Here is a 72,089-nt window from a genome sequence, read left to right as displayed (position 1 = left end):
TCTTGTATGTAGAGTACCATACCGCGAACATATTTCTGTGATGTGCGAGACTGAATCATAAGCAATACCTCACTCTGTATCGGCACAGTAAGGCAATACAGTAGTTCTTGTCCAAGATGGTAGCCCACTTAACCTGTATGCTGTCAGCTTCTATGTTAATAAATTCAATCATTTTTATCTGATTTATTTATTTGATAGGTGTTATGCGCCGTACTCAAGAATATTACACGACTGTGGCCAGCTAAAAACAATGGTTCAAGATAACACGGTATTTATTTATTTGTTTATTTATTTGATTTGTGTTTCATGCCGAAGTCAAGAATATTTAATTTATACGGCGACGGCCAGCATTATAGTGGGAGGAAACGGTAGAGTCACGATAACACTGAACTACTGAGTTTGAAATATTCAAACTCATTGTAAGAATGAAGTTTGCTTATTTATACAAACGCTGTTGGTCCCGTTATGGAGCAGGTCACAAGCGACCTCTTTCGTCAACATGGCTCTGCCGTGCCACCTTTCAAAGGCGCTCAGTCGAAAAATCATTCACAGCACATATATTAGCGAGTGGTCGAAAATCGGCCTGTTTCAGAAACCGCGACAAGATAAATATTTTCTGTCAACTCCCAATCGTAGTGGTTCTATAAAGGCGTCGAGGAGTAACAACAATAGGCATAAGTAGATCAGTGCTTAACGTTATTCCGTTAAAGGGCCCAATTCGTCTATACTAAGTTGAGCTTACAGAGAACATCGTATGAACTCTGATTCATCACATCAATAGAAAACAAGTAAGGGAAATCTAGGCCGCGCTGATTCTAAACTTAGCGTGTGTGCGTTATTCAACAGCCGCTCAGTTGGGTTTAGTACGATAATTACGGCTGCTAAAAGAAAGATCTTCTTAACTTTACCAACAGCTAAATGGTGCGTTCGAAATCACATTTTTCCTTTCGACAGAATCTCCATGCAACTGCTGGTATATTCAATGTTATTTCAACACTCACATATTCCGTTTCATCAATGGCAATATACATGTACATGGTTTTTATCAGTTCCTGCATCCAATAGATCAAGAAGTCAACCGATGTACGCTGCCCTCGCCAACACTCTTTCTTTTCCGTCATTCGTTCCCTTTCAAACCTTCATTTCTGTTATCACTCTACTTTTCTTAACTTTTATTTAGCCTTCGGTCTTGTCTGTAACCCGTATTTAACCAATTAATTGATTAACTGGAAATTCTTTATTTATTTGATTATTGCTTAAGGCCATTGCTCTTATTAGATGAAGGAAACCGGAGCGTCCTGTGTAAACCACCGACTTGTGGTAAACTACTGAGGAACTTTTCTACATGTTACGTACAGATATGCACTCCACTGTAATGGAAGAAAAGTTGTACGCCCTGTATGAGCCATTACCTCGTGTGTCCCAGGGATTAAAACCACATGCCTTAACCTCTCTGTCCAAAACATGTATCCGTGGCCCATTACAACTTGCAACTTTGCCAAACAGCTACTGTCTGAGACCTGCTTATAGCCCGATGTTACAGTCTATGTTACAACTTGTAGCACTGGGCAGTTCGAGTTACAAATTGTGATCCTGGACAGCCTGGGTTACAGTTTGTTGTCCTGGACAGCCTGGGTTACAGTTTGTGGTCCTGGGTAGCCTGGGTTACAGTTTGTGGTCCTGGACAGTCCGGGTTACAGTTTGTGGTCCTGGACAGCCTGGGTTACAGTTTGTGGTCCTGGAGAGCATGGGTTACAGATTGTGGTCCTGAACAGCCTGTGTTACAGTTTGTGGTCCTGGGCAGCCTGTGTTACAGTTTGTGGTCCTGGACACAATGGGTTACAGTTTGTGGTCCTAAACAGCCTGGGTTACAGTTTCTGGTCCTGAACAGCCCTGGTTACAGTTTGTGGTCTTGGACAGCCTGGGTTACAGTTTGTGGTCCTGGGCAGTCTGGCTTACAATTTATGGTCCTAGACAGCCTGGGATAGATGTTGTGGTCCTGGACAGCCTGGGATATATGTTGTGGTCCTGGACAGCCTGGGTTACAGTTTCTGGTCCTAAACAGCCTAGGTTATAGTTTGTGGTCCTGGACAGCCTAGGTTACAGTTTGTGGTACTGGACAGCTTGGGTTACAGTTTGTGGTCCTGGACAGCCTGGGATACATGTTGTGGTCCTGGATTGCCTGGGTTACATTTTGTGGTCCTAAACAGCCTAGGTTACAGTTTGTGGTCCTGGACAGCCTAGGTTACAGTTTGTGGTCCTGGACAGCTTGGGTTACAGTTTGTGGTCCTGGACAGCCTGGGATACATGTTGTGGTCCTGGATTGCCTGGATTACAGTTTGTGGTCCTGGACAGTCTGTGTTACAGTTTGTGGTCCTGGACAGCCCTGGTTACAGTTTGCGGTCTGGACAGCCTGGGTTACAGTTTGTGGTCATGGGCAGCCTGGGTTACAGTTTGCGGTCTGGACAGTTTGGGCTACATGTTGTGGCCATGGACAGCCTGGGTTACAGCGTGTGGTCCTGGACAGCCTGGGTTACAGTTTGTGGTCCTGGACAGTCTGTGTTACAGTCCGTGGTCCTGGACAGTCCGAGTTACAGTTTGTCTTCTGGACAGCCCTGGTTACAGTTTGCGGTTTGGACAGCCTGGGTTACAGTTTGTGGTCCTAGACAGCCTGGCTTACAGCTTGTGGTTCTGGGCAGCCTGTGATACATGTTGTGGTCCTGGACTGCCTGGGTTACAGTTTGTGGTCCTGGACAGCCCTGGTTACAGTTTGCGGTCTGGACAGTTTGGGCTACATGTTGTGGCCATGGACAGCCTGGGTTACAGTTTGTGGTCCTGGACAGCTTGGGTTACAGTTTGTGGTCTTGGACAGCCTCGGGTGCACCTTGTTTGTCCGAAATATACAGTTTGGCCCCGGGCTAACGAACTCTCAAAGTTGCCTAGATTGGTAGTTTTTTTGTTTTGTAACATGGAAATTGTCTCGGTGTGATTTGATTTGATTGGTATTTTATGTTGCACTTTACAATTTACTGTATAAGTAATATTTTACTTATACGACGGCGGCCATCATTATGGTGGGAGGAAACGGAGCACAGCCCAGTGGAAACACACGACCATCCGCACGTCGCTAACAGGTCTTCCCACGGACGACCGCAGAGGAAGCCAGCATGAGCTGGGCTTGAACTCACAGCGACCACATTAATGGTATGCTCTTGGGTCATTGCGCCGCGCTGGCCTGCTAACTTCGCTCGGCCACGGAGGCCCGAATGGGTCTCGAAGCAACGTCAAATACTAGCGCACAGAAGTATACTATAATTTTAATAACGATTTAAAGCGTTTCGTGAAATGGCACTACAGTTTGTGACCATAAGTCACATTTTGTGGCACTCAATTACAGTCGTTAAACCTTCGACTAAGATAGACGTGTATCTTAATCCCAGTATCCCTGCATTGCATTCTTTACTTCATTACATTCTTTAGCCATGGATAGCAGCTTCTTAACCCAATATATAAGAGTTGGTAGCCTTTCTGAAGATTAGAGCTTTATAAATCTATTACATCTCCATGGGTACTGCTTGCTTTCATTACCAAAGACTGTGAAAAGTGCCCACTTTCACAAACTTCGTAAATCAATGTTTCGACTTTTTTTTATAGGGCTGTGTAACCCAGACAGCACCATTTACGAAAACGGCGAAATTACGAGAAAGTATATTTATTAATTTTATTGAAAGTGACCTCTAATATATCATTGTCCACATTTACATTGGTTATATTTAGTGAAATCATTTTCCATTTTTTTAACCAGGTGTGTGTGGAAGATGTATAACCGCCATTATTGCATACAGGAGATAAATTTATTTATTTGATTGCTGTTTAGGGCCCCATATATGAGGTAAATGGTAACGTGACTTTTACCCTAAGTTAACAAGCTGCTTCTTTTTTCCACAATCGCTTCTTCGAGACATTACTTTTTTGCACTGATTCACTGGTTGTCATTGCCCCCAGTGATGTACTTAATGTACGAACCCTTTAACTCTTACACAGTCAACTGGGTGCGTAATCCTTAGAGAATGAGACTAAAAGAGTATGAGATAAAGATATGCAATGAAGAGAAAGGTTGACAGATCACATAATCCTAAAGGTGACAAGCCGGTCGCCCGTTGGTGATGTTGTCACATCTCATCAACTCTACGACCGCCAACACAACAGCCAACTGTACGAAGACGTGTTTTGCTGTCACACTCAGTTCTCTCATACATTGATCTAAGGCCAGAGTTAAAACAAAGCCCTAAGGGGGCGTGGCCTCTTCTCATCACTCTACAGTGACAAGAATAACACCTGTCTACTTTTGATGCATTGTTTTCAGCGTGATGATCCCGGTTTTAACCCAAACACCGTTCACATTTCTTACCTTTCTTTTCTCTTTTCTTTCTTTTTCTCGCTCAGTAAAGCTGCACTCGACATCATTTCCTAATTTTCACAATCAGGCCCTAAGGTATAAAAGTTTGCAGAGACTGTGCGAGTAGATGGATGAATGAGTGAATGAATGAATGAACGAACACATAGTTTGATTCGATTCGATTTGATTTGTGTTTTACGCCTTCTCAAGGATATAATGAATGTATGAATGTATGAATAAGTGATTGAATGAATCAACGAACGAACGAATGATTGGATGAATAAACGAATGAACGAACAAACGAACGAACGAACGAATGAATGAATGAAGGAATGAATGAATAGATGGATGAACCGTCACCTAAGTAATAAGTCAGTCATCCCTGAATAAACAAGTCCGGCCATCAATCACTCTGACAACAGATGCTGTTTCTCAGACACTACAACACCGACTGATTCATCTTACGTGTAAATCAAAGGTCGCGGATTCAACCCCCTGGTATGTCAGAACAAAGAGACAAAAAATGTTTCCGTTTTTGCGTTATTCAGCAATAAACTGACTGTCACCAATTAGAAGACAACTGCCTGTAGAGTTGTCAGAGTACTGTTTGCTGACGGAATGTCTGCTAACAAAGCAGTTTTCAAATATTGTCAGTGGGAATTTCTGTTCTTACGTAAACCACAAAGCGTTTGATGATAAGAGAACACTTGGGTAAAGTCCTAATGGAATATGAAGAAAAAACCTGTGCTTCTTTGGCTACAAGATTTAACCGAATAACACACACATATTGGAATCAGAGCAGAGTAAACTCATCAACAGCAGTACATTAACAATGAATATTAACACCTTGAAACCAGTTTTAGCCATGCATTAGCAAGCGATATCATTAGTCTCCATAATGCGTAAGAAAATATATATTATTAGTAAAATCATGGTCAAATAACCAAATTCACTTTTAATCAAATGCAGCATTTTCTGTAACACTCACTGTCGAAAAACACTGGAGAGTGTTTAGCAGTTATTAAAGACGCAAGTAAACACCCGTATGTTTGTTTCAAGGGCAACGTGGCTTTTAACACATATTCGTTCATATCACGGTTATGTTGTGGTGGAGGTGGTTAGCAGCCGAGGTGGTTAGCGTGCCAGTTCGGCGCCACGATCCAGGAGCCTTTCGCCGTTGCGGTCGTTTTGAGTCCAGCGCATGGTCGTGGGTTTCCCCCGGGTTCTGCCCGGTTTCCTCCCACCATAATGCTGGCCGCCGTTGCGTAAGTGAAATATTCTTGAGTACGGCGTAAAACACCAATCAAATGAATCAATAAATATTTATTTCATAGTCGCTAATCATATACTTAAGAAACCAAATTTATACTATGACTGCTGGATTTATAGGCGGAGGAAACCTGGGTGCCTGGGGTAAACCATCGACTTTTGGCGGGTAACTGACGTACTTTTCCACGATTGGCGCAGAAATATGCTTACCATGTTTGGCCATGGAAGACATGTGGTCTTGCATGACTGTTAGACTGCGTGAGTTTATAAGTTTGTACATCTACAATTGTCCCATGAACTCTTGAGAACTGGAGAATAATGAGACAAAGAAGTTGACACCACCCGCTCCCCTTATCACGGTAGAGTATTTTAGTGCTGACTCACAAAAACAGTACGAAGAATATACCAGATATGATTTATCTATCTATTTGATTAATGTTTTACGCTACGCTCAAGAATATTTCACTTATACGACAGCGGGTTCCGCGGACAGACCTTCCCTCTTACGGCCGGAGAGGAAGCCAGCATGAGCTGGACTTGAACTCACAGCGACCGCATTGGTGGGAGAAACCTGGGTCATTACGCTGTGCTAGCGCGCTAACCAACTGAGCCACGGAGGCCCCCAACCAGATATGAAGTTCCACCCATACTATTCTGCCAGCAGAAGCACTGCAACCAATACTTCAACGCGAAGTAGAATGAATTATCATACAGTATTGCAAAGTTTAAAATTGCAACGAACGCACTGGCCCCCTGACTCGTACGAACTTTACCACAAGAGGGATAGTTTAAATTTTGACGATGTAAATTATCTTCACTTGGACAGCAAGGGCCCTGCATATGGCGTGTACATATCTCTGCATGTAGCATTTGTTAGATCCTGAGTGTTGTGTGACGATTCCAGTCAACACCACAAGTTATTACTGCAAAAACTACTGTATCACGGTTATTCTATCAAACACCTTCGCCCCAATGAGTATAATTCTAAAGTAAGTAAATATGGTCAGAGCGTCCGAAATCTGTGCATAATTCCGCTTAACCCGGGTTTAGGGACTGCATGCTCAACGTGTTGGATTTAATCGCCAACTTGCAATAAAAGAGCGACTGAGATACATACTTTATTATCGCCAACTTATATACTAGAATGATATACGAATTCAATACTGATTTCACTCATTAGCCTAGCACATAACTTGAATCTTTCCAACATCATTGAAAATAACTGAATGCTTCTCTTTGCACGATTCCGTCCTAATTTCATACTAATACTTTCTTAGGTGTTGGATATTTGGTAGTTTGTGTTAAACGTTTTTTGGGCAATTGGCCTCACGATTATTGATCGGGAACGTACATCTTGTTTGACGGCTGTTGTAGGAATGTCTATTTCGAAGCAAATATTGATGCATGTCCACTCAAATAAACAGGATCACCTTCTACTATTAATGACAAATTATTGACTTTAGCGTGAAACACCAACGAAGTAAATAAATCAAATATCTTATAAATATATAACCTCACTCTGCATTGAACGTCGAATTACCTCTCCCACATACAATAAGAGAAGTGCTGTGAAGAGTGGGGGGTGGGGGGGGGGGGGGTGAGGGAGGATTCCTCAAAGCCATTTTGGATTTACGTCAAAAGCTGAAATATGAATGTTACGTTAAGGCAAAGTTTTTCAAATTTCAACTTCCGGTACCGGTACCAAAAATTAATCACTGTTTGCGAGGTTTTACATTTTGTCTTAAGTCAAAATTTTAAATCCCCGGTTGTCGTAAGAGACGGCTTATCCTTCCACTCGTTCATCTCAACGCTGTGGCAAGAGGCTCGCGTCGTGTTTTGCCGTATAGTGAAGTACACAAAGCCGTACTAGAACGGCTTCATTCACAAACTACAATAATATAAGGCGATCCTATTACATTAAAATTATTTCAAAGTGGAAAAACTATACACGTCAAGTACGGCTGTGGTGTCGAGACGTTGAAGCTGCCCTTTAAATCACTATCACATTTCACCGGATTAAAATCTCCAAGCCTATTTATCCGACTCCATGAGACGGGCTGACATATATATTATTCAGACTACGGTGGGACTGTGTAGAGATAGCTCAAACGCCTTGTTAGCCGTGTGTTTGTTACCCCCGTGGAGTTGAATACGGCAGCTGGGGCGTCAAATGTATTTCAAATTAGATTTAACAGGTTGTATAATCCAAGTGTGAAATCGGGAGGAAGGAAAACGCCCGCATTGGGTGGTTTGTGTAAAAGGAGGCTACAATCCCTCCTTAACCCGAGGGGTACAACCTCCCCTCTTATAAACTGATATATACTTCTGCACTGAGCCGTACCGCTACACAAAGAGGCAGGGCTTTTACGCCACATAATATGAGCTTACACACGGTTAGGTGTGCTAACTGGGTCTCTATTCGTCCTGCCCCTTCAAGTCTCTGTCTCTAAGCCCCGCCTGTGTTGTGTATATACCGAAGAGCAGGTGACTTTCACAAGCCTTCCCTTCACTGAGAAGGAAGGCTTCGTCTTTACACGGATGGTCGACACAAACACTTAATACAGTCCACAAATGTTAATACTTAATACCAACAAAGCATGGCGCGCTCTGTTCGGCGTGTTATGTGGGTTGAAAAGGATTTACACCTGTGACAGAGATTATAATAAAGGAGATAGTCAAACGTGTACATCTGCAGGCAGTGAATGGATAGCTTTGTAACGATTACGAAGAACGCCATTGATTAAGATGTAACGAATAACCACAACAATGTTGCCCTCAACGATGGATGATGTGGACGATGAAGACAATAATTTGGTACTGGTACCCTAATGGCGATGATTTCATGATGATACCAATGATGTAAGGATTAATCAAACCAATGTTATTCAAGCAAAGACTTGAATGATAACCCTGTTAATCATAAAGAAAATAATGGCACAGAAATTGGTATCGAATAAAGTTACTAGTGCTTTATAATGGCGAAATGGGCGATAACACTGTTGATCATAAAGACAAAAATTACACTGATAACTGTATCCAATGATGATATTGATGATGTAAGGAATGGCCAAAACAATGATATCCATAACGAAGAACTGGACAATATCTCCATAATAATATTCAGCACTCTCACCCCATCAATAAAACAAAGACATTGATATCACTGATATCAGGTAAAATGAAACGCACTTCCTATTTATATTATTTTCCACACTTATCAATTCAGTTGTGGATTCTGATGAGGATAAATATAATTATTTTTATGGTTGTAGTAAATCAGTTTGGAATAATGCTGATAATGCCATACCTGTGATTTTCGGTATGGTTTGCTTGTTTCTAACTATATGTTCTTCTAATCATCGTTTCAATATTGTATCACAACATGATGCAGCATTATCATCATCGTCGTCATCATCATCGTCGTCACCGTCATCATCATCGTCGTCGTCACCAACGTTATTATCATCACCATTACCATTATCAGCGCCGCCACTTAATTCATTATAATCGCCTACGTCCTCATAATCAGTAGTACCATCCTCATCATCGTCAAAATCTTCATCCTCATCATCGTCAACATCATCATTCTTCAGCGATCGTTGTTACCATCACCATCGTCACCATCATCACCATAGTCAATATCAATGTAATCATTGCAATACCTGTTCATATTCAATGCTCCACTGTTGATACAAATGATGGCACTGAGGGTAGTTAGAGGCGCTTGTCCTATAATCGCCAGTGTTCAAACCCGGCCTTGGAATTTGAGCGTCCTTGGTGACAACAGGCACTCAAGGACGATGGGGTGATACACAGTCTTACGTTCACTGAAGACCACTTGTCTTATACCAATCTGATGTACGTTACATGTGGGAAAGTTAAAAAATACCTTGCCACAGGTCAGTGGTTTAATCCCACACTGCAGTTTCCTCCAACTTTAAAACTAGCTGCCACCGTATAACTGAAATATTATAAGTATGGCGTAAAACAACTACAAAAAAAGAAATAAATAAATGATGATATTGACCATTAAAATGGGATTAATCAGATCAGTTGAGCAGTTACATCAGCACGGACAATGAGGAATCTAATAACAATTGTACTGTAGGCGATATTGATGATGATGACAATGATACTGATCATAAATGTAATAATAATTAATATGGAAAGTATGGATTTTAATGATATTAAAATTTTCTTTGGCAGAGATGACAATTCTTGTTATGAAGATGTTTACGACTATGCTCAGGTGATGATAAGGTTCATGGATGAAAAAAAAACGATTGGAAACATCAAAAGTTACGTAACGAATTTGAAGACACATCACACAGCAGCCTCCTCAGTATTCTATGTTCATCAAAGAAAACTACATGTATCTCAAGAACAAAAAAATCACTTGGCTGATTGAATGTGTTTTATTTGGCTACATTGTTATTTCTCTTGCTAATGTACTATTATATATGTGCAGTCACGCCCGATCATTAAGCCTGCCTAGTGCTGACGTGATCTCGGGTTTGTTTTCTCCGAGCCTTGGATGAATGTGGAATGGTAGAGTTGCCGAACTAGCGAACCTCGTCTTTCTGAAGGGATAGGGATGCGCGTGAGTTCAGCTTCCGATCTTTGTTTCCATAACATAGGTATTGTGGTACACGCAAACAGATCTTTATACAGATTACCCGGCGTAACAAAGACGACGAGATTACAAAGAGTTCTCAGGAGCCTTTATGGGCCAACATCGAAACAGCTGTGACGTCTCCTAATCACGTGAATCCGTAACCTGGCAATGACGTCATCTGGTTCCGACAACAGTTCAACCGGTGAAGTGCCATGATGTCTGGAATACAATAAAAGGCTTCGAGTGAGTGAGTGAGTGCTTGGGGTTTAACGTCGTACTAAAAGGCTTCGAGCATAGAGAGTGACAGCAGTGTGATACTTGGCAAATGGTTACACGCATTACCGGTGAAATTCGGTCACGGCGAATTTTGCAGCGATAATAGCTGCAAATTATTTAACGTCACCAGCTTAGAATTAGAAGACGCGTGTAATTGTATGAATGATTTATTTATTTATTTATTTATTTATTTGGTGTTTTACGCCGTACTCAAGAATATTTCACTTATACGACGGGGCCCAGCATTATGATGGGAGGAAACCGGGCATATCCCGGACGAAACCCACGACCATCCGCAGGTTGCTGTAAACCCTTCCAACGTGTATGAATGACCTATACAGAGTTCATGATCCTAGCTCCCCTTCAGATTTCCAGGACGTTCCTATGTGTCCCTCCGGCCGATTAATATACGGGTAGCCAGGGAGACAGCTATTAAGGGGAGTCATTCCCCCGCCCCTGCCCCAAACACAATTCGCTTTCTTTACTCAACCTCTCTTAATTTCCCTCCAAACACGTCGTTGTCAAAAAGACAGTGGACAATTGGAGAGTGGATGGCCGTTGATTCCGTAACTCGACCCTGTATCGACTAGACAAGCAGCGAAGCGCCTGTAAAGGGTATCTTTGGTTCTCCGACGTAATTTGTTCCTTTACCCCCCGGGGCAAGCCATAAAGTTCGTCCTTATCTCTGAGAGTGGCGAACCTGTGCTAATGGAGGGGGTAGTGCTGGCAGGGGGGTAGGGGTGGTTGAGAGATATACCTCAACATAAGACATTTGCACTCGACACAGTATTTGTACCTTTTCAAACCTACGTTTGTGTGTAAGTGAACGTAGAGTTCTTACGTGTATAATATACCAGGAAAAGTTCTGTCTTAGATGATCCAACGCAACGATGGAAGCACGCCGTCAGGGCAGCGCCGCTAAGAGAGGTTTCAAGGAGGGTACGGCAGGGGTTTTGTGTTAAAGTCCTGCCGGCACGGTGCGGCTGAGACTGCCTAGTCCTCGCACCGGCCACATGCTCTCGATCTGACATGCGTTTCGAGTGAATTATTGTGGAAGGAGGGGCTAACAAATATCGCCATGTCACCATTTGCATGATTTAGTGCCCTCCCTTGTAACCGGGCTAATTCGCGGGGCAGGAGCCACCAGGATTTCACCAGAAGCGCGCCGTCCGTCCAGCGCATAGGCAATGAGAGTAATCCCCAGCTAAGGGAGTCTGACGAGAGGAACGACGGTAGTGGATTAGCGTGTGTATCCAGCGCGTGTCCAGCCAGAGGCTAAGAGGCTAGGAGCCTAGGAGACCCCAGAAAAGTTGAGACAAGAGTCAAAAAGTCGTTGTAGAACAGGGTTTAACGGAGGGCCATGAGAAGAGCCCTTAAATACCTGGATACGGTAACGGCTGTCCAGCACAAGTGAATGTGTTTCGCGTTAGGTTGCTGGCCTAGGTGAATACATACCCCCGGCTGTTTGGATATATGTATACACCCGAAATATATATATATATATATATATATATACATATATACATATATACACCGAGCACAACTCAACAAGGTTGCAGAGGAGGCTACCAGGAAACTGTGCAGTCCGGAGTAGAAGTAATTTTCACAACCATCTGTGATCTTTTTTTGTATTTACAGGTGAGAGAGTCGTCTTAAGACAGAGAGAGAGAGAGAGAGAGAGAGAGCGATTTTAACCTGTTCGCTTACCTGAGTCGACACCTGTCCCAGGCCTATCACAACTCACCTGAACTACACCGCTCACCTTTAGGTGTACCGCACCGATGAGCTGTTGTTTGTAGTCTAACTGTCGTGACTGAACAGAAGGCTACCTGTCATCCTGACTGGCGAAATACGACTGATTAGGGCTTCGAAAATGTCAGATTATCTTCTCAGTAGCTCGTAGAGATGCGACACGAGTGAAGTGGAGAAACTATCTTAATTACTGAGAAAGTTGACGACACTTTCACACTGTGCTCTCAGAGCGTGCGTGTATATTTAGTTATATTTCCTCGCTCTGTCAGATCAGATCAGTTTAGTTCGGTTCAAACAGCCAGACTTGGAGGCTGTGGAATTGTTTGGAGTTGTAAGGAGATTGGAAATTTTACGAAAAAGGACTTTTAATGATGGAAACAGCTTGTGAACGTGTAGTTGCTTGTTAATCGAAGAGTCGTAGGCCTGAACTCGACTCCTTGGCGCTGAGAGAGGGGCCGTGATCTTCGGGACAGGCGAATCCGCCCCCAGTGAAACTATAAATTACGCTCCATGGAGAATTTTATGAGCGTGCGTCTGTGGTTAGGGGTAAAGCAATACCACCCTAGCCATTAATCTATGTCTGCTTCCATCTCTATTCTCTCTCCCTTTCTCCCTCTCTCCTTGCCGGAGTGTGGAACAGGACAGGTCGACTTAGACGGCCACAGGACAGCGACCTGGCGGAATATTTTCACGTGACAAGTCGTGAATTGTTACAACTACCGGCGTCCGTTGTTACCCGTACATCAGACGTTTTGGGGTCCGCCGTTCAGGGAAGAGAGTTCGGGGCCTGACCCCCTCGTTTTGATCATCTCTGGGGGCAGGAGAGGGTCCCTGACCCGCCCCGAGTCCCATACAGCGACATGAACCTCCCCACCCAGACCTTTCTCCGACTGCTAGTCATTCTGCTACTCTGGGCGGACCGACGATGTTCGGCATTGAAGTGGTTGTAAGTACCAAGTTTTGTATACACTTCTCTGTCTGCTTGCTCTCTCCCTTTCTCTATGATACACGTCTGTTTTCCTCCAGCTATTCTGCCTCTGTTCTCAAGCTGCACCGACCTCATAAGTCATTAGTTCTCCGTCTGCAGTCGTCAGGGTAGAAACCCCATTAATTTTGCTAATGGTTTGGGAGAAGGAGGGAAGACTCGCATGTGGGGAAAACGAAAGCCTGGGCCTGACTATTGCATGTGTATAATCCCTATGAGTTAAACCCAGCCTCTGAAAAATTAGCTCCCCGGTACTGAGGACAGTTTTTCGGTCTTCATCAACGAGTGTGTGGAATCAGTGAGGACGCCGATACTTTAGCTGTGAGAGCGACACCTGTTTGAGATGCGAACGGAATAGGAAAAAGTTGCCATAATTAAGCGTTAATTAGTTGCGTCATGTTTGGTTGTCAGTCGGTTTCCAGACCGTCTCAATAGCCCGTGTATGTATACAGGCAGAAGTCTTATCCACACGTGGAGAGTTGATCCCCACGTAGTTCACCCTTCTCAGATACAAAAAGTAGCCGTGAAAAAGTTGCGAATTGCAAATCTATCGTCGTGGGTGTACAGCGGATAGATGATATCTTGTTAAAACTTTTTCCGTTTTTCTAACTCGAGCATTTCCGTGTTGGATTTTTTTGTCTTTTTGTTGTTTTTTTTTTTTTTGCGCTCTGTACATTGGAGGTGCAAGTTTATAACTAACCAAGCGGCATTTACTTTAATAGGTGCAAATTTTTACTCACATGAAACAGTTTGGCGTTTTTGAGTTATTATAGCAGATGTCGGAACAGTCACATTCACTCAATCCACACGCTAACAAATCTTTACAGAACGTTAATGGAATAAGACTTTATTTGTTTAAAAACTTTTAGTTAGTACGCCCAGAAGCCGTCTTTAACTTTGAGATTTATTACATATTACTACCCTATATGAATCCTCGTCATATGACCGAAAAATTTGTAAATGGTAAAAGCGCAAGCATATATACTGTATATGAAAATTACTTGCGCCTCCACATCAGCATAATACATAAGCTGTGTTACGATTTTGGTGATATAAATTAGGAACATGTTTTAAAGTGTTCTTGTAGTATGCACCTGAAATACTTGTGACATCGGTATTATCAATAGTAAAAGGCGCTAATTTCAAGCAGATATCACTTTTTGCGCTCTTTAACTGATGCATGATAGGAATAAGTTAGAATTCCAGATTATGCTACAGATATCTCTAAATAATGCACTAATAAACCCGTGGGAAAGCCTGTCAGCAACCTACTGATGGTCTCCTCTCACCATAATCCTGGCCGCAGTTGTATCAGTGAAATATTTTTGATTACGGAAAAAATCAAATAAATAAATAAGTAAACTATTAGGCCTCTCCCAATTTATAAGTGTCCTAAACTATTCGCATAAATCAGTTCAGATTAAAGACGTAAGTCAAACATGATATTGTGGTCACTACCCCAGTTTATAATTTTTTTCATTACAACAATTAATATTAAGTATATGTAAGTGCGATGTAGATGTTATACACGTGATTTACACATTACCTAAGACTGTGTACAGAAATGGTCACGTGGATTTTCAATCTTTAACTTTTTCATTTCAGACCTTGATATATACTCAATTTTTTATTATCGGGTCAGCCCAACAACCCATATCTGTAGCAAAAATCTTTGCTATGCCCTCTCATGTATGTCTGTTATAGGTTTAGCAGCTTTCATCGTACCTTTTGTCCGTTATCTGGTTCAGGTTTCACGAGGGTTGAAATCCTATTGTTAAATTTTGGGTAAGCAAATCTGACATCTGTTCCTTTTTGTAGAATGGCAATTTTTCACTAGTCTCGTGGGAACTTTTGTTAGGCAGAAAGTTTGCTACATACACTAGTACGTAACTGAGATTACCTGTAAAGATTACATACTCTGAATATTTTTAATCGATCTCATTCATCATATGTTTATCAGACATTTTTTGACAAAGTCAGGCAGAAAGTCTTCGACAAAATCCTCTTGATTGAGTTTACGATGCAAATGAAGAACTTGGGACTAATCACAAAATCGGATTTTTACTTTATTACAACTAATATGGTTAGAGATTACGATTCATTTATATTTTATTACTATCAATGTGTTAAATAAAATACCAGATATTCCAACGCTGACCTGAATTAACACAGGTGTGTGGAACCCAAAACGACAGGTAAATACGTCTTTACGATCTAACTATCTTGCATCAGAGACCACTGTTTCTAGACTCTTTCTAGGTTTAAATAAAACGTCATGGTGTTTTCAGTACAAGAAACAATCTGGTTGATAGACTGGGCTCACTCATATACACCACAGTTTAGAATTGAAATAAAATTGACAACCATAAAAAATCTACAACAAATGACGTATGTGTATGGGGTACTTTGAGTAGCCTATTGCACTTCCGGTGTGAGGTCGGACTGATTGGATTTGGGGTTTTTTTTCTGTAATTGGTTATGGAATTTGTCTGATACTAGCAATATGTCTGTGATCGTTGTGTGGAGTAGATGAACGGCCGAGACTATATTTTAGTAGCAGTAGTTTCAAACTGGCTTGTCTCCGATGTTTTCTATCAAAGCCGCTCTATCGCATGACACAAATGAGTGAGTAAATGTTATGAAATAAAATTGTTTTTGGCTGGTTTGTTCTTGGGCAATCTACAGAATACCAGCGGATTTGAAGTTCAGTAAAAATGAATCTGCAGCAGTTAACTCTATCCTGGATACACTTTTTAAAATGTCATTTTAAAATATTTCATGAAAGTTGAATCCAGGTTTAATAATTCCGTAGCAATATATTTTTGGCTCACTCCCATTTTCTCACAAGCTTGCAGGTTTTTTACAGCAATCTCATTGGTTCATCCAAGACATGTGACTGTCTATGCATCAAATCGATTTACAACAACATGTTGAGCACTTAAACACCAGCAAGATTGTATTATCCTATACGATGCTAACGAGGACTTGAAGATTGCAAAATGAACGTGTATGTGCACACTATAACTTATACCGGCCGCTATGCTTACATCGTCGTGCTTACGGCCTTGTATGTGTACGCTATAACTTATACCGACCCCTATGCTTACATCGTCGTGCTTACGTCGTCGTGCTTACATCGTCGAGCTTACAGCCTTGTATGTTTACGCTATAACTTATACCAACCCCTATGCTTACACCGTCGTGCTTACATCGTCGAGCTTACAGCCTCGTATGTGTACGCTATAACTTATACCGACCCCATTGCTTACATCGTCGTGCTTACAGCCTTGTATGTTTACGCTAAAACTTATACCGGCCCCTATGCTTACACCGTCGTGCTTACATCGTCGTGCTTACATCGTCGAGCTTACAGCCTCGTATGTGTACGCTATAACTTATACCAACCCCTATGCTTACACCGTCGTGCTTACATCGTCGTGCTTACATCGTCGAGCTTACAGCCTCGTATGTGTACGCTATAACTTATACCGACCCCATTGCTTACATCGTCGTGCTTACAGCCTTGTATGTTTACGCTATAACTTATACCGGCCCCTATGCTTACACCGTCATGTTTACATCGTCGTGCTTACATCGTCGATCTTACAGTCGTGAATGTGTACGCTATAACTTATACCGACCCCATTGCTTACATCGTCGAGCTTACCACCTCGTATGTGTACGCTATAACTTATACCGGCCTCGTGCTTACATCGTTGTGCTTACATCGTTGTGCTTACATCGTCATGCTTACAGCGTTGTATCTTTACGCTATGACTTATACCGGCCTCGTGCTTACATCGTTGTGCTTACATCGTCGTGCTTACATCGTCGTGCTTACAGCCTTGTCATATGAATCAAAGCGCAACTGAGGTACATATCTTGATTAATGACAACTTACAAACTACACGTTGTACACGGTTTGTTTACGGATTTCATACATTCGCCTAGAACATTCCCTGCGTATTTCCGTCATCATTGAGAACTGCTGACTAGGCATCCTGTATAGGGTAGCACAAACAAAGCGTGTAAATCTAGCATGAATCCTTCTTAATTTCTTATCACATTTACTATTCTTAATTCTTTGGTAATTTGTGTCAAACGTTGTTTATGGGAATTGGCCTTACGATTATTGACCCGGAACGTCCATTTTAGTTGACGGCTGGTGTACGAATAGCATTTTGAAAAATGCGAATTGTTTTGGCCAAAGTTGGATGCTTATATGTGAACTTTATAAGACCATTTTAATGTTCGGCTTGTAATTCATAACACATTTTAGCTTCTTGTTGTGTAAATCTAAGATTCAGTAATTCCAACCAGTTGTTTCGTATAATCATCATATAAATCGTACCCAAACTTAAACAAATTTTTTCGCTCTGATCGTCCTGAAGATTCAACACAGCTATACCCTCAGTCATTCCTTTAGCGACCTTCATTAATCGGAATTGATTCCATGCTCTCCAAATAAGCCATAATGTAGAGTCGTTAGTAGTGCGCAGACTATGAGGTTTGTGTTTTTTTGTCACTCTCCTTGTTCGGGGGTTTGCCAGAACCGCCCCATGGTCCCCGAGAACGTGATACTATCCTTCAGTCTCAAACCAGGACGCTCCGAGGGAACCCTTCGCGTTTAAAGAGGCTCACGTACTCTTTCTGTGTCTGAAAAACGAGTTCTGTCTCCTGAACAATGAACACAGCAACGTTAATCCCTGGAGATTTCTCTAAGTCAGTCAGGATAAAGTCAGATAGAATCCGGTGGATTCCTCTTTGGGGATGTTTGACGCTGATTGTATAGTAGACCCCACAATATGGCGGGCTCATAACATGCAGGTAGAGAATACAGCAATTTGCATACATATACTAAAAACAAAAAGTTCGGAGATAAACAACATCTGATAGAAACACGATAAAGCCATCAAAACGGAAAATTAGGCGACATTTTTTGGAAAAGACAAATAAAAGAATCCGCCTGTGTATAGTATTCAGAAATCATACATTTTGTTAGCTGTTTGTAGAAAATGTGGCCTGTCTTTCAGGTTTATAATGAAATCACAACCATTTATCGAAATAACAAATATCCGAAATCTTTAGATTTGCCGAACTTCCGAGCTGTCTTGATTCGTCCTTTGATAAATTATATTTTTCCGTCAAATATACTCATTCACGTTGCCTTTTCTAAATACCTGTAGCTGCACTCTAGCCCCTTTCTGGTCCAGAGTGCTCTTGTGAATTGAGTTTGTTCGGGTAATAGGCGGAAATGACCCTTTCTGCTAACAGCTTTCTAACCGACGTTACCGCGAAGACTGATGCAATCCGGAAAAAAGCGTAATTCGTTTTTCGTTAAACTTTTTTATAAACGTAGCGGCATGCAGTTACTTAGGTTGTGGACGAAGTCAAACCATTCTATGCATGTACGTGAATCTCAAATACATTGTTCCGATTCCTGAATATATAATTCCTGAATAAGTTGCCAACTTTCTAACTGTACTCACAATAGTGGCAAAACTTCATATCTCATCAAGGAAGCGTTCTACTAAGCCAGTTCAGAAATATATAAAACTTATATTTAGATAAATTTGAAGACTCCAGAAGTTTTAATTGCTGTACAGGTTTGCCTTAACATACCATCAGTCATGCTCCCCAACCTTGAACTCCCATAAAGAAAGAAAAAAACGTTTACACGAATTTTGACTTTGTGAAGTAAAAGACACCTTTGTAGAATGGGTCCATATTGTACATAATCTGTTCATAAACATGAAATAATCAGCCGAGGTTCATAGTACACACACAGTTTAAATCAGACGAGATTCATAGTACACACACAGTGTTAAATCACCGAGGTTCATAGTACACACACAAGTTTAAATCAGACGAGGTTCATAGTACACACACAAGTTTAAATCAGACGAGGTTCATAGTACACACACAAATTTAAATCAGACGAGGTTCATAGTACACACACAGTTTTAAATTAGCCGAGATTCATAGTACACACACAAGTTTAAATTAGACGAAGTTCATAGTACACACACAGTTTTAAATCAGCCGAGGTTCATAGTGCACACACAGTTTTAAATCAGCCGAGGTCCATAGTACACACACAAGTTTAAATCAGCCGAGGTTCATAGTACACACACAAGTTTAAATCAGACGCGGTTCATAGTACACACACAAGTTTAAATCAGACGAGGTTCATAGTACACACACAAATTTAAATCAGCCGAGGTTCATAGTACACACACAAGTTTAAATCAGCCGAGGTTCATAGTACACACACAGTTTTAAATTAGCCGAGATTCATAGTACACACACAAGTTTAAATTAGACGAAGTTCATAGAACACACAGTTTTAAATCAGCCGAGGTTCATAGTACACACACAGTTTTAAATCAGCCGAGGTTCATAGTGCACACACAGTCTTAAATCAGCCGAGGTTCATAGTACACACACAAGTTTAAATCAGCCGAGGTTCATAGTACACACACAGTTTTAAATCAGCCGAGGTTCATAGTACACACACAGTTTTAAATCAGCCGAGGTTCATAGTACACACAAAAGTTTAAATCAGACGCGGTTCATAGTACACACACAAGTTTAAATCAGACGAAGTTCATAGTACACACACAGTTTTAAATCAGCCGAGGTTCATAGTTCACACACAGTCTTAAATCAGCCGAGGTTCATAGTACACACAAAAGTTTAAATCAGACGCGGTTCATAGTACACACACAAGTTTAAATCAGACGAAATTCATAGTACACACACAGTTTTAAATCAGCCGAGGTTCATAGTGCACAAACAGTCTTAAATCAGCCGAGGTTCATAGTACACACACAGTTTTAAATCAGCCGAGGTTCATAGTACACACAAAAGTTTAAATCAGACGCGGTTCATAGTACACACACAAGTTTAAATCAGACGAAGTTCATATTACACACACAGTTTTAAATCAGCCTAGATTCATAGTACACAAACAGTTTTAAATCAGCCGAAGTTCATAGTACACACACAAGCTTAAATCAGCCGATGTTCATAGTTCACACACAAGTTTAAATCAGCCAAGGTTCATAGTACACACACAGTTTTAAATCAGCCGAGGTTCATAGTACACACGCAAGTTAAAATTTATTTTAACATTCGTAAATTTTCCATGAACGAGTACAGTATAGTGTCAATTATCCCACTTTCTAATTTGCTCTGAAAGGTGTGATATATATTCTCCTCGTTACTGCATATTTTATCCTTGTGCCATGTCTGCCAACAATGGGAATGAGTTGCTGTCATATGATTCCGTTGCTCAGTAATTCTGGCAGAGAGGTGTAAAGCGTAACACTCTAGGCCACATAGGCCCGCGCGTTTCCTGCCGCCGAATATATACGTCGTGAGGTCTGCCATACTGCTCCTTGAGTTCTGACCGTTTTACTCCGAATTCCGCATGGGTTCTTCTGGTACGTAAATATGATTACTAAATATGACATAACCACGTGTACAAAGCAAAACACCAATCATGTAAATAGATGATAATGTTGTCTAAGTAACAAGACGATCTGTGATTTGAATTTTTACACAAAAAAAAACACGTGGATGTTTGATGACGCACTGTACCTTCCTATACCTGATAAACAAAGCTAATTAAGTTGGCTTTAACCCCGATGTCTAGTTTTTGGTGGTTTGTTGGTAAACTGAAACGGAGCGAAATTTCTTTTAAACATAATCTATTTTCCAGTGTTGTTTGAACATACAGGTGTAAGCTTAAATCTTATGTCGACGAAATATGAAAGTTATATTTTCTTCTTCTCCCTACGGCACAGAGAGTAAGACCAGAGCAGTGACGACAGTGTGATAGCTCGCTGATGGTCACACGTAACCGGTGAAATACGGCCTGAAATTTACGTCAGTTTAGGTTTCATTGTAACTGTTCATGTAAATGCATAAATAGTAGCAAATTACACACCCTGCAGCACCATGGTTTAAGCATAATTAGTTTTAAAAATGCAGTGATGTTGATCGCAGTCCATTAGACCTCATCAGTGTAGAGTAACTCAAAATGCTGTGTTGTCATCACATATAACATGCAAGTCTCAGATCTGATGTTGACTACAAAGGTATGTGGCTTATCACAGGTGTTACGCGAACAATATCTCTAACAAGAACTTATCCAGTAGACTGAGCGCTTTTCGGCTTGTTAAACTTAAGAAAATTATTTGTAAAATCTTTAATTACTGTTGAAACACTTATTTACTTTCTTCCGCTTGCATTGCCTTCTCAGCGATAAAACTTCTGCTCGACTAGCCAGCACAGCTTTCATTGCGTCATGCTCCGGGTGTATTTGGGATTTGACAAAAGACATGCTGTATTTCAGAGTTTAGAGAGACAGACGATGCGTAAAAAGCCTCCTCTACCATGACTAATATTGTTGTGATCTAAGGATGTGCCATTCATAAATATACATTACACTTTAACCTTTAGCCAACAAAGGGAGTACATTTCGCCAATTTTTTTTCCTGGTGAAAACTTACGCTTTAAAATTTACTGTCATTTCTACATTTTGTTAGTGCCTTTTTTTCTTCAGTTATTTCTACATTCACTATGCTGAGACCACCACAAAATAAAATGTCGGGTTTTTTTTCTTTTTCAAGAAAACTGTGCAGACATGTGGAAGGACAAAAGTTTAAAAATCCACTAAATAAAATGTTACATTTTTAAAAACTTTTCAGGTGTATTTCTCTTGAACTTGATTTAATGGTTTTTTTTAAAGGAAAAATGTATAATGAATATGCTAATTTTATTGATGTTAGATATGTTTCGAAGATTTATACCCTTCCACCTTAAATTTAAGAAAGCAATCAGCTTTGAGTTTCCCGCCACGTAATATGGAAATATTTTCTTATTTCCATTTAGAAAATGGAAAATAATTTAACTATGTCGTTCATGAGTCTACAAGCTTTATGTAATATTCCTGGGAAATTTCTTTCTCTACACACGTTTGTTAAAATATGTATTATGGAATTATTTTTTTCTTCTTCAGTTGAAGTAAGAGCAAGCTATTTATTAAAAAAAAAAATTCATATAATGTTTCGCTTACACTAAATTTCAACTGTTTGAACTTTCATTTAACGACTTCGAAATTTTTGCATATCGGCATTATTATATACATACATATGATTCCTGAATAGATGCCACTTAACTTAAAATATCTCAAAACTCATTTATTAGTTCTATTGTCTCTTAAATGTATTCTTTACACTGTACTCAATGAAATTTGATTTCAACTCAACTTAGGGGAAACCCTAAGGAAACCGGAAAGAACCTCTTGAGGAAACCTCGCCTCTTGCCATGACAAAACGGAAACCTAAAATTTTACACTAACATAACCCTGCGTGTGTTGTTATTTCTTAGCATATGTAATGTACATGTCTTTCCTGTACACCAATGATTTTTTAAGACATTACAGTCAACATTCTGACTAAATGTCTCCTAAAACATTTCAGTATCCTAAGGCATTTGAGTCTACGTTCTGACTTACAGGCACCTAAGACATTTCAGTCTACGTTCTGACTTACAGGCACCTAAGACATTTCAGTCTACGTTCTGACTTACAGTCTCCTAAGACATTTCAGTCTACATTCTGACATACAGTCTGCTAAGACATTTCAGTCTACGTTCTGACTTACTGTCCCCTAAAACATTTCAGTCTACTTTCTGACATACAGTCTCCTAAGACATTTCAGTCTACGTTCTGACATACAGTCTCCTAAGACATTTCAGTCTACGTTCTGACTTACAGTCTCCTAAGACATTTCAGTCTACGTTCTGACTTACAGCCTGCTAAAACATTTCAGTCTATGTTCTGACTTACAGTCTCCTAAAGCATTTCAGTCTACCTTCTGACTTACAGTCTCCTAAGACATTTCAGTCTACGTTCTGACTTACAGTCTCCTAAGATACTTCAGTACAGATACTTTAGTGATCATTGTTATTGTAACTCGAGAAAGATGGGTTCGTTTACTGCGTTAAGACACTTTGAAATGATACTGGCACACCGAGACAAGTAAAATGTGTACAGCATATAACACGTGCATGCCTAAGGTGAACAGCGTAACACTTTGTGAGCTAAAGCATTTCATGTTACATTAACTGAAACTTTCTTGTGTTTATTACAGCGATGAAAGATAAATCATGTGGATTTTGTGAATTAGAAATTAGCAAATATAGAAGAGTATAATTAACTGAAAGAGTAACAATTTTATATCCAGATTAAGGCGGTGGAGAATTTAGAAATATAATCCGACGAATTAATATTTTGTCTTAATAATAATGTTAAGCAGCAAACCAACCAAATCAGAAGATATATTTTGATATTCCCTTTTTATCGAATGTGTTTTAGCTAATCGATAGCTTTAAATCGAATGCATCAATGAATTTGGTGTCGAACTGTTACGTCGCGTGTTCAAATCAGACCGCTGTCAATTTTGCTTTCGGTTTTTTTTTTCTCTTTTTCTTTAACCACTCTTCAAAGGCCCATTGAGAACTTCTTATATGTGTTCAGTTCCTTCCTTCTTTGGTAGCAGGCTCTAGATGAACTGGAACAAAGCTTCCGGACTTTTCAAATAACAACACCGGGCCAGTCTTGGTGATTGTTAAGCACGTACGTGTCGGTTGTAGTACCTTACCCTCCAATATGCCGTATATCAGGGCGAGCCGTAAATCTATATATAACCGCACGGAAAACGCTATAAATTTTAACTTAAACAAAATAAAACCGAACAGAGTGGTTGAACGCAAACAGATCTGTCGTGTTGAGTGTGGATTGAAATGATCGTGGGGGTGAGAGACGGGGTCTTCTATGGCTGGGTGTTTTATGTGTGTTTATGTGACGCTTTCACCCTGATCAAATCGTCCGTGGCGGTGATTTACAAGTATACGGAGTTTTGTATGAGCTCTTTGCTGAGTTCACTCTATCCTCGAGCGGCGCTAGCAGAACGCCTCACAGACCCTGGCTTTGTCCCCAAGCGATAATCGTTTTCAGTCTTTTATTTGCTTTACTATAAATGAGGTCATACAGCACCCAACTGGTTAAGACGATCAGCTGAGATATGATATAGAGAAGTGATCGATGTGTACATTCCTGAGCTAACGGGTATTCTCCATGTAGAACTGTTCCCCTAACTGTGTGTATAGACAGCCGTAGAATCAACAGGTGTAAACTTATGCTTATATGTGTTAATGCGTTTGAATTCAGTCATAGCTGAAGTGCTGTAATAAAAAGTGTTTTTGTTTTGGAAGAGCCTATTGACATTGTAATGCACGTTGTACAGTACAACGTAATATTATTATAAGGTGCTACAGTTGCCTATATAACTAAGTCAATGCTGCTTTGCGTGTATTAATTATATATATAGTACAGTAATGAAGGCTTACGGTCTATCTCTATCAAATGACTCACAGTGATGCGTTCAACAGAGCAGCTCAATGACTTGAGACAGGCTTTGGTTCGTACCATAAAAATAACACGATTATACAGTAAAATCTATATATATTATATAGATTATAGTTCTACAAATTATACGACGATATATTTTTTTAACAAAACTGTATCAATGCCCATTACCCGGTTTCGATGGGAAAAGATACAAAATGTGATGTAAGCTACCTGGAACTACCTGGACCTATTACGCGTGACTCGGCTGTCGTCGGTATTCTGGTTTAGTCCACGTTACAATACTCAATATCGCCTATAAATCCTAATAGTAATATAGGCCTAAAACCATAAAAATCACAACGCTACACAGGGCCAATTTGCAAGCCTGAGACTAAAGAAAGAGGAAGATCACAACGCTACACCGGGACCATATACAAGTCTGAGACTATAGAAAGAAGAGGATTACAGCGCTACAAAGGGGCCATATACAAGCCTGAGACTATACAGAAGAAGATCACAACGCTACACAGGGGCCATATACAAGCCTGAGACTATAGAAAGAAAAAGATCCCAACGCTACACCAGGGCCATATACAAACCTGAGACTATACAAAAGAAGATCACAACTCGACGAAAGGGCCATATACAAGCCTGAGACTACAGAAAAGAAGAGGATCACAACGCTGCAAAGGGGCCATATACAAGCCTGAGACTACAGACAGAAGGGGATCACAACGAGAGTAAACCGTAACGGCAATGTGCAACTGGCATGAGACGGAAGGATGCCGAGTTTCCCATAGCCATAGATTAACCGCCTACAAGTAGATATGTTTAGGGCATGGTGGTGATGCCTTTACTGTACAGTCTAGTATGATAGGCCACCGCTATAGACTGGATTACTATCCTCAGGTGCAATACGGGGCTGTGTTAAGACTTCTCTGTCGGGTACAATTGCGCTCACCCTCCACCCCCACCCTTCTCTCTTTCTCCATCCCCAAACACCATTTCCAGATATTGCAGCACCCTTCCCTTTTCCCCGCCCCGGGGACAAAACTGGGCTTATGTGTCTCTTACCGTTTGATGTTCCACCTCGCACCTCGGTTATATTGCTTCCCTTAGAGACTCGTCTCGTACCTTGTTTACCATTGGATTTCCGTTTGCTACATTTTGTACTCGTTTTTACACAGAAGTCTCAAAGACAACGTAAATGCCGATAAATAACCTGGAATAGCGCTGAAAGCAGTTTGTTTAAAACTCGAAAATAGATTTCAAAGTTGAACAAAGACTAACGCAATATTTCCGACCTGCCCGCAAGTGGAATTACCGTTATTTACGTGTGCTTCCAGCCTCAAAGTACAAAGGCAAACTACTTGACATGTGTATCATTGATTCAGACGTCGCTTTGCTTCCGTATCCTTACTGAAGGGTAATATTCTAAATATGTACGTATAAACTAGTCACCTTGCTCATCGCGTTGTGAACCTTTTGTGAAGTTCTTGTAACAAGGTACATGGTGACTGTTCTTTCTATCGGCTTAGATGTATAGGATTTTTGGATATCGATTACTTCTATATAGATGAAAAAAGAAATGACATTTTCCGAAAATCCACAAGTGTTGATTTACACGATACCGGTACATTAATCTAACAACAGTATGGCAGTATGTACCAAAACAAATGAGATAATTTCATTCAGCCTTATTACTTCTGTGTAAACCAAGCCCCCCCCCCCCCCCTCATTTCTAATACCCTTATATACCTCCGGGTTCCAGCATCTTACTCTCAATGTACTTGTTAACACCGCAGAAACACTTCAGTAGCTGTACATATATTTACCTACCCCATACAGGGTTTAAGCATATCCGAAGGTTTCACTTGAATACATGGGACAGTTTAACAGCTAGTAAAACACCTGCTTCTTGTTAACATTATGTTTGCAGTGTGTGTTTTGCTATTAGGTTCCAGTTTTATGTCGACTATACTGCAGTTTTAATATCGAAGCGTATCCTGAAGTGAATATATGATATGGACACCTCAGTGAATTTGAGATTATCAGCTGATTCCTGTGATTTTATCGGCTACTTTACGCGATACCTTATCGCCTACAGATAAGACACTTACTCCAAACCGCCATTTATAGGGTTTACCTAGTAAATAATCTGAAAACGTGAGAAAAAATGCCTTAAGGAATTTCTACGCGCAAACAAAATACTTTTTAAGTTGACGGGTACAGTTTAAAGAAGGGTTTTTATTTTGTTTCACGGATAAAATTTTTTGGTTTCGTAAAATTGTTCCATGCTTGATTTGAACCAAAGTGAACTTGGTTTTTACCTCGTCTCCCGAGATTCACGGGTATCTATATTTTTATTGTGAATACCACTGGCTTCGTTTAATGAAAGGATAAATCAGTGAACTCTAGAGCAGTAAAGAAAGAATCAACCAATCAAATAATTGATGAACCGACGCATCGTGAGCTGAATCAAACAGTAGATTAATGTATGAATCAGCAAATCAACGAATCAAAGAAGGAGTAGTTCATTTATGAATCAGTTGGTAGATCACTGAAGGAATTGATCAATGAATAAATACGCTAATGGGTCAATTAACCAACGATGTAATTAAAGTACCAATGTATGGATCAGTTTGTATGATTAAATCAATGAGTGTATTAATAAATTGATGAATAAATGTGTCAAGAAATCAATCAGGTGCATGTATACATTATCACTTGGCATGCATTACCAGTTATAAGTTTTTACAAGAAGAACTGGTGCCACAACTAGAAATTCCTTGGTCTTAAAAACGCATCCAAAATTTTCTTAAATCTTGACATTGTAGGGGGTACAGAAACCTATTACATAATGCCTGGCCATGTTTTTGCTGACCCAAAGCCATGTTACAGAATTCATGTCCTCCTTAGTTAATGTGTGGCACTGAGGCCGAGTCGATGTACCACCGTTACGTTCGACGATTTACTGGAATAACAATAGAATATAACACTTTATATCTCAGCCCATTGCTTGCCATCTCGTGGAATACCCAAAACTCCCTAAGTGACAATGTACTGTTTTTCGTTTGGAGAATGTCTACAGCGAAGTATGTACACTACGATAAAGACATGAAAGCGGCATTGGGATCAAGTTTATCTGATACCCTTACCTATTACCTGCTCATTTGTTTGATTGATTTAGAATAAGGTAATGAATCCCTAGTGTGGCAGCACCTTGACTGTACAGGTGAGATACCCTATTATTAAGCGGCATCCTGACAAATCATGTCAGAGACGTGATTTACTTCCATCAGTTGGGTAAGAAGGTGCAGGTAACGCTCGTATTTTACCTGTAATTAGCAGCTGTCAACTTGAGGACATTGTCATAGCGCACCTGGTAGTTGTGGAGACACAGGTATGGCAGCTAACACTGTGTTACGCGCTCCCTAATCGCTTCTAAGCCAGCTGTATACGCATGTCGAGTGGAACCTCTTCTAATCCCCAGTTATATGGGCAAAAAACAGACAAACCCACAGCTCATTATATGTCTGTTGTACATGTACAAGTGTGCATGTGGACCTACATGCACTGGCTTTCCACTTCCGCGAAAATCTCGCGAGAACCACGACATGATGATTTCGGTATGATGCGAGTGTTCTCAGCAGCTATACACTGATAATGGAAGATACATCATCTATGATCTTCCATTCCGATGTGTCTACACATTTCTGGCTGAATTTGTGGTCTGGAATGCGTTGGTAAAGGTATAGATATGCGTAAAAACAAATAAAAATAAAAAGGATGGAACTGTCATCCGTGTAAAGCATGTAAGTCCCTGGCTTTCCCGCAATGTGATAGCCATATATTCGCAAAATCCCGAGGCTCTCGCGAGATTGCACAGAAAGTTAATGCTATTCCGCTCCGGCCGTACAGTGTTTTTATTGGCTATTTTTTTAAGTGAGTCTTAATTTGAATGTGTGAATTGTTTTTTGTAATGTTTACTTTTTTAAAAGATATTTAATTAGGTGGATTATAGTGACGCCATGAGTTTTCAAAAGGTGGGCCTACATAGTTAAGTCTTATAATTTGTGTATGTCGTTGTAAGTAGCTAGAGAAATATATTTCTAAGCGGTGACGATATTGACATTTTTACTATAGTCATCTTAATCGTCACATATGTCTTAGGACACGTAAACGAGCATTTTGACTAAAAGTGCGTTTTCTGCGGTAGCACACTCCATTTGAGCAGTTTTTTACTTCCAAACATAGGCGTAGTAGATTTTTGTTGTTGTTGTTGCATATTATGAATTACAACAGAAAAAAATCATATATCTCTCTCAATTTTCGTGTGGTACCATGCTATACCACCACATACACGGCCTTCACTTTTCTCTACAATATGGTGTAGAAAAATCAACCTAGCATGACCACCATTTTTTAAGATGTGGTTGCTGGAAGTCTAGTCATAGCAATTTGCTACCTTCGTAACGTTTAAAGGTGTGGGTAGTAACACTGGGCAAAAAGTTTTCAGTTCTATCCAAAACAGACAAAATTCTGATATATTTTAACTAGGTGCTAAATAGCAGTGCAGGAATGTATAGTGCAACAACAACCCAAAATGTCTGTATGGCAGTATTATCCAATCAGTGCCCCTTTACTCCTTAGTTCGGAGGCAAATCTTGGACCCAAATTGCGCATGTGTAACCTATAGAAGCCATTGCCAAAGATCGCTGCTATAGTGTGTCAGAAATTTGTCTCCGTCACCAGGTTTGCCCCAAGTCTCACGCCCGGGGAATTAGCCCCGGGGGTAATGGTGTCAGACTAGCGCTGTCAGCCCGACAGTGACACGAGAGTCCACCCAGCGAATACCAACGACACCAGGGAAACGTCATCAGCATGAGAAGATCGAGCCGTTTTGGCCACGTTCACTAGAATAAATCGACTCTGCGATAAATAATAGCCATGTTTATTTATTTATTTATTTATTTATTTCATTGTTGTTTAATGTCATTCTGAAGAAGTTTTCAGTTATGCGATAGCAGTCATTTGTAGGAATTTAAAATACTAACGTGGTCGGGATAAACTGACGAATTTTCCAGCCTATAACGTTCACTATATCAGTGGAAAGCAAATGATCTTTACAGAACTTTGAACTGCAGAAACGGCCGCTTGAGTGTCGTCGATTGATTATTTGCGCAAAGGTCTCGCAAACAGTCTGAGCGGAGGAATCTACAAACTCTCTGCCCAAGGCCATTAACCCGTGCACCCAGCTGACTGGAAGACGATTGGTTTACCACTCGACCACTGCTCGCCAGACTATTTCCTCTCTATATTCATTGTACAGATGCTGTTAAAATGGCAGATATACCAACAAACATTTTTTAAAATGGGATGCAGAAACAAGACATAGAACTTTACTATCTGGGTAAAAAAAAGCAGATAGCACTTACACATAATTACACAGAACACTCAGGTTCCACTTATATTTACTTCGATATGTCATTTAGAACGAAGAAGCACCCCAAACATGCCGGCTAATTTGGCACGAATTTTCACTGGCTCACTACGGGGCCTGACTATTCTCACAGGATTCCGAATAAGACGCATGATAGGAACTGTAGACATTCCAGAGTAGACTCAATTTGTCAAGTGTGCGCTCTGCGTATTTGTCCACATTTCACAGCATAACCTAAACACAGTCTAGATGGGTATTGATTCATACTTGTCTGCTTACCGGATATATGCGTCTAAATACGCGCGTGTTTTGCTTAAGTATACATTTGGATAGGGTGGAATTTGGGTAGGAGAGCTGCGCGACGGATGAACTGTTGTACAGCACCCACACTGTTGAAACGGTCACTTTTAAAGGTTTATGAAGTTGTGTCAGCAGTCATCGTCAGATTTAGACTCACGTCTAAGGAAACCCAATTCTGAAACACCGGGTAGAGATCGGCTGTTAAATAAATACATTATCAGCGTCGTTGTAGTGGACGGAGAGCTTTGAAATCGGTAGATTCGGGGCTAAACCCTCAGTTTAATCATACCTAAAGCTTTAAAATTGTTAAACTTGGTACTTGGTACTATTTGGTGCACGTAATGAGATGAAGTGCTAGTCGGTCCTGTGTCAGGCCCGTGAGTGGTCCGCTGTGTCTTCTCTGTTCGGCTGGCGTTCCAGTGAGGCAGCACTATACAATTATGTCCGTACTGGTCCAGGTCAGCTACAAAGAGAAACGTCTGTGATATGACTAGGATCTTGTTGAAAGCTACATGTAACCGCAGTTGAACGAAGATTTTGTCAGTGCAACGCTTATATTAAAAACGTGTAACATGTGTTACTTCATATATTCAGCCATATACATAAACTTTTTTGTATCCCCTCTGAAAGGATGGCGTGTTTGGGAATGACGGATGCTCATACTAACGAGAGCGGGGTTCGAACTTCTGGAGCCACTGGATTTCCTTGCGCTTCTTTTTCTCCTCGAATCAAGGTACTCAAGAATATTTTACTTAGATCATAATGATCAGCTTTAGTCGGAAGCAAGTCGGAGTGACCGGAATAAACCACCGCTATTTGGCAAGTGAATGACGCACTTTCTCACTTGTGACACCCAGATCTTCATCAACAAAGCGAATTAAAGGTACGAGTGTGTTGAATTAGATCGCCACCTTGGATATATCAACAGTTAAAATCAAAGCACAACTCAGATACATATTTTGTTGTAGACAACTGATATTCTAGTATGGTACACTATTTGAATACTGATTTCACTCGGTTGCCCAGAACATACCTTACATATTTCTAAAATCATTGAAAACTGTTCACTGCTTCTCATGCTTCCGTCCTATTTTCGTACTTTACATACTTTGTTAAGTCTTTGGTGGTTAATGTTATACGTCGTTTTTGGGAGTTGGCTTTGCGATTATTGACCTGGAACGTCCTTATCGGTTGAGGCCTGGTATACGAATGTGTTTCGACGCGTGTTTCGTGTTAGTGGAACTAAACTGATGCCCAACGAACTTCTAGCATAAAACCATTCAAACCTTACGGATGCTTAATTGTCCCCAAACAGATGGTAGCAAAGAAATCTCGAAACTGTATGTCCTAGGAAGGATTTGAACCAACACCTGGTGTCCCACACGTTTCAAGGATAAGACACTATGACGGTACAACCACGACCCCCTCTATCCCGTCCGTAGAGAGGAGGGAATTTAAAAATTCAGGTCGATGGCTGTAATTTAAATCGCCGATGTGGTGTTTAGAATGTTTCCTCAGCAAAGGGGTTAACTGAGCGTATTAGCTAATATTGGGATTTTCCCCGTGACATACAGCCTTCAGTTTGTTTGATATGCTTTAATCCACTTGTCATTTGCCACCAATCTAGACCGAATGCGCAACATTTCCAGCCACTGACCCACCTTTATCTACACAAAATCGTCTTTCCTTTTACCTTTCTCTGACCTTAGACGATGCGTCTGACTTGAAAGTGTCTCTCATGTTTTTCTTCCGCTGGGACAAGCTCTGCCGTTCGTGCGTAACCGGGGCCTCTTATCCTCTACTCGACCAGATTAGCAATGTTAGTTTTTTGTCCTGTCGTGGGTCGTTATTTAAAAAAAAATCATCTCTCGCCACATTTGACGCATAGATTCCGTTCTACAGGTAAATTTGTAGGCGAGTCGGATCAACAAAGGGTATATTGGTTTAATCTGTCGTCGCTCCTTGATAAAACCTTCCTCTTGAAATCCAATACCCTAACCGAGGCCTTTACAGATGAAACCACGCGGGCTGACGAGATGTATACCTGGCTATTATTATTCAGAATAACAACCTTGCGTATAGTTATGCAGTGTTACTCGCTGGCCTGATGCGCGGAATGTTACGTGCGCAGTACTTTAGTAATACCCTAACGTTTATAGTACTTGGTATAAATTTTCACACACTTGCTAAATTTTTTCTCAGGTATAGGTGTGTATGCGTGAAATATATAGCAACGTTTTCTTTATATTTGCCGTGGCTTTTCTGCGTCCTGCACATCCTTACATGGGGACTGGTTTATGAAGCAGTCGCAAATTGCGCCTGGCATAACTTCCATAACAACATATAATGGAAATATACATTACCGTGCTAAATGTGCTTGGCGTAGTATTCCGAAGGCTTCACGAAACAGCCCTGATGATTATACCGTCACTGTATCATTAAAATATAAACAATGGCGATGGCGTAATACATTACTCAAACGTTAATTAAATATAAATCCATGGCGCAGGGATCACGGAGCGATCTTAAAATTGTTATTCCTAGCGCAACAAAGTCAAAATATTGTTTGACAAGATAAATTTGGGGTATGTTCTTGTACAACCATTTTCAGCTAAAATAATGGAAAGGATCGTACAAAATTGAATGATCAAAATATTGACTGAAGTCTAAGATCGCTTCGTGCATCATGATCACGGTACCAGTAATACAAAATATGAATAGTCTGAATGACTGATTGGAGCCTGACGCCATATTGGCAGTATCTCGGCCATTTCAACGCGTTGCTTGCTCTGAATAAAGAAACTTTTTTAGAGCTGCGTCTCAGATAATTTCATTCTCACACTTGAAGACAGCGTATTATTCGGGCTGGAGAATAAAAAGAGGGCAAAGAAAGCCTCCTTGCCGATGCCGGAGTTAGATTTGTAGTAGACGTTATAGCAGTTGACAAGTGTGGGTGTGAATTGTGATTGAAGGAAAGTCAGCCCTACTGGCATGATAATGTATATTTGACAATTTCGAGATGTTTAAGAAAAAATACGATAAATGTAGGTCACCTTTTGCAGTACCGAATCAAATCGAACATTTACTTACACCAGAGACTCTCTGCCCACCTGTTACAGAGGCCATTAAGTCCTGTACTTTCTTCATGGAAGCCTTATGGGCTAGATTTCAGCATTGTATAGAAGTCGCCAATGTTTATTATTAAAGAAGAAGAAAACTTTAAAAAATGACACCATAGGCTGAAAAGAGCACATTTGTTTCTATCTGATTGTGCCTGCTGCATAATTTTGCCATTTTTCCTCGCCATACACGTAAGGCCTGAAAACCACAAAGCTGGCATAAATCGCTGAGTCCATGGCGTCCTCCATCTTTAACACCTTGTAATTTATGCTGGGGGTGTGTTGCCTCTCAGCCAATGAGAGCCGTTAAAACTGCCGACTTGTTCTTGTAAACTCGGAAATTACGTCCAACATTTCGGTTTCCTGATCGTCAAGCGGAAAACGAACTGTACTGTTCGCTACCTTTTGGGAAGAACAGTTCTACCGGAAATGTACGAACTGCACTTTCCGACGGCAAATCTCCTCCCAACACAGAAGACTTCAGGACTTCAGTTCTTAGGCAAAATGGAGTCGCCCACAGCGGATTTTGGCGCTGACTTTATTTATAATTTATCAACTTGAGGTACATATTAGAATTTTTTATGGCATGCACCAGTGAGGAAATGCATACTCTTTTCAGTGGTATTTGATTGATATTTACATTTCTTCTCCTTCGGTCGGTCAGAATTCTCAGTGAGGGCGTTGCAGGGGTTCTGTAGATGACACGTTAATGTCCTTACCCGTCAAAACGGTGGGCTGCTGTAGAGGTGCGGCCCACTTCAAGCGCAGTGTCTTTTGTGGCAAAAACAAACACTGGTGTAAAAGTAAAGAACGATTTACGGCTTACCCAAACTATTACATTTAACTTCTCCACTAGCAGTTGCAGGATTCACTCACCACCAGTATTTAGCAACTGTCTATAACAATAATATTCCTGTTGAAATTCTGTTACATTTTGCAGGTAAAATTTTCAGTGAAGTAGGCAATTCTGTGTTACAGCGGTAAAATATTCCATGAATATTGAGTATTGAAGGCATTATCATTGTTGAATATCTTTTGGTATTCACTTACTGTATATAGCAAGTATAATAGCACACAACGAGGGTATCAAAATAAATCTCATATTTCTATGTGCTCCTCTACCAATCTTCGTAACCAACATTCTGGGGATATAGTTCACTTAATCATGATCTGCCTTTCATATCAAGCCGAATTCATATGTAGACTCGAGCAATCTTTTGGCTCCCGTCTGAAGTACTTTATGGCTCTGTCCGGTTGCCTATCACCAAAATGCTGGCCGCAATTATGATGATAGGCAAAATGTTCTTGAGTACGGTGTAAAATACCAATCAAATACATAAATCAAATCAAATAAATCAATAAAGTAATTGATCAAAAGATACGCAGGTTCGAATCCAACTCCGAGTATTTCTTCTGAAGTTAGGAACTTTACAAGGTGTGATTGTCTATCTAAAGCTGTGTTCATTTTTATCTAGAATCCGTCACACATATGAAATATTCTTGAACACGCGTGAACCACCCAACTATACTTGTATAAATATATCCTACGCATATCACTGCTTGGCTACATCTGGAGGCTACTGTCGGGGTCCTGGTGAAGTCGATTGTTCGAATCCTGCACCTGATAAATGTGACGTCAGTCATACCAGTCCACTGTCACTAAACGTCCCGTGCTTTCCCTCTCCTGCAGAGCATTGTACAAATTTGCTTGGGCTATTTGTTTCAGTTAGCCATGGTAGACGTCATGATAATTAGTCATCGTAGACCCACCCTTATTAACTGTTCATGCCTTTGTTTGTCTTGCAGAGCATTGTACAAGAATTAACTGTGAATTGTTATTAACAGTTAATTAAACTGAATTAACTTATTAACTGTTCATGCTTTTGTTTGTCTTGCAGAGCATTGTACAAGAACAAACAGCGACATTGGAATTCAACGCAGCATTGTGTGAAATCAAGACAATATGGACTGGTCTCGAACCAAATCAAAATATGCAAGCAGCATTTAGACCTCATGCCCACAGTGCGATTGTCCACCAAGATGGCGGTGGAGACATGTCAGACACAGTTCTCAGACCGACGGTGGAACTGTTCCTCCGCCGGATTGGCCCCCAAGCTGTCACGTGACCTTACGACAGGTAGGTACGAGATTTTGTATTTACCGATTGGATGGTGTTGAGGAACAATGCCTGATGTCATAGTTTCTCGACAAAAACAGGGATATACGTATCTCCAAAATGTCTCTAGAGGACACACTCTTGATGTGGATAGGTATGTACGCCTATTGCGTTCGTTGGTCTGTTAATCTGCGTTTCCTGAGGTCGATTCCACTACGGTAGTTTTTTTCTCTTAAGTTAAAATTGGAAATGTTTGTTTTTATGGAGTATTATTTCAAACTGACCACAATTATGTAAGAACAAACACGTGAAAAGTTAAGGCCAGTTTCACAAAACGCCATGGAAGACACGTTACGTGCACGTGTCTTCCATGGCTACCAGTATTGTTGGTATTACGTAGCCATGGTAGTTACGTTAGCGGAGCGCTACGTTCTCTTTGTGAAACGGGGCCCAGGTCTGGATTTCAACTCAAGTCGAAATTCATTTTTTTAGGATTTGGTTCCTATTGCTAAATCTGGAGATAGTAAGCTATGTAATGCTGCCAGGGAAATAGAATATTGCGAATATTTATCTGACTTTTTTATTGAGTATGTTTGTCATCGAATGTCCATGACTGGGTTTTTACTTATGACGTGTTGAATCCGTTATGTTCTTTGTGCCAGTTGCTAAGTGAGTTATACACCCGTCTGTATCAATTAATGGGTTGGTATGAAGTTTTGTTTAGGGCCTATGATCAACTTAGTTTCCACACATCAGTTACTATATGAAGGCTAGCTATATTGGCCTAATGTTGGGCCCACTGTGTCGGTCAGTTGCATGACGTCAGTTGATTATACCGACCCTTGTGCTTGAGACAGTGTATACCTTAATAATTGACTTTCATTCACAGGGTTAGTCACCCAGCATTTCTTCGCCACTGGGCTACACGCATTTGATGTCAAATACATTTATTTTTTTATTTGACTGGTGTTTTACGCCGTACTCAAGAATATTTCACTTATATGACGGTGGCCCAGCGGAAACCCAGGACCATCCGCAGGTTGTTGCCAGACCTTCCCACGTACGGCCGTAGAGGAAGCTAGGATGAGCTGGACTTGAACTCACAGCGTCTGCATTGGTGAGAAGCTCCTGGGCTAACCGACTGAGCCACGGAGGCCCCGATGTCACGTATAGTTATTGATTCAGTCACGTGCGAGTCAGTCAGTGTGGGTATGCCATTGTCTGACACAGGATTACTCATGAAGGATTTACATTTAACTGAGAATATCTGTGAGCTTTCCTGTATTCCATCGAACTCATACACGATCTACCACATTATTTCGTGTCAATTTCGCAGACTTGCTCATAGAGGATGGTCGCTATCTGACCAAAACCCAACTCTCACACACACCCCTCCCCTCCACCCCCACCCCACCCCACCATTCCCACCATTCCCACCTCGGACCTGGTTAGGGACAGAGTCTGGTCTGATCAAGCTGTATCGATCTCCCCACGAGGTGAGGTCGGGGCCTCGGGACGACCTGACGCCGCCCAGACGCCGCCCAGACGCCTTATCCAGGCTCGGACAATAACGCGTCCTGACGAACAGTTCCCTTGAGTCATAGATGTGTGATGGAATCGTTCAAATCTTCCACAAATCTGCGGATGTTAGTGCGAGCATGAAGGAAATCGCACACGTGACCTCGCACAATGCCCGCTTGATCTGTCCTCCCCCCCCCCCCCACACCCCCCCCCCCCCACCCGCAACCCCACCACACAGACACACACTCCTGAGCACAGCACGGCAGTGGTTTGTGTCTGTCTGGTGTAGTTTGGATTGTCCAGTGACACACATCAGTTGTTCAAACACAGGTTAAAATGACGGCAGCTGCTCTTCGTTAATGTTTGTCAACTTTCGTTGTTTTACTTGCGTTTTCATGATAATTGCTAGTGACGGTCCAACTTCGTTACTCTGCCCTTTCTGAATTTGTTCAAAATGTTTACACTGTTTAGATGAAATACCCATTTACCGATTGCCAGTTGAATATTGATTGTCACTTTATATCTTTTTCTTATTCAAAATTACCCAATGCGTCTCGTCCGCTCACTGCCGTATTCTGAAATGACCTCGCTGGTTTAACGTTTATCATTATTAACATACATGTTATTATATTTTAGCTCGTTAAAAGAAATGCCTCGTCGATACAAATGCAATTGTCCACAATTTCGACAAAACTTATTTCACAGCGAGCCATAAACACTGATTAGGGAAACTTTTGGCGGGACAGAGGGGCCATTTAACCAGCAGTGCAGTTTTATTGCGACAGCGCCGACGGGACATTTAGATAGTGAAGGGAGTAGCTTTTGGCCAGTGGCCTCCAGCACGCTGTTAATTGAGGGCCGTCCGGATAAGTGAACAAGACAAGAGTCGATTGTCTGCCTATTTTATGTCTCTTCATTCAGCGGGAATCCTGGCCAGTTTACGGCTTTTTAACGCGAAGAGTTCTGCCTTTGAAGTCTGATTGCGGATGGTTCCTGATGCCGATAAGCGTCCCGTCGTAAAGACCAACTCTTGTCCCAGGAGAGGGCGCTTTAACAAGACAGCACGGTTAGCCTTTGAAGTTTGCGCTAAGCGGCGAATGATGCGAAAGTTTTACGATCGCCTACCATCAGAACGGACTGCGTACTTTTACGGCATTTTTTCCGCTTCTTCTTTTATTTATGCTTGCATGCAAATTTAATTGCAGTGTTAGTAGGCGTCATTGATGGAAAGCGACTTAAACACATTTTACAGATGTGGGTCCACGCCTCTGAGGGATTCATTGCAATTTACGGGATATAAACATCAAAAATGCTTCATGGTTTATTCGATTCACATAGCACTGAGCTTTATTGGTCCCTTTTCTGATCATTTAAGGGAAGTGATCATGTATGGGTCTGCGTGAAGCGCAGTTTTGAGTTCCACAAATGTCGACAATATGGTCTGGACTAAAGGCCCATGCAAAATTTTAGTTTGCTTATTTTGTTATTTTCCAGTGTTTTTAAAATTAAACATTAGCTAACCGTCTTTTTGTGGTTATCTTATGATTAGAATCTAATCAGGGAAAGAAAGTGGGACAGATATGATGGTGCTTAAGGCAAAACTGTGGCGTTGTTAGCAAAACATAAGACATCGTTATCTATTTATCTGATCGTTAGCAAAATTTGACTCATTGTTAGCAAAACTTGATTTATCAGCTACTTGCCCATTGCTGGCAAAATGCACATTACTAGCTACTTATCTCATCATGACTATAGCAGCAACACTGAAGCGAGGAGATAAAAGTCTTGTTATAAGCAAAAGATGGGTAAACTGTTATTCAACAGCATTGTTGCCAAAACGTACTTACTCATTCCTTTTACTGGCCAAGTGAAATAAAATGAGAGTTATCTCTTGACTGGTACATTCAGATAAATTAATCTGTTAGTTTTAACAGAAAGTCTTTTTGTCTGAGTGATCTGAGAATGTAGTCTGCTATTGCAGCAGATTATTCCAATAAATATAACACATATATTCCATTAATTCAACACAAAGATTCCATTAAACTAACACGATATTATGTGGAATATATCACAGCATTGTGTTATTATGACAGAATACATCCTAGCATTGCTCAAACAACAGGCTTTCTGTTAACGTTAAGGGATTATTTTTTTTAATGCAAGACGTGAGTGAACGTCTTCTAAATTTTATTATGCTTACTCCATAAATAACTAGCTTACCGTATTCGTGTCATTGTTAGCAAACTCAGGGTAAACTGCTTGTTAACCTGTGATTTTACCTAGGTAGATATCTGCAATAGCTATATTATTTTGCTCTGTTAGATCTCACTATTTGGTGTCATTTGCAGACGGTCCCGTAACTAACAGGCCGTCCAGTCCAAGATGTCTGGTGTGACGGACGCCGAAAATTTCTATTCCGGGTATTTTATTGCTTTTCACATCGTGGTCGTAAAACTGAGCAGCCGTCATAAATATTATCAATCGGGTTTTATGTCGCCGGGTATATAGTGGCCCCCATTCTCTAATCTAGTCAAGCTGCGCATGACCAGCCGTCGCGGACTATCCCATTCGCCAAATTTGCCCCTCATCATTCTCGTATTACCATAGATACCACTGAACACATGCTAAACTAGAGAGAGAGAGAGAGAGAGTGTGTATGTTACGTAATTATTGTTTGTCAATGAGGAATGGTAACACCAACGTACAAACACTGCATTTTATTTGCGCTTCCCTCCACAATGTTGACGTACAACTAGCATTTTTATCCACCTACTTATTGCCTGATTTCAAACTTGTTTTCCGCAGAAAATTGTTGTTAGACTAATGATGCAATAATTTCAGCTTTCATCTCTGTAAAAGAAACGTATCATACATTGTCATACGTCGTAACCTTACCATACGTCTTTTATGTATTTATTTATTTACTTGATTGGTGTTTTACGCCGCACTCAAGCTTATTTCACTTATACGACGGCGGCCAGCATTTTGGCGGGTGGAAACCGGGAAACCCAAGATCATTCGCAGGTTGTTCATAATTTGTCTGGTCCGAGACAACAAAATGACTTTAAAGAGATAGTGAAATATTGAATGTATGTAGCGAGTACACGAACAGTTGACATTTGTAGTCTAATTTAAGTCAAGTTTTCATTCTGTCTGTTCTTAATAGAGCTGTGAATGAGGTCCTGACACAGCGACCTTTCTTCTCAGACGTCCTCACAGCTTACTCGCTACAATCAACACTCATGTATTATGTCTTGTGGACAAAGCCCTTTACGCCTTTATGTGCTAGGCGGCGGCGGATGCTGGGGCAAAAGTGAAAAGTCGATAGACAGAGGAGTGTCCCGTACCAAATGACCCGCTGATGACTTCTCGATGAAATTTTACGACCGTCCCGTGAAGGCCCTCTTCATAAGCCAGGAATGCGTGTCCCCCGGCATCATCGTGTCCCACGAGCAGACAGTGGATAGTAGCGCCACAATATACTGACCGCTCGTAAAGTGAACGGCGAACTGTTGATAACGTTGTTGTTGTACACCAATTAATCATTCCGATCTGCTGTATTAGTTGGATATTATTATCTTCAAACGGCGACATGAATTGTTGTGCCTCGGCGCTATATTCAGCTGATTTCGGACTTTTTTGTTCGGACTAATATGAAAGAGTGTTTTACCTGTCTAGTAGCTAGGGCACAAATATAGTACCCCTGACCGTAAACGCTAGAGCCCAAATAACCATATATATCATTTACAAGTACGTTCTGAAAAACTGCGAATTGTTTTTTTCCACATAGTTGAGAAAGCTAAATCCTTGCCAATGACAGTTACATTTACCCCGTGATGGTTTTATATCAGATGTTAAGCATTAGTATTACACCAGTAACCTTGAGTCATGTATTTATAATGTGTAGATAAGACAACTTAGCATATTAGTCTTTGCGCGCTTTAATGATCTTTAGGTCACAAATGTAGCCGTAAACGAAGTGCGGTGCGTGAACGCGTAATATGATAGAGAAATGGGTAAAGCACTCTTAAATAAATAAATAAATAAACACCGAAATAAATATTAGACTGTATGATAAGTTTGATTTTAGTTTACTGCTGTATATGTCAGCTCGATTTATTTGCATCCGGTGTCAGAAAAAAATCTTGCCGTTGACAATATCCCAGCTGTTGAATGGTGTTCGGCAGGGTTTGACACTGTGCCCCTTCGTGTTACAGTATATTCTTAAACACTGTGGCTACCTCCTTGGGCTATAGACTCTTGACGTGTGTAAATCAAAATGTCAAACACTGTTTTTTCCTACTTGGAATAGCCGGCTTGTCGACACGGTAATGGAGACTCAATTACTTGAGGTAATTAAATCAAATTTATGACCTATATGCTGTCCAGCTATAAAGCTGAAATCAAACGCTGCCTTCGATGAGAACAAGGTCTGATAGCCTGGGGCAGGATTATGCGTGGACACGGTTGGATTTATGTGACAGTCAAATGTATTTACTGGTCAATGTGTTTTTGAGCTAAAGGCTAGCCTGTTATGTACGCTATTCCAGGGCAGTGTTTTGTTATATAGTCGACGAATCTTAGCTGATATAGTAGGCTACAAAGAATCTAGACAGAGTAGTGTTTTGTACAACTCTGCAATGGTTTTTACTTGAGATCTGTTGGGCATTTTACGGTATTCCCATCAAAACTGAGAGTATCACATCCCCCTGTTCGAATTTGTGACCTTCGAAATAAGCATTGCATACTCTAAATCTGACTTCCCGAATGAATAAGACGGTACGTTTTCTTCAAAAGCATAAAGTATGAAATTGCACACAGGTAACTTCGACCTTTCATGCCGTGTTTACAGTGCAAAATGTACACAGGTAACTTCAGTTCGACCTTTCATGCCGTGTTTACAGTGCAAAAATGCACACAGGTAACTTCAGTTCGACCTTTCATGTCGTGTTTATGGTGCAAAATGCACACAGGTAACTTCAGTTCGACCTTTCATACCGTGTTTATAGAGCAAAATGCACACAAAACACTCACATCTACATTTTACTGCACGTTAGATACTACTAGTATGATGTTTTCAAGTGTGGATTGATATGAAGTACGATGTACGATTTCGCACTGTTTTTCCTCAATTACATTAAATGTTACCATTTTGTGTTACGTCCTGTGACGTTCTAAAATATAAAACGTGTGACTTTCCTCATGCAACATATTACCACCTTTTCCTTACATGTAACATGTCGCCATCTTGCCTTCCACTATAAAACATGTTACCATCTTTTCCTCATGTGCAACATGTTACCATCTTTTCCTCATGTGCAACATGTTACCATCTTTTCCTCATGTGTAACATGTTACCATCTTTTCCATATGTGTAACATGTTACCATCTTTTCCTCATGTGTAACATGCTACCATCTTTTTCTCATGTGTAACATGTTACCATCTTTTTCATGTGTAACATGTTACCATCTTTTTCTCATGTGTAACACATGTGTAACTTTTACTCATAAATGGCACATTACAATCTTTCCCTCAAGTATGCACCATGTCGCCATCTGCTTCTCATATGCAACATATTCCTGAACCATATTACATATCAATTTTTCCACAAATAATACTAATTTATCAACAAATATGGAACATGTGACCATCTTTTTTTTCTCGGATATGAACCATGTTGCTCAGATATAAACCACATTGCCATCTCTTTGATATATGCAATGTATCTTTTCCTGAAACATTTATAACTTTTCCACAAATATGTAACATGTTAGTAATATATGAACAAATGTACGACGTGTTACCATTTTTTCTCATTTTATTTATTTATTTGATTAGGTTTTACGCCGTACTTAACAATATTTCTCATGTACAACGGCGGTGAGCATTATCGTGGGGGGAAACCGGGCATCTTTTTTACAGATATGTAACATTACTATCTTTTACTGATAATTATATAATATACGACTATGCTTCCCTCGTATGCAACATTTTGCCAGCTTTTCCCAAAATCTGTTACATATCACCATGTATTTGGTCAGACATGTACCATGTTACCATGTTGTCCTCAAATGGCTCTGCTCGGCCATAAGTCTGTCATCTCCCCTTCGTCCTCACAGCATGTCAGCCCCTATACTCATCACGTCCTCAGCCGTGGCAGGTTTCCCCCCACAGCTGTGTGCCTATAGGGGAGGAATGTCTCAGGCCACCCATCTACTCTTCACCCACAAGGTTTACGAGGGAACCCGCGGGCGGAGAGTAACCTGGCACGCAGTAGAGCGGCCACAAATCACCCTAGGTGTGAACACGTAACATTGTGGCAGAGCTCTGCGCTGATAATTAGAAGGCACGGTCTGTTTGTTCGCGAACTTCAAACGAAAATACACCAATATAATCTATAATGTACCAGACATTGGCGCGAAAGAAGTCATTTTGCAGCATTGCGTTCCGGGAATTGTGTGGGAAGAGGACTGAATTTGGAAAATATAAGTACAAATCCTTGTGTCGTGAAATAAAGTATTCCATAAAAAAGAAAATGTTATAGTCGATATTTTATTTGATCAGGCCGTACCATATTTTTGATCAGGCCGTAAATCAGGGCGAATTTCAGAATCAATAAGAGCTTAGTGTAAACAAAACATACTGGTGTGTCCTCGTTAACTTTTCAGTTGACCCGTGGGTTTTCTCCCAATGTGCATGCTCCCAATCCATAGTTGGATTCGAAAACGCAGCCTCACGGGTAAAGTTGCTCATATTTGCAGTAATCTTGCAGTATTTGCAGTAAAGGGGTGAACCCCGTCTACCTTTCAAGCGGCGTTCGCAGCAACCCTTCGGCCAAATACGGCGTTCATAAATCCATGAATGTGTGCATTGCTCCTGACATTAATGGATATAATATTCAGGAGGCAACTAAGTTGATCTGATTTTTTAACATTGCAAATTACTTTTATTGGTGTATTCTAAAGTTTTTTCAGTGCTGGGGAAATGTATAAAATGATGATTTATTGTCTGACTGCGGCTTTCGAAACATCTGAGCGTTACAATAAAATTGAGACTAGTTTTGTCATTCATAGTAGTCCTGGTAAAAAGATGTTTTCATGTTGTATCTGCACTGTATCAGGTTGTGCCAGTCGCTTTGTTGGTAGATTGTAAGGCCTGATCACACTCAGTTGTGAATTTAAATCTTAGTGTTTCGAAGTTCAGTGTAATAGATTTCTTTTTTTTCCAATAATAAAAAATTCTGACCATGATATTTAATGGTTAAAAACCGTATGAGTGTACGGCTTTAAAAGAATGGTTGGCGTTAGCTGGTGATGCAGTTCCCCTTAATCTTCATAATTTAATCCTCATAGACTATGTTTACAGAGTAAAATTCCCATGCCCCATTCCCGATATTCCTGCTTAACAACGTGTTCAACAAGTAACAGACAAATAATGATTATACTCCCTGACCCTATATGTTTGTTTGATTGTTTCAATTTTACCTCATATGCTTCTCTTTGCATGATTCCGTCCTTTCGTACTTTATATACTTTCATAGTTCTTTGGTTTGTGTTAAGCGTCGTTTTGGGGAATGACCTTGCGATAATTGACCTGGACGGCCCTTATTGAATGACTACTGGTACACTAAGGTTTTGACGCACAGATCCACTGTGTGGTTCCATATGTAGTCATAGATGTATCTAGCTTCTCGTAATTTGGGGCAATAGAGGCTGTATAAGCATCCATTTTATAGTTGTATTAACAATGGGGTTTCTATAAACAGTTGCAAATAAAGCGCGAGAGACCAAAACTTGGGAATATGCATTGACTACCAGTTTAAATTTTGAACTGGATGTCATGCCTAGAATATCGCCTGCCTTCTCCGCGTCATTTGGACTTATTCACTAATTCCATCCATAGCATTTTACCGGCTTTATTTACTATTAATATATTATTCCTTGCATATTGATTTGGGAACTGGTGTTCATGCTTGTTTTTGAAATGGTCCGTGAGATCTTCAACCACTGGAGCGCCCCTTCAATGATTCACAAGTGATACACGAAGTGCGTCCAGAGTACTGGTAACACGAATGATACCTCACTCAGCCACACACCGGCCATTTGAACATTTCGGTACAAAGTATTGTCATTGGGATCTTGCAATGAAATTAAATTATTTTCGGTATTTTAACTCCGTGCGAGAACTATCTAACTGATGCGAGGTCTGTTGTGTTTATGTGTGGATGGTACGGGAATTATTTATTTACTTACTTATTTATTTATTTCTGTATTTATTTGACTCTTGTTTACGCCGTACTCAAGAATATTTAACTTTTACGACGGTGACTACAATTATGAAGGGAGGAAACCAGACAGAGCCCGGGGAAAACCCACGACCATTCGCTGGTAGACTACCCCGCGTACGGTTGTAGAGGAAGCCAGCATGAGCTGGACTTGAACTCACAGCTACCGCATTGTCGTTGTCCTGTGCTATGCTGTACGGTTTTTAATCATATTGTATTCCCACATAATTCAGGATTGTGCTTCTGGTCTTTCGGAGTAATTCTACACCAGTGACGTCTAATATATTGTAATGAACATCCCTCCATATTTTTTTCCTAATTCTGCTTACGTCATGGTGCTGGGGGTGTGTACATTGCTACTATTTATGCATTTACAAGACCAGTGAGAATAAATCCTTAGATTGAGGTAAATTGACAAGAGGCCGTATTTCACCGGTTACATGTGACCATTTGCCAGCTATCACTCTGTTGTCGCTGCTCTTTTTTTACTCTTTATGCTGTACGTCTTTAATTATATAGTATACTATAACCACTTGGCCCCTATGACGCTGGGTGATACCGAAGTGCCCGGAATAAACCACGAACCTTTGACATCTGGCCTATAGGAACAAACCTCAGCCGAACCAGCAAAAGTTAGATTTGAGCCCTGCACCATTTTCTTGAATACACCATCATGTTAGTCAACTAAGCCAGCAGACATAGCGGAGATGGTGGCAACAGTTTGATTTCTATATTCCCCTCTGGCATGTGAACAGCCGTCTGTACGCGACGTTTACCGTTGTATACATAAACCGTTGTCTGTTTTATATAGCCAGCAACTGTTGGCAGCTTCATACCGCGTTTTGACTGGCGCGAAAGTTTATGTGGGGCGGAGATGGCGAGCCCGAAGTATACTGTCACTGTATATGTTTTCCAGACACATACATTTGCCCGATCTTTACTTTGAGCTGTCGGCAAAAGGCAGATTTACGGATCTCTTATACTTTCTGTCTTACTATTATTTTGCATTCTTCTGTGCGTTCCACTGCCGACGAGGTATCTTTTCTTGTTTGTCTCGGGCAAATTCGCCGTCTCATGTGTAACTGAGGGTAGATGCACAGAGAGGCGTGCCTACCTTCTGAAACTGAAGCCCCTTAATAAATTGTACCAAATGCACTTTGCTCTACACATGCATTTTGTCAGTCTTAATAAGCCATTGTCATTTCCTGTGTTTGTTGTTGTAGCTGTGGTTATTTGTTCTTTTCTTTTGTAACATGTATTTTAGGAGAAGACATAAGGCGTTGGGATTATCACGGCTTCCAGCATCAGGGTAGTTGTTGCGAAATGCAAATTCAAGCAACTGAAAATGTGGACTATGGCGGATGTCACCTGTGGTCCATGGCCAATATAACTTCGTGTTTAGAAAGTGGTTAAAGGGAAAGTCTTCTAATGTACGCATCACTAAAAAGACCACTTAAAACTGAAAAGAGTTAAACATTTGAATTCTAAGGAGGACTTCATATACCATATTATCAGAGTTTTGGGAACTCTGACGTCACAGGAAGTTTTTTAAAACTCTAATGACGACACTGAATGTTGAATTGGCTCGTTTTACCTATGATTAAAAGTTTACTGAAATAATACTCCCAAAAACTCCTTCCGTCTGGTGAATATCAGGAAAAAACAGGTGATGTGACGTCAGAGTTCCTAGATACCGCCAGTATGGCTCATAAGGCCCACCATAGAGGTGATGTGACGTCTGAGTTCCTAGATACCGCCAGTATGGCTCATAAGGCCCACCATAGTATTCATATACTTCAATGCCTTTTAACACTTTTAAAAATCTGGAAAATAAGCTGAAGTATTTGTACGCATAGCTTTCAGTTGTCTTTATCATGAACCGTACTTCACATTTCAGCTTTATTTTACTTTAAATATAGGGATATATTTTCACTACTTTTCTCGGCCGCTGCATTCTTCGCATTAAGACTTTACCGATTTTGAGCGGAATTTGGGCATTCTGACTACATTGGTGGGGCAGTTCTCTTAGGTGTTGATTGACCCTTCATTAGGAGGTTTATCACACAACAAGCCATTGTAGGTGTTTCACTCCGGACAATCCGCTTCACCACCCTCATAAACCTGACTGCCGTCCTGTGACGCTCCGTCATTAAGTATGAATGTGGTAATTCGAGACCAGTACCGTCTGATAAATTGCAATGGAGATCCCTGCATTTCTTTTATCTAATTCATCTTTAGCCATAGCGGTCTGGCAGCAACATGCGGATAGACGTGGATTTCCTCCGGGCTCTGCCTGGTTTCCTCCCACCATAATGCTGGCCGCCGTCGTATAAGTGAAATGTTCTTGAGTGCGGCGTAAAACACCAATGAAATAAATAAATAAATTTAGCCATAGTGCTAGGGGACTGGTAAGTTGTTACTGTTGATGCATTTACATGGACAGTTAGAATAAAGCCTTTATAGATGTAAACTGACAAGAGACAATATTTCACCGGTTACGTGAGTCCATTTGTCAACTACCACACTGTCGTCGGTGCTCTGGTCTTTACCCTCTGTGCTGTGAGTCTTTTATTACAAAAGAAGTTCTATCGCATAGAATCTTCAGACACCTCATAGAAATCGGTCTCCCGGTATACCTGACAAATCTGCCTCACTCACAAGCTAGGCATTGGGTTTTTACAAAAAGAGTTGATGAAAAGATCTGTCTTACTGCTCACAGGCTAGAGGATCCAACACGAGGTACCGTGCTCGGATCCAAACTGTCTAATTGCTAGAGACAGCCGGACACGTGTAGCGCGACGCGGTGTCCTGGTAAAAAAGCCGACTGCCTTCAAGTGGCTCGTTTGGAGTTCGTCGATCGAGACGACGAGAGTCTCAGTGTTGCAGGCTAATTTGATAAGAGAAGTGTACATGCCTTGTCACTCAGCCTAAGTGCTTATCATGGCGGTATATACGAGATCTCGTGACTCGTGCTCTTGTATTCTGTACCGGTACCGTGGAGATAGACGCGCGCGAGAGAGAAGCCAGCGCGGGTTGTTGTTTTATCCGCGCTACGTCTCTGCTCATATCATATCTGTCAGGAGAATATCTGAGATAACGACGTAAATCTACTGTGGCCAGTTTTTGTGAACAGGAAAAAAACTGTGTTAATCCCCTTCCTCTCTTAACGTCACCCCTGTGTCTTCCTGCCCTCCTCCCCCAGCATCTACGCCCTCTAGCCCCCGAGTTATCTACCAACCTCTTGCTGACCTACCCATTCATCTGGCGCTCCAATACTGGACAGCCCAGTTCCACAATCTGCCGACATCGATTCCATAAAGCGACTTTTAACTTAAGTCAAAACCGAAAACATTGATGTAATCTCATTTTCATAAATTTGTCTTAATATAATACTTGTTACGTGTTCCGAATTTTAACTCATGTGGCCAAAAAACTTCAGCGTTTGAATCACATTTAGTACACTTCGTCACATTGTTATATATGCTATACTTACTCAGAAATCCGAATCTCACGCAAGATGACAAGGTTAGTCTCCCGTCAGTCATTCCTGAAAGTCTGTCCTATCATCTGCACAAGCAGACGGGTATGTCGGTCTGTCAGTCAACTGGTTGAATTTTTGACATCCAAACTGTTCATTAACATGAAAGAATTCACTTAATGAGGGGCCTCGGTGCACCACGACATGGACTCGCATTTATGACGAATTTGCGTTTGTTTCTTATAAGAGTTTTAACTTTTCTTTGGGCGGATGTAATCAAGAGGGCTGTGGAATTACACACCCGCAGCGTCAGGTGTTCCCATCCCAACTGCGAGGAACTCGGTAATGATACGGACTGGAATTAGAGTCGATTTAATCAGATGGTGGTGGGGGGTGGGGGAAAGTTGGGGGGTTGAGGTGGGGTGGACACGTAAATGCAGTAGAATGTAAAGAAAGGAGGTAAAGAGTACATAGGCTGATGGTGTTGCTGAGATGGGAAAATGGGACCTATCTTTAATTTTCGTACGCAACAAACTCTGCGAAATGAGATTATTCTTTCTGACATCTTTATCCTCTGAATTTGTTTATAAGCAGGCATTTTTCCATTAATCACTGCCAGAGTACACTCAAAGCCAATTTCGAGAGTATCAGGTCAAAGGTTAACATGTTGCTCTGGTTGGAATCAAGCCTATTCCTTTTACGTCCATGTTTTCGTCGAACTAGAAATGTCTGCAATATTTTCAAAGAGATGTTTAGCCATAATCGTTCATTCGTTCGAACTATTTTTCTGCTCGCTGCTTCTGGGTGTTGACCAAGTTTCACCTAAATTGGATGAAAAATATCAAACTGCAGACGCCTTCTCGACGAAGCATCCATGGGGCTTAGTCCGGTCATTTGCATTTTTAAATTTTTTTTTGATTGATTCTTAAAACGATAACACAGTATTATGAGGAATTCTTTCTCTTCATGCCGTGGCCGATTATATTCTCAGTCATCTAGCTTGCCTATACTAGCGATGCAGATGTCGACGATAATGGAACCCTTCCCATCGGGTTTATGAGGTTAAATCGGATAAATATACCTCGTGTATACATTAATGAACCTGAATTATAACGTATACTGGATACTGAAATTAGGCTTATTGGCATGCTTAATCGCCAACATGCTTGTCTGAGTGGATTTTACCGCACGACTGTCAAATTAATATAAGCCAGATCAACTTCAGTGTAAACAGCCATGTACAGTGCCTGTATACAGACCTGTGTAAATGTCTGAAGACCGTTCCTTTCTCAGCCTTGGGTTTTAACCATTAGCCTTACCTTCACCCAAGATCGTATAGGGGAGCAAACTGACTTGTTATCAAGGTCTGTAACAGTATGATTTAAGGGCTTCCTCACGGGCTAATGTAGAATAACCACTAACAGGTGGATGTCTCACATTTACCCAGTTACCTGATACAGTTTCTTGGAGTTTAACCCTTTGGTACATGTAAATTCCCTCCCTCCTTCTCTCCTCTCCTATTTTTAAGCCATTGTTGCTTAATAAGGTTCACAGGAATTTAGGATATGAAGTTTTTGCAGCATTAACGATGTCACTCATGGTATGACCGAGCCATGCGAGCACCGCATATACCGCTGGGGGAAGTAATTGGTTGAGACAGTGTCTCAGAGCGCGCTACCCCCAGCGCCCGTATGGGTTCTCCTCCCTCGCCATTCTCATCCCCAACACCACTTTATGCTTAACCTTTGGCTCTGCCTTCGAGTCTAGGCCGAGTTTGAAGAATGATAATGTTGTCGGAAAGCGCCAGTGATGTTATAAATCTGAGTCAGTGGGTCACTTGTGCGGACTGGCCACTGAGTACACACAGCCACCATACACTAAATGCTGGACGGAACCTTTGAATGTGGATGGTTGACTGATTTATGAAACCAGTCCATGATCGCTTGAATTCGTTGTTGTGTGATTCATCAAGTGATTTAGTATATTACCATTCATGGCAGGAAGTAGTTACGATTTAGTAATCCAATGATTCTTCCAGAGACCAGTTCATTAATGTAGTGAATAAGTATTTTGAGTAACTCTATTCCAGTGATGCCTAATAAATTGCATTTAACATCAGTGCATTTTTTATCCTATTCTGCTTAAGACATGGTGCTAAAGAGAGTATAATTTGCTACTATATGTATTCAAGGCTTTACATGAACAGTTAAAATAAAATCCAAACTGCGGTAAATGGACCAAGAGTCCGTGTTTCACCGGTTACGTGCGACCATTTGTCAACTATCACACTGTCGTCGTTGCCGTGGTTCTACTATCTGTGATGTAAGTCTTTATTATCTTTTGAAGATTATTGTAATGATGAGCTAAATTTGTCCATTTAGTGAGTGAGTTTAAGGTTAGTATGTCAATTTCAAATTTAAACCAGAAATTGATTTCTTCATTTAGTGAAATAGTGATGATTTGTTTATGAGTTGACCATTATTTATTTTCTTTTTCATTCCATTTGTGTTTATAGTCGCACTGAAAAATGTCCCCTATAGAGTTTAGGTCAGTAGTATAAAAAAAATCTGGAGAACCATAGCCCTTCATCAGATAGACCCTACCTGAAAAAAACCCTGATTCAAGAGCTGACACCGAATGCGGGATTCGAACCTGCGACCTCATTAGTCAGGAACAGGTCGGCTGTTGTGAGAACAATACTTTTGCTGACTGTTCGTTGAAGATTCCGAATTGTCTACTGATGACTAAATCATTAAATTTGAGTACGGAACCCTTAAGAGGAGAACGTAATCTTAGTAACCATCATGGACATCTTGTTACAATACAAGCTCACTCAGACCAATCAACCCTTTACTTACAAACCACTATGCATCTGGTCACAAAAAATCCCCTGGTTTCCCCTGATGCTCTGGTTTTACCCTCTAAGCTGTACGTATGCCACACTGTCATCGCTGCTCTGGTTTTAATCTCTATGCTGTACGTCTATCACACTGTCGTCGGTGCGCTGGTCTTACTCTCTATGCTGTACGTCTATCACACTGTCATCGGTGCTCTGGTTTCACTCTCTATGCTGTACATATATCACACTGTCATCGCTGCTCTGGTTTTACTCTGTATATGTTGAGGGTCTATCACACTGTAGTCGCTGCTTTGGTTTTACTCTCTACGCTGTACGTCTGTCACTCTGTCATCGCAGCTCTGGTTTTACTCTCTACGCTGTACGTCTATCACTCTGTCATCGCTGCTCTGGTTTTACTCTCTACGCTGTACGTCTATCACTCTGTCATCGCTGCTCTGGTTTTACTCTCTACGCTGTACGTCAATCACTCTGTCATCGCAGCTCTGGTTTTACTCTCTATGCTGTACATCTCTCACACTGTCGTCTGTGCCCTGGTCTTACTCCCTATGCTGTACGTCTATCACACTGTCGTCGCTGCTCTGGTCTTACTCCCTATGCTGTACGTCTATCACACTGTCGTCGGTGCCCTGGTCTTACTCCCTATGCTGTACGTCTATCACACTGTCGTGGCAGCTCTGGTTTTACTCTCTATGCTGTACGTCTTCCACACTGTCGTCGCTGCTCTGGTCTTACTCCCTATGCTGTACGTCTATCACACTGTCGTCGCAGCTTTGGTTTTACTCTCTATGCTGTACGTCTTCCACACTGTCGTCGCTGCTCAGGCCTTACTCTTTATGCTGTACGGCTTTAATTATTTTATTACTTTCTTGGATTGTATGGAAAATTGGTTTGAAAATTACACTTGATTAATGACCCGGAACGTTCATTATGGTCGATGGCTTGTATACTAATGTCTGTTTCGAAGCTTTCATTTCAATTTAGAAAAAAGAGCGTAGTTAATTCTCTTCGTACTGAGTCATATAAATCTCACTGCTAAACCAATGTGAAGAGTATCTACAGTGACGTGTTGCTAACCAGACGATCTTTGCCCGCTACAAAACTAACTGGGCTGCAATAAGGCCACCAAAGATGGCCCATATTACGCGCAATTATTTCACGCGTTTATTTTTGTCAATTTCGTTTTATCTCAAGTTGTTTTTCTCGGAGGCGAGTAAAAAGTTTAATAAAGTTGAGCAAAGTGCTGGAGAGCTCAACCACACGCCACATGGCATCGATAAAGAAATATAAGGTTTCGTCTGTAACTTCTAAATTTATATCACTAGGCGCGAAACTTGACGGAAATGTGTGACGTGGAAAGCCGCCATTAATAAGAAAAGCCAGAGACAGGCTCCGAGAAAATACCAATAAAAACAGATTATGTCAGACCTCGTACAGGTTCATTTTACGATTACAGATACGAGATGTAACTGTCGGTCATGAGGAAGTGTTACATAGATAGTAGTATACAGTTTTAAGTGTCTTCATGACGCCTTAAATAAACCACAGAAAGATACGAGATGTCATTGCGGGCGGTGAGCGAATCTAAAATGAATTCTTTGATTAAATGTCTTCGTCAGGCTTTATAACAGCAACAGAACAAATACGAGATCCAATTATTGGCGACGACGAAATGTTAAACAGATAACAGTATACATTTTATACAGACGTTGTACTGATTACGAAACAGATGCAAGATGAGAGAATGCGAAATATATCCTCGTATATATTTTATAAATGTCTTCATCGTACGTTATTTCAACCATATAGAACAGACATTAGACGTAATTCTCAAGATACATATTATGAATGTCTCCATCAGACGTTAGACAATCACAGAACAGATGCGATATTTAATTACCGGCGTTGAGGAAATGTTGAAAAGGTAATCATTTTATAAATGGCTTCACCACGTGTTATACAGGTCTTGCAGCCCGTCAATCCTTCAACGCTGAGACAAGTACTCTGGTATGAATAGCCTGGAATACTTAGCTTGCGTTTAACGTATATCAACTGACGAAATACATGTTTCATTCTGTATGTGCTAGCCCTGATTGACCTTAGACCTTCACTGACCTTCGACCACCACACACTTTTCTATCGGTATCTTTTAGTGTGGTGTTTAGAAACTGGAATGGATGACATGCATGCAGGTTTAAAAGATCAGTTTTGATAATTCTTATGTAAATGCCGAATGAATTATATCATAACTTTGTGGACAAAACTGTAATTGTAGCCAAAAAAAAAACGTATTCCCACAGTCCATTTAACGATTTTATGTATACACAATTGGTTCTTAAATGGTCTTTTTCATAGTTGTGCCATACCCCTGCATTAGGCAATGTATGTGCGGAACTGTAGACAAAAGCATGCTATATTTTGCAACAGGTGCACAAATTTTCTTTAAACAAATGTGGCACTCCATTAAAAAGATTTCATATCTGTCACACAGTGTAAATAGCATAACCCTGGACTTCAACAGAGTGGTGTCATTGGCGAGAGGCTCATGTGGTTATTGTGAGACGCGAACACGCTAACCGCTCGGTCACTGATATTTTGGGCTGATACAACGTCGGTCGGGTTTGTGGGATGTGTGAGTGTCCACTGGGTATAAACTACAGCCCTTCTCCCGGCATATAATGAGCACAATTACTTATAAACAAAACCTGACTCGCCAGAGTTGGATTCGAGTCTGTAACCTAAGTGGTCAGGTGCAATGTGCTGAGATGGGAACACCGCTTTAGTCCATTTGCTAAGCGAGGGGAACAAATGTAGAAGGCTTTAACTGAAATGGGTCTAGCGATTACCAATTCCATTGTCGTCCCATTTTCGATCGTCGTATTGTATGCGAATGTTGAATCTCATGCATTTTGTCCACACAACTTTACTCTTGTGTACATATCCAGGTGTAAGCCTAAGAGGCAATAAGATCATAGTAACGCCATATTACCATTATAAATTACTGATAATGTCTTGCTGTTGTCCCAGTTGGTGTCATTCAGGACGCATTCTTGTTGTATTAGCCAAATTCCTGTTGTATTGAATTGAAATCGTCCACTTATGTTGCATGGACAAAATTAGGTTTCCACTGATAGAGTTGACAAATCAGCCATTAACTAAACACTACTCGTGACCACAAGGTTCGAACGGGTTCGAACTGCAAATTTTAACAGTGAAATTGTAGATTCATCCAGTTTTATTTCTACTTGAGACATTGATAACAAGGGCTGATGAAGTTATTGGGGGGAATTTGCGCTTGCCTTCACACGTGGAGAAGTTTACCACTATATTACCAACGAACAGTGGTTTACTCCGGGCATTCCAGTTTCTTCCACGCATAAGGTTTACCGCCAGCTTATATGTGAAAGCTTCTCATCCAGTATGGCGTTAAGCAGAAATGAAACCAGTGAACAAACCAATCAATATTGGATACGCTTACGAATGAATATAGTGCGTCTGTACACGTGGTAATTTGTGTCAAACAAACGCATTACTTCTCAGTTTCTTTAGTTTGAACCTAGGCATACCATGCGACTGCCGGTTTAAGGATCGCTTATACTTTCACGTGTAGTTCTACAATGTCCCTGAATGACTTTGTAAACACTGCAGACACAATAGCATCAAAGGTTTCCTGGAGAACGTCGTCTGCTGATGTATTCTCGTAACTAATTAGCTTTTTCTGCTTTTAGTGATAAAAAAAGCTGTGTTGAAATGTGTAGATTTGGCACGGTGAGTAAGTCAGCTGGAAGGCACATGGTCGATTCTTAACTTACTACGCATGCGTGATATATCGCACACTTACCGAGGGCGTCAAATCTGTCAGATTTACGACGCAGCGCAGAACTGAAAGAAAACAGAGATAAAATTCGGAGAGCGATATTTTGTTACCCTCGCTCATAAGTGTCGACAACGTATGGAATATATGGCTGTCGAACGCTGAAAAACCCGACAATTTGAGCCGCGAACTGCGCTGATATTCGGCAACACCTTTTTGTGTATGATCATAAAATCCGTGCATTTAGTGACAGGGTCAGTGTTTACGAGGCGCGAAATGAAGACGGCAAAGTCTCTGAAGGTGCCAACGAGAGCCAGAAAGAGGAAAAGTTAGAACCCCATGGGAAAAAGTTTTATCTCGTACTGGGTAACCTATAGCTACAGCTGAAGACTGCTTGGGGTGGTTTGGAGGGGGTACCATGCAATTAAGACCTTTTCAGTAGTTACAGAAGTTATTACATAATACGTAAACCAGTTATGTGCGGGGTGGTTTTCGTACTAAGGAAAGGCTCCAACCAGCAAACTACACCGTTCCATCTGCCTATGGCTTTTTTCGTTTGAAGTGTGCAAAAATCCCGATGTGATTCAGCGGTGATGAAATCGAATCGTTTCAGAAATAGTACATACAAAATATCAAAACCCCAATTAAGGCGATCACGCTCAGCCCCTATGTTTATCGTGTTTCCAGAGTTTTACTTCTGGGAGGGAATCAAATATATATGTATTCGTTGATTTATGGCCTGTGTTCCCAATCAAATTATGAAACCATTAAGAAGATAATAACTACTTTAAATTTAAAGGATATGTAAACCAACTTCTCAAAAAGTGAGATATTGAAATTATACGATTTATCGATGCATGTGGACTCCAATAAGCCAAAAAAACAATGTAATTATTCTATGTAGCTTAGATGATCACGTTTTTAAATGTCTTAAGGAATCAACAGTATATAAGACACTTCCGGTAACTCCCAAATCAAATTTCAGACTATTTCGTGGATAATTTCCACGTCGAATTCAAATATATAGGTATCCTTTATATATAGGTATTCTTTATATAAAGGTATCCTTTATAACCTGTCATACAAGCACGGTGTATGAAATAAACTTGGATGCTTATGCAGCCCTAGACGAGGGTTAAGCGGAAAAGACATGAGCAGGACACAGATCTCCAGAGATCCTGTACTATCTATCCATCTTTGCCAACAAAAATGCTATATACCCACCCTAATACCCGATATCCTGTCATTGTACATCAGTTAGGGGTTCATGTAAATGTTTAATACGCTCCATACAACCACGCCTTAAGCAGAGTTAGGTAAATGCAGCTTCCAGGTGATCAATTCCATGGACAGAGGAATCACCGACATTTGGAAAGTGATTTGACGTACAGATATATGCACACCATATTGATGGGAGTCAGATTGTCGTCAGCTAATATTAGACATCGCAAACAGCCACAAGAACGTCAAGTAGTGAGAGGACGTGAATCTACCAATTCCCTCCCCAAAGCCGGCTTTGACCCCGCCCGCGCATGGTTTGTCCAAGCGAATGAAAGACGATTACATCTAACATCAGAATTTGGTGTAAATAGTAATTTATTACTATAACCCAAAACGTACAGCATAAAGAGTAAGACCAGAGGATCGACGACAGCGTGACAGACGTGCAGCATAAAGAGTAAAACGAGAGCAGCGACAACAGTGTGATAGACGTGCAGCATAAAGAGTAAAACGAGAGCAGCGACATGTCTATCGCACTGTTGTCGCTGCTCTGGTTTGATAGACTGCACATCTGTTGTGATAGACGTGCAGCATAAAGACTAAAACCAGAGCAGCAACAACAGTGTGATAGACGTGTAGCATAAAGAGTAAAACCGGAGCAGCGACAACAGTGTGATAGACGAGTAAAACTAGAGCAGCGACAACAGTGGGAGACGTGCAGCATAAAGAGTAAAACCGGAGCAGCGACAAGAGTGTGATTGACGTGCAACATAAAGAGTAAAACCAGAGCAGCGACGACAGTGTGGTAGACGTACGGCATAGAGTAAGGCCAGAGGAGCGACGGCAGTGTGATAGCTGCCTGATGGTCACATGTAACTGGTGAAACACGGTCTCTTGCCATTTTACCTCAATCAGCGCTTTACTCTAACTGCTCATGTAAATTCATAAATAGTAGAAATTTACTCGCCCCCTCGCACCATGGCTTAAGCTGAACTAGGTAAAAAAATATATGCAGTGATGTTAATCGCAACTTATTAGACCTCACTGCTCTAAAACTACTCATATCGCTTTATTGTCATCACATTTAATATACAAAGGCATTAAAGCAATACAAAGGGGCAAAACCTCGGAGTTTAGTATACCAGTAGAACCCTGGTTTATGCAGGCGTACAATATAAAGCCACACTATTTTCAACGATAAGTTTTCTTGTTTTCTGAAATGTTCGTGGTATACACCAGATAATGCAATACGTCTCACTAGGTCCAGAATTCCAACAGGTGTATCCATTACTTGTCCACGATTTGTTTCTTTCCAACTACTGCTATGTGCGTAAAAATAATGCGACAATTCTTGACGGGGAATGCCTCAGAAATGCTTTATGTTAAGTGTACTGTATACGAATCATTTGCCTAATTTCACAGCCCTTTGGCTGGTGTCCTTTCAAGTTATCCGGAAATGTCCAAAATGTGTGCAAAATGGGGTATAATAGTCGCGGTCATAAAACGAATGGATGATTGGAGTTCCTGACTGCAAACGTACCGAAAAAAAGGCATGTCAAAGTTTCTGAAATCTATCCACTTTTGTATTTCTTTGTCTCGAATAACTCCCCTCGCTTTGGGTGGGCTGTCTACTTGTACCGTCTTTACTATCCAGACCGTTTAAATTCCCTTCCCCCGTGGGTTTGTAACAGCTATCGTGTAACTATCGCTCTGACTGCTTGTCGGCTCACCTCGCTAACCTTAGGCATAACACTACGTGATTGAGGCCTACCACGCAATCCGGTGACAATAGCGTCATTCTGCCCCGAACAAAAAACCCTCATCGAGAAGGCGTTCGTCTCACCTATGTTCTACTCTTCTTAAGCACACCGAATCAATTAACACGTCTTCAAAGCCAGTTGTAATCCAAAGGCTGGCAAATAGCATAGGGCGTTCGACAACTTGTTCTTGTTAGGTTGAGGAACGCCATCTTGGATTGGGGACGTATGAAGATAAGGGAGATTTAGAAACAAGACATTCCCAAGGTCTTACGTGATTTCAGTAATTGACATTTAGCGTCTTGTGTACAAGGCTATTAGCAGTCTGTCAGCGAGATGCTGGAGAATGAATGAATGATATAATAAAAGAAATGCCAAATAGATGTACGTGATAACATAAGAAAGTAATTAAGGTGGTTGAAAGAATGAATGAAAGAATTGAAGAATGCTCACGTGAAGAGATCGTGCGCTGGAAGAAAACAAGGAATAAACCTCATCTTAACCGACTTCGTTAAATGTCCTTTTTTGGCATTTGACGCAGTTTAGCTATTAGTGGTTTGTCGTCGATCTGTGACAAATGGTCTTATCTTTGAATGAATAAATGATTGATTGAAGAACCTCGGTGACAAACTCGAGTTGGGGCTTACCAGTAAATATGTGCTATGGATGAACTAGGAATGTGAATCAAGGAAACTATAAAAGAGTGATGCTTGAATGAATGAATGAATGAATGAATGAATGAATTAACCAATGAATAAAGTATGGGCTCACCAGTAAGTACTCATTGGGGATCAACCAATGGGGGACTCAAGGAAACTATGAATGGGTGATGCGTAAATGAACGAATGAATGAATGTAAGGATCGATGAATGAATGAATGTAAGGATCGATGAATGAATGAATGTAAGGATCGATGAATGAATGAATGTAAGGATCGATGAATGAATGTAAGGATCGATGAATGAATGAATGTAAGGATCGATGAATGAATGAATGTATGGATCGATGAATGGATACATTTATGGACCAATGAATGTATGGACTAATGAATGAATGAATGAACGGACGGACCCACGGGCGGACGGACGGACGAATGAATGAATGAATGAGAAATTTTTTCTTCTCACGTAACTGATCAAGGCGTTATCTCTTGCACTCTCAGTGAATATTGAGAACTTCAGCATTGGCCTGCTCTATATTTGCTCTCTTCGATACCCTAGTCTGTTTCGACTTTTCACTGCACATGCTGACAGCTATGTGGCTTACAACCGGCTGAGACTTTAATGGTATCAACTGACGTTTTATTTTCAGCATTAGGATATTCTCTAGGAATGGATCAGCTCTACAGCTAAGCGACGGTAACAATCGATTTATTCACGTCTGTATCTAAACAATCCCTAGCTTGTGTAAGTCTTCGATACCTGACACGTCTTAAGAGACTGGTGTCACAACGAAGGTTGAGTTGCTGCGACATGACCCCGTGTACTCGGAGAAACACAGAGCTGTAGACAAAACACCTGACACCAGGTGGGACACAATACACGACCAGTATATTGCATATAGCCCAAAGCTTAGCTGTTGTTTTGATATCTCTATTTGCTGTTCGTGGCGAACAATTGCCAACACACTTAAGCCTATTACATTGACAATAGGCTGTGGTGTTTGCCCTGATACACTGATACCCAAAGACAGTATATTAGGCCCTATATTCCTATACAAGACAACGTCCCCTCCGTATACAATTTGAGCCAAATTATGCACATGAATATGCTCTGGACTTTTTGCGTGTGCATTTTCTCAAATTTTTGACATTCAAACTCCTTCATCCAACACATTTCATAATACTTATTTATTTATTTGATTTTACGTAATACTGAAGAATATTTCACTTACACGATGGCGGCCAGCATGCTGATGGTAGGAAGCCGGTCATTTTATAATGCGGTTGCAAATAAGCACACTGGCTTTGCTTTTAGTGCGACTATGTAACATAATGTTGCTTTTTTTTTCTTTGTTTTTTAATTGAAATGACAGACACATGAAAACAACACAGCATATTTCATTCACGTGTTTATAACTTTGCTGGAAGCTGGCAGAAGCAATTGCTCTGATATTGGCTTGGCCGTATCTCTATAAACCCATTGTTTGATTACCGCCTGGATGCGTATTTTCCCATACAGCTTTACAATGTCATTTTCCGCATGGTTAAAAACCGTTGGTACTGTGGTATAATCGTATTGTCATGATGACCTAGGCAATTCTTTTATCATTATAATAACAGCTCTATAAATCTGGTGTAGCTTTGATGGCGTGGCTATTACGTAGGGTTATTTCATTGTGGTTTGCTATATGTGACTGTCAACCTCTTGTAGCTTTGAAGTCACTGACATTATATGCGATTATTTCGTTCTGGTTTATTTATGGTTATTGCAGCTAATCTGACTGTCAGTGGTTCTTAGGGCATTTGTTGATTTATTTGTCAGGAAAACAAAAGCCCTATTACTCTGATGGACAATATCTGTTACCATCACGATCTTTGGCAATTTTGTGCGTCTAATTTTATATAGCATTGGTATAGGATGATACATAGTATTCTTACATTTGGCCTATAGTTGAATATAATGACGGTCACCAAGTTTGTGCAAAGTCACACAGTCTTTCAATTTGAAAGTTACCAGTGTCATTTACTGATCAGTATTCCGTTTGCTTGGCTTGTATAACAGTACTTTGGTATGGAAACACATCACTTTTGTCATCCTGTCTGCCAGCCTCTTCCTACTGGTTTAGAGGTCGCCATTCACAATCTCCTCAAACCTTCTTAACACTTGTTGAAATACATTTGAGTAACAGAAAAAGTTTAGATCTTTTACTCTGACATTTGAAGATAGAACCATTCGTTCGATTTGTGGTTGGAGTCTCAACCTGGTTACACAGCCACAAAAAAGTAATGTTGGTCAACACTATTGTGTACACATTATTGTGTATACATTATTGTGTATACATTTATGTGTATACCTCCAAACCAAAATGTACACCATTCCTACCCTACACCAATAAGTAGTGTGTAGTGTATAGTGTCTACACCTAAAACAGTGTTACCATACATAGAAAATAGCCTTACATGCATCAAAAAGTAGTGCAGACTAATGCAAAAGTCGCCTTTTTATTCGAGCGTCAACCAGGTATACGTATATAGGGGCTCAATCCCGATTACGGTCATATTTGAATTTCTAAGTCTGCTACTTTACTTGTGGTCCATTGACTTGGTACTCATCACATCAAAGAAGGGATTAGGTGGCTCGGTTTTGTTTTTAGTGTTTTGTTAATGGCGTTTTGTTAATAATGTTTTCATTTACTCTGTCAAAACTGAAATCTTATTCGTACATTACGCATGTCATAATATTTTGACATCGGCGGAGGAAGGAAAGCGTCCTTTAAACTGATTAGAAATTTGTTTGGGCGCTATTTAATGTAAAATTAACGCTTTGAGTATTATGTGATATTTTATTATTGCATTATAAACATTAAAAAAATCTTGTAATCCAAGAAAATGTTATAACCTGCAAGCGAACCTTATATCATTTCGAAATGTTTGTGATCACAGTTTATACCATATAACATGTTGCATAGTTTTTGACGCAGAGAAAATGTTGAGATGTTAACATTTGCGTTTAAAAAGAGTAGCGTTCCTTTGCCAGAGATGCCCGAGATGCCATTGACACAAACTCCGTGTCATTGGTCAGGCCTAAGATTTCAAAATTTACATTTTGTGTTTTTTCCTCTTTTTTGACGCTCCGGAAAGTACAGGCCTAGTTGTGGTCGAACGCCTGTTCCAGTGAGGCAGCATAAGTTGGCATGGCGACAGGAATGCTGTACCAGTTCTGAAGACACCGTCGTGATATGACCGAAATAAAGTGATGTTAAGTCTCTCAAACAAACAACGCAGTTTTGTTAAACCTGATTCAAACAAACAGACGTAAAAAGATCAGAAAATGCCGATAGACTTTTCTGAAGATAAACTTGAAGATGACAGCGATCTTGTCAGTTATACAGGCTGACATGATTATGTCGTCTTTTGACATCGGTTGGTTCGTCATCTACGTCAACTCATCCCTTACGATTTTCACATTTTCCTTTTTCTTCTCCTACAATTACTGCTATTTAATGGAGACAAATGGATCCATACTCAGTATACATGCCTACATGTCAGCGTGGAAGAGGTTGTAAAGTTTGATCTGAGGTTTTTTGTTTATGTGGTTTGATTTAAAACTTGTCAAAGTTTCTTTTCACAGAACAAACCAAATTTGTTGAGGCTCTTGCAACTTGGAATCCGATGCGATAAATTATACATTTTCCCTTTTGATAAAAAATACTACGTTTCTTCACTGGATCTGTCTATTTCTTTTAACATGTTTGTTTTTGTTGCCCATTTATCGATGTTATATTGTAGACTGCGTAACTGGTGACATTCATTTTATTTGCGGTGTTTCGTTAAGTGTGTGTATTGTGCGTTGCCCTGTAATAACCTTTTTCGGAGCAATTTACCGCCATTATCAGGTTGTCCGCTATTACCAGGTTTACCGCAGTTATCAGTTTTACCTCCTCACCAGGTTTACCGCCATTATCAGGTTTACCGCCTTTTTCAGGTTTACCGCAGTTATCAGGTTTACCGCAATTATCAGGTTTACCGCCATTATTATATGTTATAAGGTTTACTGCCATTATCAATATTACTAACCTTATCAGTTTTACCTCCTCACCAGGTTTACTGCCATTATCAGATTTACCGCCATTATCCGGTTTACCGCCTTTATCAGGTTTACTTCCATTACCAGGTTTGCCGCCATGACTAGGTTTACCGCCTTTATCGGGTTTATCTCCATTACCAGGTTTACTGCCATTAACAGTCAGGAAATCCAGGTTTACATCCATTCTCAGGTTTACCGCCATTACCAGGTTTACTGCCATTAGCAGTCAGGAAAATAAGGTTTACATCCATTACCAGGTTTTCCGCCATTACCAGGGTTACTGCCATTAACAGTCAGGAAATCCAGGTTTACAGCCATTACCAGGTTTACTGCCATTACCAGGTTTACTGCCATTACCAGTCAGGAAATAAGTGGTAAACTAAGCAATATGATATGTTAGTAACCAACAACGAGCAATGCGATGTCTCATTTACCTTTGCAATCCATGAGCAATGTTATATGTCAGCTACCTAAGCAACCCATGAATAATGTGATACCTTAGTCACCTGTGCAGTTCATGACGAGTGTAATATCTTAGTTACCTTTGCAATCCATGAGTAATGTGTTACCTTAGCTACCTTCATCCATGAGCAATGCGACAGTTACATTTGCAATCCGTGTGCAGTGTGTTATCTTAGTTACCTTTGCAATCCATGAACAAGGTGATATGTCAGTTACCTGTATGCAGTGTGACATCTTAGTCCAATTTTGCCGTCCAAGAGCATTGCGTTATATTCGCCCATATTGGCTATACATATCCACCGGGATATCTTGCTTTATGTTTGCTATCCGGAAGCTATGTGCTGTCTTACGTGGTGTAGCCTAACTTCAGCTATAAGTAATACGTTATCTTTGTTCATGTTTACTATTCTAAATCTATTCTTGATCTAAGTTCAAATTATCATATCGTAATTATCGTTTTAGTTTATCTCTCTTGCTTTAAAGTGTCCAATAAATGCCATTAGTTTTTTGGTTTTGAACATTATAATAAAGTAAATTGGGAACGATCAAAAGGTAAAACAAAATGGAATTCCTGAATCTGACTTCATGCTAGAATGCCTTCCGCTGTTATAACGTAATGATGTGTCATAGTCTTTACATACATGATATTCCGTTGGTCCAATACAATCTTTATTTATTTATTTATTTGATTGGTGTTTTACGCCGTACTCAAGAATATTTCACTTATACGACGGCGGCCAGCATTATGGTGGGTGGAAACCGGGCACAGCCCGGGGGAAACCCACGACCATCCGCAGGTTGCTGGAAGACCTTCCCACTTACGGCCGGAGAGGAAGCCAGCATGAGCTGGACTTGAACTCACAGCGACCGCATTGGTGAGAGGCTCCTGGGTCATTACGCTGCGCTAGCGCGCTAACCGACTGAGCCACGGAGGCCCCTAATACAATCTTTATGTTGAAAGAATAGAATATATGTGCTAAATTTAACACAATAATTTGTTGTTATGACAAGGATTGGGGAAATTTCTGCCACTTATTCTGATTTACAGATAATGTTGCAGGTCGACAAACAGGCTTATATATTTGCATATGATATCTGACACATTCTCATGTACGTTCATACTTTTCCTCTCTTTTTCTCCAGGTACGCGGGAACAAGCGTATGTGTACGCAGTGTCGTCTGCTTCTCTCGTGCACGCCGTTGCGCGCGCATGCAGTATTGGAGTGACGACAAAGTGTAGCTGCGGTGCGTTACCAAACAGCCCGCCAGATGGAGACTTCAAATGGGGAGGTTGTGGAGATGACGTGCAATTCGGCCTTTTATTCAGCGATATATTTACAGAGGCACCGATGACCAAAAAGGGCAAACGGAAAACAGGCAAAAAGGCTGCCATCAACAGACACAATAATAACGCAGGCCGACGGGTAAGTTTGAATCTGGTTAGGGGTGCGGGGGGGAGGTGGAGGGGGTTGTTACTTGACTTATCAACCAGGATACAATTTTTCAAACCTGTCCCAACGTTACAAACCTGTCCCAATGTTACAAACCTGTCCCAACGTTACGTCAAAAGCGTTGATCACAGTGACGCATCTCTTTACTGTAGGTCCATGTTGTAGAAGTTACGCCAGGCACAAACTGCAGGCCTCAAGGGGCTGTTTTACAAAGCTGTCGCAACGCTACGCCAAGTGCAGTTACGTCAGGCGCAAATAGCGACTGTAAAAGAGGTTTTCATTCTTCCCAAGACCAGTGCATGCTGTTAAAAACATCTTTAAATACTTTTGGCTGATGTATCCCAAGCTCCATAGGCCTAAAGCACGAACACAATTGGGGCGGCTGCAATTCTAGATACGATGTCATGAACCCTAGCTAATTTTAACTGTACCAAGTGAGTGAATTTATACTAGTTATAAACCATAATTCTAACAAAGACAATACGTTAGACAGAGTGCATGCGTGAAGAGTCCCAGGCATCGTAATTCTCTAAATCTGTATCATTTATAAAATGGGTTTACTGAAATTAAGATAAAATCTGATGAAACCCGTTCTTACCACCAAGAGATCGCAAATCGAATGAATACAGACATTCTAGTATATTCGTTCAAAAAGTTAAATGCGGTAAACTGTAAGACATTATCCTTTTGCATTGGCGCGCGCGCGCGTGTGTGTGTGTAAAGGACGTTGCCTTGTAAATCAGTCACCAAGAGAAAACTTAAATCTTGTCAAGACAAAGTGATCATGGTTTTCCGTGGTAACACAGAGCACTGTTACGCAGGGTTATATGTCCTAGATGAGTAATTTACGAGGATCAGTTCATCACAAACACAAAAAAGCCAAAGAACACAAGTTGTTATTCTTTCCTAACTCTTTTGTAAAGATGAAGGCTTCTCGACCTATTTTTTAAGGTCACGAGTCACTGATTTATGAAGCTTTGCTGGCGTGTTTTGGACAGGTGCGGTATAAATCAAGGGTATCTTGGAAGAGACTACGACGTGTATGAGAAGGAAGGAAAGATATGTGAATTTCTAAGAAGAAAAAAATGTGATGCATCCGCCCATAACTTGGCATATGCAACTATTATCATTGTTTTTGTGCTGTGAAATACGAAGAGATTCGAGATGATATCGAAGCATTTCTATAAGCCCAATTTGCCTTTCTGCAATACCCAAAGACCATATACTACAGAATAGGGACCAGAAGACTTTGTACAATGGCGTTACGTAATAAGCAGTTTTAACGAAAGGAATAGTTCCGCAAAATCTCGTACTGTCTCACGTTATACGTGGCGTCCAGTTGACAGTCCCTCTAGTCTGATTTCCTGACGTCTTGTGCGTGCTTTGAAAGTGCCTATGGCGGAACCTATTGGTGCCACATGGCGTCAGGGAAAGGTGACCAACAAAGCAGTCCTCTCGACAACAGCGAAAAAGTCCAGAATACAAAAACAGCAAACATGTAACTTGTGTAAACTGATTGGCTTTCTGCGTCACCACATGCGCACAGAAGTCTTCCTGCTCACTCTTTCATAAACTAACAAACGTATGTAAACCAATCAACTAATCAAAGCTCGATTACGCCATCAGTTTTGAAAAGCCGAGTATTATCGGTGAATTTGAATTTCTTGTTTTGTTTTTTTTAATGATTCCGCTACCTGACTGTCTGCTGGTAACGCGATTCAGATGCGACTCTACGAGAATACACTGTGAACACAAAGCCACTGATGAATGGTTGATAACGGAATAGTACTTCCTGTACAAGATACTATTATCATTACTATTCTGTTGAAATTTGCCTTGACTTTAAAAGCTGAAGAACAAGTAGAAGTTTCATGTTTTGCGTTGGTGCATTTTATATTGCATCCATTGCTCATGATGTCTTATTGTGTTTTTCTTTAATTGGTTTTCTCTCCTTGTGAGATAAGGAGATAGATTTCGCTGTTTGTTTCACTTGTGATTTTATGTGTTGTCTTGGGCGATACAGCCTTGTCAGGGCATGTAAGTCATGTATCTGTAATAACTCTACTGTTACTTCTCCTTTACGTCGTCGCTAACAGCCTCATCAGGGCCTGTGACAAGTGTCATGTCGTCTCCGGATGATGTTCTGTAAAATAACTCTGCTGTTACTTTCTCCTTTATGTCGTCAGTAACAGCCTCATCAGGGCTTGTGTCAAGTGTCATGGCGCCTCCGGGTGATGTGCTGTACTGTGCAGTACCTTTCCTGTTACTTTCTCTTCCAGGTCGTCGCCAACAGCCTCATCAGGGCCTGTGACAAGTGTCATGGCGAGACCCCGGGTGACGTGCTGTACTGTTTAATACCTTTCCTGTTACTTTCTCTTCCAGGTCGTCGCCAACAGCCTGACAACGGCCTGCAAGTGTCATGGCGTCTCCGGGTCCTGTTCCATAAAGACCTGCTGGAGAGCTCTTCCGGATTTCGACAAAATCGGCGCCACTCTGAAAAAACAGTACGCCGTGGCGGTGGAAGTGGCTTATCGTCGGGTTAACAAAGTCAAGCAGTTCATACCGCTGAATCCGCAGATCAGGAACATCCGCGGCGACGAACTACTTTACTACACGAAATCACCCGATTACTGCAACCCAGACAAGAAGACAGGCTCAGTGGGTACAACCGGCAGGTGAGTCCGTGACCGGAATTTCAGCAATGTTAGGAATGTAGGAACAACCGTGCCTAGCTTTGACCTCTTGTTTGGAATTAGCATTGCCACACAAAGCTGAAATGGATCCTGCCAGAGAGCTGAATTACCTCACCGGGACGTGTTGTTTTGTCATAAAGATAAAAACTGACGCAGCGTGGCAGGAATTACACAAGTATCTTCATCAGGTCACGGCTACAATGCTATGGGGCCTACTAAAAGTTTAAATCTGGCAATCCGAATTCGGACTGGATTGGGACTTCTCGAGCCATTCGTGGTCAAAAGATCGTAACTTGCTTATCTCAAACTTGCTCCGCTGACAATTTAATTACTACCATGTGGGTAACATAGTTCTCTGATTCTAATGCTGGTTCGCAACCAGATAGAGACACTCAAAAGTGGTTTTTCTCAATGGGAATTCAAAATGTAAATGTTTATGCACATCCAAATATATATTTAAACATAAAGGACTGAAGATATAAAACAAAACGCTAAGAGAGTAAAACCAGAGCAGCGATGACAGTGTGATAATTGACAACTGATCGCCGGTAACTGGTGAAATATGGTTTATAAAGGTTGAACATGGTCATTGTCATATGCACAGCGTCTTTACGATGTTTCATTTCTCTCCTACAGATTCTGTGACATAGAGAGCAAAGGTTCAGGCGGCTGTCTGTCAATGTGCTGTGGGCGGGGCTACACCAGTTTCACCATGGAGATCATAGAACGTTGTGAATGCAAGTACTATTGGTGTTGTTACGTTAAATGTAAGGAGTGTCCGAAAACGTTACATCTCAACCAGTGCAGATAGAAACTGATTGACAGCAAAATCAGCGTATCAGGAGAGAGAGTGCTGAGATAGTACCACCTGACCGTCGAGCCTCGGTTTGGAAACGCCGGCCATGCAATTATATTGGAACGTTTTGTATGCGAGGGTGTCACGTGATAAAACGCATCCTTGACTACGCGTCACAGCATGGTGTAGAAAAAGAGGAAGAGTGCGCGAGATTGATGACGTAGTTCATACTCTTATGTGATACTGTGGAGGATGTGGGGGTATTGTATAAATTAGGCAAATGACTGTGACGTCATAGCCCCGAATTATTTAAGCAATAATTTGTAAAACATCTTTATTTTCTTCTTCTGGAAACATGAATTGGAAATTGTTCGGGTGACCTTCCAGTACGTCGAAAACTATATATCATATGCAGCAAAATGTGCCTACAGAAAGACACAAAGAGCAGACACGTTGTATGGGGGTGCCATCTTGGACGCGGACTAGTTTATTGTCCTCAACGTGAGGACTACTTCAGAGAAAACCCCTTCCAATTTGGAAAAAAGTGAAACTTTAAGACTAATGCTACAAAGATGGAGGGAGCTTCCTGGAATTGGTGGAAGAAGTTGGCAATTGTTTTACCGCTCATCTGACTCAGCCAGGATAATCTAACACTGAACTGCATGTAAAGCAATGGCGTCGCACCGTGTGGATTAGTAGTCTGTCACAGCATTGCTTGTTCCCGGCGGAAGAGGGCTAGAAACCTCCATCTACAGGATGAGTTCTGATTGATCGATTTAGCATGAGAATTGAACGTGCTGTAGCGATCAAAGGTTTATTTACAGTGCGTTTAGCAAAACTACGGTCTCAGCACGTCGGGTTTTTGTCGCGTCCGAATTTGCCTAATTCTGAACGTGAAGCTTAGTGTGGATTCTACTGGAGGTTCCTTCAGCGACCATCGATTTGATACCGATGTACAGAGCATCGAAACTGGTTCCGGCCAAGTGCCTGTACTCTAGGAATAACTCTGGTCATTGGAGTTTTCCTTCTCTAATCATATGGCCATGACAAATCACAACTGACCTCTTTCTCAACTGGACACTGATCACAGCTGATTTTGCTCACGAACTGAGTCATATCACTGTATATACTTAAGCCCACCGGTTTGCATCTCCGTGAAGATACCTGTTTGTACCTTCAGAGAGAATCTGTCGAAATGTCCTACTTCTCTTAGAATAACACATTTACTGCTTTGAACGATGTACATTTTATGGTGTCTTTCTTGTTAATTTTTTTTTTACATTTAATTATTATCATTTTGAAAAGAAAGGAGGATATTTTGTGCAAATATTTTTAGTGTTCATCCCTCGATGGATAAGCCATAAACTATAGCATGATATCAACATACACATGCTGAATACATTAAGGGAAAAGCCAGTGCATTTATTTCTTTCAACATGGCGAACTGGCACCTGGGATTTGCCAATGGATATAGCAATATTCTGAAACAAACATATTACGTGGCAGCAATTCCGGACAAATGGACTTCTGGACTCAAGGGAAAAGTGTTTAAGAAGAACCCTCTTCTTAAGTCAATGGACTGTATTTATCGTTGCATTTATGAGACATTCATGGCAAAAAAATGGCCTGCAAAAATACGATGAGAAAAGAAAAGCGAAACTATGCATCACAGCACATATTTATACTGGAACAATGCTGTGTCTGTTAATTTCGTGTGGTCTTACATGTCTGCGTATTGACAACCTCCCAGCCAATTGTGTACATATAATGTATAGAATACTCTGTCAGAGTGTATTTATGTTACAAATCCTTAAGCCTTAGACTAAACTCTCATAGAAACCCCTGCGTCATGACAAACCTTTCACTGTATTAGCGCAGCTCAGCTCTCTCCGCTGTGAAGTATATGTATACGCATTTGGCTTCGTTAAACCTTTGGAATATTTCCATTGTGTGAGAAATGGAAAATATTTCCAGTGTGTGAATAGTGGAACATTTCCAGTGTGTGATCAACATAAAAATCCAGCATAACCTTGCTTGGGCTTTGTCATTTTGCTTTATTTGATAACAGAATTTGTTTTTTTTTTTTCAGCTATATTGATTGTGACGAAATTTCTGGTTATTTGATTTTTAAATGAGTGTTTTCTGGGTATTAGCGTAGTTTACGAACATTCACTGCCATTTTGAGCGGTGTTGAAGATACATGTAAGATTTGTGTCAACGGCTCTTGGTGCAAAACTAGTTGAAAAACAGAAGCAGTATGAAGTTACACTACAATATAATTATTTCTCACAATGTTTGGTATTTAGTTAATTAAATCTATATTCGAAATCGTCGAAGTTATAGCCTTTAGATTTACAGCCTTTCTTGATGGTTAAGTGAGGAATCGGTTTACCATCATGAGGCAATCTTACAATGTCACATTTTCTTAATTGGAAACAATTCTACTTCTTTCTACTACGATTTCTGTCAATCGTAATGAGATTAGAATAAAATGACCAGGAATTCTGGGTTTGTTCAACACTTGTTCATCAACAGTTCCCACGCTTTGATGATCGCCCCCTTACTGATGTCTGTTCTCTTTTTCCAATTTGTTGATATATGCATATAATGATGAAATCTTGGAGCTTTTCTGTCTTATTGGAAATAGATGTAAAATATAGGAGAAGTAAAGCTTTTGGTACCGTTTGATTTCCATTGCATGCTTTGTGTCTTGATTTTATATTAATCAACAGACGCACATTTACAATAATTACGACATTCCACAAAAACTTGATGTCGTCGTGCATTCAGACCCTTCGTTAAGTGAATGACCCTTATTAAAATATAACATCACAGATTTAGAACAACAACGTCTGATTTATTTGTTTGCAACATTTCCAATATCGTTGTAAAGCAAGTGAAGGTACAACCAAATTCTTAACTTGTCACATGCTCGACAACGAGTTGAGAATAGACATCGAAACGAACTAGCAAACAAATAAGTCAGATGCCATTATCCGTATACTACATGTGTATTATTCTGTGATGATACTTTGTCAAGTTTTAAAAGGGTCTTAGAGAATTTGAAAGATTTTTTTTTTTTTGATTGGTGTTTTACGCCGTACTCAAGAATATTTCACTTATACGACAGCGGCCAGCATTATGGTGGGTAGAAACCGGGCACAGCCCAGGGGAAACCCACGACCATCCGCAGGTTGCTGGAAGACCTTCCCACTTACGGCCGGAGAGGAAGCCAGCATGAGCTGGACTTGAACTCACAGCGATCGCATTGGTGAGAGGCTCCTGGGTCATTACGCTGCGCTAGCGCGCTAA

The 72,089-nt window shown here is 40.7% G+C and overlaps 1 protein-coding gene across 1 annotated transcript; it reads left to right on the top strand.

Moving 5' to 3' along the window:
• Positions 1-12,257: 12,257 nt before the first annotated feature.
• On the top strand, positions 12,258-71,454 carry LOC135479215 (protein Wnt-11b-2-like). The gene is made up of 5 exons (XM_064759007.1): positions 12,258-13,257; positions 35,476-35,714; positions 64,981-65,261; positions 67,671-67,963; positions 68,618-71,454. Exons 1-5 carry the CDS (start codon positions 13,172-13,174, stop codon positions 68,790-68,792), a joined length of 1,074 nt encoding a protein of 357 aa, XP_064615077.1. The 5' UTR covers positions 12,258-13,171; the 3' UTR covers positions 68,793-71,454.
• Positions 71,455-72,089: the final 635 nt, after the last annotated feature.

Source organism: Liolophura sinensis, chromosome 12 (genome assembly GCF_032854445.1).
Source record: "Liolophura sinensis isolate JHLJ2023 chromosome 12, CUHK_Ljap_v2, whole genome shotgun sequence".
In the NCBI taxonomy this organism is placed as follows: Eukaryota; Metazoa; Mollusca; class Polyplacophora; order Chitonida; family Chitonidae; genus Liolophura; species Liolophura sinensis.
This window is presented reverse-complemented; position numbering and strand designations above follow the sequence as displayed.

Coding starts and splice junctions, on each gene's coding strand:
- LOC135479215 (XM_064759007.1), top strand. CDS start 13,172: ATGAACCTCCCCACCCAGACCTTTCTCCGACTGCTAGTCATTCTGCTA. Junction 35,715..64,980: donor GTCACGTGACCTTACGACAG/GTAGGTACGAGA, acceptor CTTTTTCTCCAG/GTACGCGGGAACAAGCGTAT. Junction 65,262..67,670: donor ATAATAACGCAGGCCGACGG/GTAAGTTTGAAT, acceptor TTTCTCTTCCAG/GTCGTCGCCAACAGCCTGAC.